Source organism: Lactuca sativa, chromosome 7 (genome assembly GCF_002870075.4).
Source record: "Lactuca sativa cultivar Salinas chromosome 7, Lsat_Salinas_v11, whole genome shotgun sequence".
Classification (NCBI taxonomy): domain Eukaryota; kingdom Viridiplantae; phylum Streptophyta; class Magnoliopsida; order Asterales; family Asteraceae; genus Lactuca; species Lactuca sativa.
Genome location: NC_056629.2, coordinates 142,242,308 through 142,314,396, shown reverse-complemented (window position 1 = coordinate 142,314,396; position 72,089 = coordinate 142,242,308). Strand labels below are relative to the sequence as shown.

Genomic DNA, 72,089 nt, shown 5'->3' with positions numbered 1-72,089 from the left:
ATCGAATTAAGCCTGTCATGAATTGAATTGTAGATTGTCTATGGGGATTAGACATAACAATAGTTTTACTACAATGTTCATGAGTACTTAGAAAATGGGGATTTTAAGTATTGGATAAACCCACACTCAAAGAATTACTTCATGGATTTTATCACGAGTAATTTTGAGATGATAATATCTTATATTCTTGAAACGGAGATATATGAGTTGTTTACAAGTCAGTTGTGCATTGATAATACGTAAACCCATCAGTAACTTGATGTTATAAAATGTATTGTTGTGCATGATTTGATGAGTAAATAGTACATGCATATAAGTCAAAGTTTATTCGTTCCTTTTTCCCTAACGGGAAAAGCGATATATTTAGGCCATCGATGATTTGATGATAACATCTAAAGTGCTTGGCCAAGCCTGAACTAATTTGATGTGTTCAATTGGTAGTCTAATTTCAATCGCCATAAATCAGAAATCGGGAAACAAAACTTGGACAATGAGATTGATTATAATACATGTCTCATGTCTATATAATATCTTGTAGAACGGAGGAATATTTGATCACTTATCCTAGGACACGTAATTTACTAGGTTAGAGTTCCACAATGGCTTTTAAGAGCTACAATTTTCTAATCAGTTTTAGAAGTTATACTGGCAACTATAGTTATTAGACTTATCCAAGTGGGAGACTGTTGGATTAGGTGTTTAAGCCCATAACTATAATTGGTATAAACTTGAATTGATAGTAGCACAGTCCTTTTGGGTTGCCCTCAAGACTAGCAACTGTACAGATGATTTTGGAGAAAGAGGTTGATTAATAAATTGAAATAAATAATTTGTTAATATATTATGAAAATAATATATTAATTAGAAATAGTAACATTTAATTAACATTTAATCAGAAATTAATTAAAAGTACAGGGACTGAAAGGTAATTGTTAAATAGTTGAGCACTAGGCATTCTAGAACCCTCTATACGAGTTGGACGGCTTCTTGAAGTCTAATGGATTCTAGAATTGTCCTAGGTGGATAAACAGGAAAGTGGATAATTACCCAGTTTAAGTTGATCTTGGATTTAGGCTTATCTAGGGTTTCCTGGCTGCACTATAAATAGGGCATAACCTTATGATTTTCGGCAATTCAATTCTTTGCAAGGCTTAGCCGAAAATTCATCTTCTCTCCTCCTTCTCAATCATCTCCCTTTGTAAGTATTGGGTGTGAGCCATTAGAGGCATGACATTTGTGACGCTTGCTCTCAAGGCTTCATCAACATAAAGATTTTTGATTTTTTTACTATATAAAAATCAAGGTATGATTCTCCTAACCCTAATTCTATATTTCGAAAATATGCTAGCATGCTAGGGTTTTCTATTTTGTTCTTCAAGTTGTAAGTTCAATTAAAGAAAACATAGGATTAATTGTTTACGGTTGCATTGTAACACCCCGAATCCTAGGTGTAAATTATAAAGTTTTATATTTATGTTTTTAGACCTACTCGACGAGTTGGATGCCCCAACTCATCGTGTAGAGGAGGCTAAATCCGTGTGAATTCTAGAGTCTACTCGACGAGTTGGAGGACCCAATTCGACGAGTTGGAGTTGGAATGTGAAACCCTAATTTTTAGGGTTTGCACCCTATTTAAAGGACCTTAAGTCCTTCCTTCTAGCCTCCTTACCACCCTTTCACAACCAGAAGAAAACCCTAAGCGATCTAATCCCATTTTTGAGTGTGTGTGTGTGAGGCTAAAGAGTGTTTTTGGTGCATTTGTTGAAGAAGCTTGAAGGTTGAGAAGCTTGGAATGAGAAGGATCTTGTAGATCCAACATCTACATCATTTTGGCTTCTATTTGAAGGTAACAAGCTGTTACCTTGATCATTCTAGTGTTAGATCTCATCGTTCAAGGGTTTAAGGCCATTTTTAACATATTTGTGGGTCATTTCTGGTATTGAGCATGATTTGAAGTTGTAACTTCAGATCTAGACTCCTCTAAGTCCTCATAGTCATAAAGTTATCGAATTTATCAAGCTTTGGCCCTTCTCTTTGGCTTAAACCTCTTCCTTAGCTTGGTTTTGGCATTTAAGGCCTTGCATGCACGTAAAGTTTGTAACTTTACGTGGTAACTATGCCCAAGGAGGCTAGATATACAATTTGGAGCCTTGGTTCTGCTTAAAAACGTTTGAATAAAAAGAGGATTGAAGGGACTTGAAGAGTTGCATGTTCAACTCGACGAGTCGTATGAAGGTTGCCCGTTTTTAGTTTCTGCATGGACTCGGCGAGTCCGTGAGATGACTCGACGAGTTGGTTAGGGGTTTCCTGAAATTTTAGATACTACATGCACTCGACGAGTTGTTTGGAAACTCGGCGAGTCAACTAGGGGTTTCACGATTCTTTGAGTTCTAAAGAAACTCGACGAGTCAATGGTTGTACTCGACGAGTTGGGTCAACATTGACTGTTGACCTTGACCGTTGACTTGACTTTGACCAAGGGTTGACCAGTTTGATTTATGAGGGTATTTTGATAATTTGGGAGTTTATAGAATGGGATCAATAGTGGTTGTAGGTGTTGGTGTTTGGAGCTGTGTTTCGAGGGTTTGATACTTCAGTTCTGATCGACATTGTGAGGTGAGTTGTCCTCACTATACCAACAGGGTCTCAGACACCAATGACGACCCTTCTTTTCGGATTTATATTCGGGTTTATTGTATGATGATATGCTTAGTGACCTGTTAGGTCGTTATCTTGGTATATAGGATGATGTTATGTTAGTGACCTGTTAGGTCGGTATCCTGGTATATAGGATGATGCTATGATTAATGATCTGTTAGATCGGTTTGACTGTTAGCATGGATATTTATGTGTTGATTTATGATCGGGGATGGGTTGAGTTGGACTTGCTTTGTGCTGAAGGCCAACAAACCCAGTGTAGACCGGATAGACTGCAGAACCGGTAAGGACGTACTAGTCAGATCGGAGGCCCGACGAGCGGTCCGGATAGGCTGAAGGCCCGCGAGGCGGTTCAGACGTGCTGATGGCTCGGAGAGTGGTCCAAATAGGCTGATGGCCCTGCAAGGCAGTCCAGTTAGGCTGATGGCTTAGTATTCATGTTGTTTTTTTGCTATGATATTATTATGATTGTATAGCGTTGGTATTTTGGGGGAACTCACGAAGCTTCGGGCTTACAGTTTTGGATTTTGTTTCAGGTACTTCGGATGATCGCGGGAAAGCGAAGGCGTGATCGTGCACCTCCTCATATTTTTATGATTTGATTTCTGGGATACTCTAATATGAAACTATTTTGAAAATCTTTTGTAATAAATAATGATTCTGAATGTTTGAAAAAGTTTTTAATTGGCTTGAATTTTATGGATGTTACAAGTTGGTATCATAGCCTTAGTTTGAGTGAATTGGAGGAACACTCATGTGAATCCAGTCTTAAACTAAGGAAAAGGTTTTCAAAATGAATTTCAAATGGTTTTTAAAATATTAAAGGAGGATGCAGAGTGTACGATCTACCTGAGCCAGTAAGTAGACCCCAAAATACCATACATATATTTTATATTATGATATGTTAGAACATCATGCTAGTTCTAGAATAGGGATCTTTAGGAATTGCATGATAAAATTGCATGATTATATAATGTCTGATAGCCTAGGGTTTTCCTTATATGAAATTGACATAATTATTGTAGTTGCTTAGTGTATGCATCATAGTTGTACATAATTAGGATCTTATAGCCTGAGAATGTTTGGTTTGGCCTTATTTCTTATTCTTTTTTTTTGATGAAGGGCTTAGGGTAGGATCAGATATTCGAATGTCTATAGGGTCCAGCGTTATATATGACTAGCATACACGAGTGTTGCAGGGTTGGTGGAAGTTTCATGGGAGAGTTGTGCGGGGTCAGTCAGCTAGTTATGAGATATTTATCCTTCCTCTAAGAGTGAGGATTGAGCACACGACATGCTTGTGTATATTGTTAGGGTGTTGTGATGATACTTGAGACAAATATGGGTGGGTGTGGAAGGTAGTATGGGCCCGTACTACTGAAAGCACATGACCCATACGCGTAGCAAGGAAGTCATAACCCCTAGGGATTTGTTGGGAGTTGGTTCCCGGATTATTATACAAAATGTATGATATCTTCCTGGTATATTTTCAGCATGGTGGTTACTAGATGATTCGTGATTGGTTCCGGGTCAGGGTCAGGAGATGGCGGTCAGGAGGGACTAGCAGTGCCTGAGGTCATTGGTCAGATGAGGTCAGATGATTTGGATGCCAGGATTCGAGAGATCCTGCATGATGAGGTTGCTACTCTGTTTCGGGCACAGTTACCGAAGATGTTTGGGTCTATCAAGACCGCTCTGGTGGAGTGCTTTGATGAGAGCTAAGCAGCTCTTGCTGAGACGGCTGCTACTGCAGCCTCCGTAGCCGTAGCACCCGCTGGTGGTGGGACCAGCTGGGCTTTCCAGTACCGGAACTTTGATAACACGAAGCCCTCGAATTTTGATGGGGTTTAGGACCCGATCATAGCCATGAGGTGGCTATCTTACGTGGAGGGATGTTTCTTCACATGCTTATGTCCTACTGACCAGAAGGTCTGGTGTGCTCTGAACCTGTCGAGCTACGGAGCCAAGGACTGGTGGAGATTGATGACAGGGTCGTATACTGATGAGCAGAGGACTGCAGTTACTTGGGAGCAGTTCGTGGATATGTTCCGCGCTCTCTACATTCCACGAGTCGAGCGTGAGCGGTTGGCACATGAGTTTATGGATTTGAGACAGGGTGTGGAGATGTTGACAGAGATCACCTGGATGTTCACTAAGAGGGTGATGTTTCTCTCGAAGTTTGCTTCTGAGCAGGCTCAGATGACACATTATCTAAGCATGCTCAAGACTGAAATCCATCAGTTTGTTGCTACCCAGCGTTGCGATACGTTGCTGGAGTTACAGGAGGCCGCTAGGCGGCGTGAGTTGGAGATTGAGTTACAACTGTGGGAGCAGAGGCAGGCCCCGACGCAGTGGCAGCCTGCACCAAAGCGGTCCAAGACCGCTGATTCTAGGTCCGAGGAGCAGCGTGGCCACACTTGTGGGAAGTGCAGGAAGGGCCATTCGGTAGTTTGTAGATCGGGTAGTGCGTGCCGCAAATATGGCAAGGAGGGGCACTTCGCGCGGGATTGTCGCCAGCCAGCCCCAGTTTAGGATATAAGGATCTGCTATCACTGCGATTTGGTTGGTCACGTAAAGACCAACTGTCCATAGATCGCTGCCAGGCCGACGCAAGCTCCAACACCGGCTACACTAAGAATTACTGACGGGGGTCAGGGTAGAGCAGAGCCTCCGAAGGCTCGGGGACGTGCCTTCCAGCTTATAGCCGAGGAGGCCAGGACAACAATGGATGTGGTTGCTGGTATGTTTATATCCTTTATCTTATTAATTATATATGTTTTATGCTTATATATTTATACCTATGATTAGGTACGTTCTTAGTGAACTCCTTACCTGCTTTGGTATTATTTGACTCCGGGGCGAGTCGGTCTTTTGTCTCTCGGTCATCCAGTAGGGAGTTTGGTTTGCCAGTAGGAGAGCTAGAGTGTCCGTTGTGAGTCTCTATTGCTAACAAACATGAGATTTCTGCTTCTTCAGTCTATCGGGGTTGCGTGTTGGAGATATTCGGGGTATCTTTCCCGATAGACTTGATTCTGATTCCTATGGGGGATGTATGTGTGATTGTGGGTATAGACTGGCTTAGTCGCTTCGGCGCCATGATCGACTGCGAGGGTTAGAGAGTGGTAGTTCGAACCCCAAGTGGGGGAGAACTGGTTATCTACGGCAAGGGCTTCAGATTGGATCAAAGTTTTGCTCAGATACCAGGGCTCAACAATACATTCATCATGGGTGTGCAGGTGATTTAACGTATGTAGTGGATACGCGGGTCAGGGATCAGGTTTCGGTCTTAGATGTTCTGGTTGTCAGGGAGTTTGCTGATGTGTTTCCGGAGGAGTTACCCGGAGTGCCTTCGGAGAGGCGGTTAGAATTTAGGATCGACTTAGTGCCAGGTGCGACCCCTATCACCGAGGCGTCATACCGATTGGTGCCACCAGAGATGCAGGAGCTTTCATCACAGCTGCAGGAACTGCTGGGCAAACAGTTCATCTGTTCGAGCAGTTCTCCTTGGGGAGCGTCGATTCTCTTCGTCAGGAAGAAGGATGGTTCACACCGGATGTGCATTGACTACTGCAAGTTAAACAAGTTGACGGTGAAAAACCGCTATTCACTCCCGAGGATTGATGATCTTTTTGATTAGTTGTAGGGAGCATCTTGGTTCTTCAAGATAGACCTGAGGTCGGGGTACCATCATGTCAGGGTTAGGGAGAAGGACGTGGAGAAGACCATGTTCCGGACTCGTTATGGACATTACGAGTTCGTGGTGATGCCATTTGGGCTCACCAACGTGCCATCTATATTTATGGACCCGATGAATCAGTTTTGTAGACTGATGCTCGACCGCTCGGTCATTGTGTTCATAGATGATATCTTGGTGTATTCCAAGACCAGAGAGCAGCATGAGGAGCATCTCAGTGAGTTATTGGGAGTTCTGAGACGAGAGCGGTTATATGCCAAGTTCTCAAAGTGCGAGTTTTGGTGAAGAGAGGTTTAGTTCCTTGGACATCTCGTTAACTAGGAGGGTATTTTGGTTGATTCGGTCAAGATCGAGGCAGTTATGCAGTGGGAGGTTCCGCAATATCCCTCAGATATCAGGAGCTTTTTGGGATTGGCAGGGTACTACCGGAGACTCATACAAGATTTCTCCAAGATTGTGGCACCTTTCACTCGTTTGACGAGGAAGGGGGTGGATTTCTGGTGGGGCCCTGAGCAGTAAAGGGCATTTGAGATCCTCTGACAACGACTTTGCAAGGCTCCGGTCTTGACACTCCCTGAGGGAGTTGAGGATTTTGTAGTATTATGTGATGCATCGATTCCTTACGCAGAGAGGACAGGAGACAGCATATGCATCGCAGCAGCAGAAGCTGCACGAGACGAGATACCCCACTCATGATCTGGAGCTGGGAACGGTGGTATTCGCTCTCAAGATTTGGAGACATTACGTCTATGAGGTTCGTTGTACCATATACACGGACCACAAGAGTCTGAAACAAATCAACGATCAGTCGAACCTGAACATGAGACAGCGCAGGTGGCTTGATGTAGTCAAGGATTATGACTGTGAAATCCTTTTACCATCCTGGTAAAGCGAATGTGGTTGCGAACGCCCTGAGCCGCAAGTCAGCTGGATCTTCTACTCCAGCTACATGTATGCGGATATATATGGATTCTCCATTCGTGAGGTTTATTAGGGAAGCTTAGGATGAGGGTATGCAACAGGAAAATTGGAAGCTTGAGAGGGTCAGGGGTGAGAACTCCCAGTTTGTGCAGGATAGCCGGGGATTGTTGACTCGTTGTGGTCGGGTCTGGGTTCCGATGTCTGGTGGGGTCAGACATATTGTTCTGGAGGAGGCTCATAAGTCTCGCTTCTCTATTCACCCGGGGCCACTAAGATGTATCAGGATTTACGAATGAGTTATTGGTGGCCATGCATGAAGAGGGAGATCGCATGGTACGTTGAGAGGTGTTTGACCTGCCGGATGGTCAAGGCTGAGCATCAGAGGCTGCATGGACAGCTGCAGCCTCTGGATATTCCCATGTGGAAATGGGAGCATATCACAATGGATTTCATCACCAAGCTACCGAGGGCGGCTAGGGGTTTCGATGTTATTTGGGTCATCGTGGATCGATTGAGCAAGAGCGTCCATTTTCTAGCGATATGGGAGAGTTCGTCGGCCGAGAAGTTGGCTTATATATATATATATATCCGCGAGACCGTTGCTCGCCACGGGGTACCAGTCTCTATTGTCTCAGACCGTGATGTTCGATTCACCTCCCATTTCTGGAAAAAGTTCCACGAGGAACTGGGCACGCGTATGCATTTTAGTACATCCTATCATTCGTAAACAGACGGACGGAGTGAGCGAACCATACAGACTCTCGAGGATATGCTGAGAGCTTGCGTTATTGACTTCAGTGGGAGCTGGGACTCCTACATACCCCTTGTAGAGTTCTCCTACAACAACAGCTTTCATTCTAGTATTGGTGCTCCACCATATGAGTTGTTATATGGACGGAGATGTCGCACCCTAGTATGTTGGGGTGAGATTGGTCACATGGTGATGGGACGGACAGAGGTAGTCCTGTAGATTACCGAGAGGATTCAGCAGATCAGACAGCGGCTGTAGACCGCTCAGAGTCGACAAAAGAGTTATGCCGACAGACACCGATCTGAGCTGGAGTTCTAGGTGGGTGACATGGAATTATTGAAGGTCTCGCCCTAGAAGGGTATGATTCGCTTTAGAAAGAGGGGAAAGTTGGGTCCCCGATACATCAGACCATTCAAGATTATTTCCATGGTCGTCAAGGTGGCATATAGACTGGACCTCCCGGAGGAGCTCAGTCAGATTCACAGCACTTTTCACATATCGCAATTGCGAAAGTGCATACTAGACGAGGATGCAGTGGTGTCGTTAGATGACATTCAGGTCGACGATCGCCTGAATTACGTGGAGAGGCTAGTGACCATTTTGGAGATGAAAGTGAAGGTTCTACGGAACAAGGAGGTACCTTTGGTGAAGGTACAATGGGAGCATCGTAGGGGATCCAAGTGGACTTAGGAGCCAGAGGCAGAGATACGGGAACATTACCCGGAGTTGTTCACCGCAGCAGACTTCAAGGACGAAGTCTAGTCCAAGAGGGGGAGAATTGTAACACCCCGAATCCTAGGAATAACTTTTAAAGTTTTATATTTATGTTTTTAGATCTACTCGACGAGTTGGATGCCCCAACTCGTCGTGTAGAGGAGGATAAAGCAGCGTGGATTCTAGAGTCTACTCGACAAGTTGGGGGACCCAACTCGACGAGTTGGAGCTGGAATGTGAAACCCTAATTTTTAGGGTTTGCACCCTATTTAAAGGACCTTAACTCCTTCCTTCCAGCCTCCTTACCACCCTTTCACGTCCAGAAGAAAACCCTAAGCGATCAAACCCCATTTTTGAGTGTGTGTATGTGAGGCTAAAAGAGTGTTTTTGGTGCATTTGTTGAAAAAGCTTGAAGGTTGAGAAGCTTGGAATGGGAATGAGCTTGTAAATCCAACATCTACATCGTTTTGGCTTCCATTTGAAGGTAACAAGTTGTTACCTTGATCATTCTAGTGTTAGATATCCTCATTCAAGGGTTTAAGGCCATTTTTAGCATATTTGTGGGTCATTTCTGGTATTGAGCATAATATGAAGTTGTAACTTCAGATATAGACTCCTCTAAGTCCTCATAGTCATAAATTTATCGAATTTATCAAGCTTTGGCCCTTCTCTTTGGCTTAAACCTCTTCCTTAGCTTGGTTTTGGCATTTAAGGTCTTGCATGCACATAAAGTTTGCAACTTTATGTGGTAACTATGCCCAAGGAGGCTAGATCTACAATTTGGAGCCTTAGTTTTGCTTAAAAACGTTTGAATAAGAAGAGGACTGAAGGGACTCAACGAGTTGTATGGTTAACTCGACGAGTCGTATGAAGATTTTCCGTTTTTAGTTTCTGCATGGACTCGACGAGTCAGTGAGATGACTCGACGAGTTAGTTAAGGGTTTTTCGAAATTTTGTTTCTGGGTTTATTGCATGATGATATGCTTAGTAACCAGTTAGGTTGGTATCCTGGTATATAGGATGATACTATTTTAGTGACCTATTAGGTCGGTATCATGGTATATAGGATGATGCTATGATTAGTGATCTCTTAGATCGGTTTGACTGTTTACATATGCTAGCATTTGATATTTATGTGTTGATTGTGTGATCAGGGATGGGTTAAGGCGGACTTGCAACAAATCCAGGGAAGAACGGATAGACTGCAGACCCGGTAAGAACTTGCTAGTCAGACCAGAGGCCTAACAAACGGTCCGGATAGGCTGAAGGCCCGTGAGGCGGTCCAGACGTGCTGATGGCTCTGAGAGCAGTCCATATAGGCTGATGGCCCTGTGAGGCGGTATGGTAAGGCTGATGGCTTAGTATGCATGCTGTTTATTTGCTATGATATGATTATGATTGTATGACGTTGGTATTTTGGGGGAACTCACTAAGCTTCGGGCTTCAATTTTGGGTTTGTTTCAAGTACTTCGGATGATCGCGGGAAGGCGAAGGCATGATTGTGCACCTCCTCATATTTTTATGATTTGATTTCTGGGATACTCTGATATGAAACTATTTTGAAAAAGTTTTGTAATAAATAATGATTTTGAATGTTTGAAAAAGTTTTAAATTGACTTGAATTTTATGGATGTTACATGCATGCACGCATAGGATTTATTTGTTTTGCATAATAACCATCATGTCTCACCTCCATTGCCTCCGCCACTTTATCCGTCATCACCGTCGTCCGTCACATCTTTCTAAATGGGTCTTGATTTGGGTCAAGTATATTACTCCACAACTCTAGCAAACACGAACTGTTTCTTATACAAATTTTGAATAGATTAGTGCTCAGTTTTGGTTATTTTTGAATGTGCGATCGTATCAGCCATGTGGGTTTGATTATGAGTTTTAAGGTTTATGGTAGGGGTGGATAGAGAAGATGAAGAAGGCGATTGTGTTTTAAGCACCAGTGTATCAAAATACATGATCTGGTCGAAGAACATTTCCAGAATCATCTTCTTCGGGTGTTTGAAGATCTGGGTTTTCAAGTTTTTCTCGATTTGTTGTGATTGTGTTCAGTCTAGAACATTGTCTATTTGGGGGTTCCATAAACTCAATGTAATAAGACGACATTCATAACAATTTATGTCTATATTGACTCAAGTGAATCGGGATTTTGATGGATACATCATTCAAAGGAGGATTTAGTGGCGATTCCATCTAAGAAGCATATGGCTTCATTTTTTGTAGATGGTTTCACGAGAGAGAGAGAGAGAGAGAGAGAGAGAGAGAGAGAGAGAGAGAGAGAGAGAGAGAGAGAGAGAGAGAGAGAGAGAGAGAGAGAGAGAGAGAGAGAGAGAGAGAGAGAGAGAGAGAGAGATGTGGGCCCTCATATTTTTTAATTATTAAAATGAATAAACAAGTGTTAATTTTTTTTTAAAAAATAAAAGAAAATAAGAAAATAAATACCCTAAGGGTATTAAAGTCATTTAAGTTTACTAGTGACCAAATTTGCAATAAAACTAACTCAAAAATCAAGGTTTGGGCTAAATCTCAGACATACCACAATGACCATTTTTACAGTATTTTGAAAGTTGGTCTTCATTTTAGTTTTGATCGGTTCCTAATTCTTTATGTCTTGGTGCGGACCGGTTTTAAAACATGCTCATGCCTAATACTACAGTTTTTTTATATGAACCGACCAAAACAACAAAGTTTGAAAACCACGATGATACGACTATTAATTTTTTGAAAGTTGGTATGAAATGGTAAAAACACAAAGATCATTTATGTAGTCTACTTTATTAAAAAAAAATACTACTTTATGAAGTCTACTCTATTAAAAATAAAATACTGCTCGCATTAATTTTAATAAAAATAATTTTAACATCAATATGTGGCTGCTTGTAGTAAATATGAAACAATCTCTTGGTACACTTTGAAGCCACATCTGGTCCAGTCTTCAGAATTTATGGCTTACCTGAAGGATCCTATAACGAAATTAATTTTCAACCTAAATTTCACAATCTAATAAATGAATATGCTCTTATACCCATTATAATATTTCTTATAATATGTTAATTAAACGACAACTATTATGCTATCATATAAATTTGTTCTTTAAACAATTTGCTAAATACCTCACACCCTCTCCTTCACACCTCAATTATTATTCAATTTCAATAAAATATATACTTACTTTTTTATTGAATAAAATATTGGTAGACTTTCCTCCCTTGTTCCCTTTGGTTAGTTGAGCTAGATTTAATGTTGATTTTGAGTCCGAATGAGAGAGAATGTGTGGGTTTTAGAGAGAGAAATGTATATCCTCTTCTGGGTCTGACCCGACTTTCCTTTTCTTTCTGATCTGTTTGGTGCCTTCCATCTGTTTGTAGAAAGTCCACAGTGAAAATTTTCATCTGAATCATTACAAACGCGCATAACTCACCCTTTCTGTTGAAGGGTTTCATGGTTTTCTTTTTTCACAAGGTATGGATCTCTCATCTTGCATTATTTACTGTGATTTCTGTGCCCTAATTGAGGTTTTGTTTTGTAGTCTTTTACTGCTTTTGAGATGAGTTCGAAATTTTTTTCGATCTACTTGCTTGAATCTCTCAAAAATTAAACAAAAACCCTAATTTCTGTCTTAATTTTGACTTTTTATGGAGTTCGCGAGTCCAAAAGTCAAAGACTGTGGCTTTGATTTGATGGGTTTCGTGTTTTATTTGGTGTTTTGCTTTAATTTTGACATGGCTTCTGTTCTTCTGATCTTATTTTCAGCTCTAGTACCCTAAAATGCTGATTTTGATGGATTTTTAACCTCTCATCAACAGGTAGGTTTTTCTTGTGCATTTTCTTCACTGTGATATTTTTAATTCGGTTTATTTCAGTTTTTATATTTTTCTTAATATATATTCACTTTCCAACCTGAGGAATCTAGTGAAGATATGGCTGAGGTAGGTGTATACAACCTGCCTAGATAATTGCTGATTTTTGCAAAAAAAAAAAGGTCCATAAAATCTAAAGAAACAAAAGAAAATGTATTTTATACATTTTATATAGGAAATTTTGACTTTTATATATTGTAATCACTAATCACCCTTGTGTGGCTAAAATTTTGTAGAACAGACATTAGTTTCTTCAAATCTTTTTGTTCATAAACAATATAAGCTATTCCACCATTAGTACAGGGTACTTTAGTCATTTCATTGATCATCAAACACCTTTTCTAAACTGTTTACTGCAGTTTTGATTAAATGCGTTCTTATGATTTGTCTCTATTGTTTAATTCCCATAATTAGCTAACTTTCTATTGAATCTTGAAAGTAAAATATGTTGATCCTTGTGCAATCTTTTCTGTATTCCAATTTTACCCTTATGCTCTTCATCATCTCAATGGTTATAGTTTCTTAAATCAGCCAACTTCAGATTGAAGCTTACACATAAAATGTATTGAAATATTCAAATTTGGTTTTCATCTTTTCTGTATTCCCAATTTACCCTTACACTCTTCATCACCTCAATGGTTCTCCTTCCATAAATTATCCAACTTTAGATCTAATCTTGAAAGTAAAATAAAAAAAACACATCGATCTTTTCCGTTCTTTTTCTTCTCTAAATTCCCAATTTACCCTTACCCTCTTCATCACCTCAATGGTTCTACTTCCATAAATTAGCGAACTTTCGACCGAATCTTGAAAGTAAAACAAAAAAACACATCGATCTTTTCCATTCTTTTTCTTCTCTAAATTCCCAGTTTACCCTTACACTCTTCATCAACTCAATGGTTCTACTTCCATAAACTACCTACCTTTTGACCGAATCTTGAAAGTAAAACAAAAAAACACGCCGATCTTTTCTGTTCTTTTTCTTCTCTAAATTCCCAATTTACCCTTATGCCCTTCATCATCTCTTCCTAGTTCCTACTAGCTAACCACTTACCACTTTTTGCAGCCAATCTACATCAAAGCGTGAGTTCACGTGTTCATCAATTTAAAAAAAAGAAAAAGAAAATGTCTTTTCGTAGCATAGTTCGTGACATGAGGGACGGATTCGGAAGTTTATCAAGGCGTAGTTTTGACGTGAGGCTTTCAGGGCATCACAACAGAGGAAAATCTCAAGGTTCAATTAATGATTTAAATGATAATGGACCTTCCTTAATTGTCCAAAATAGTAGATGGGCGAATCTACCCCCGGAGCTTCTTTTTGATGTAATAAAAAGATTAGAAGAAAGTGAAAGCACATGGCCTTCAAGAAAACATGTTGTTGCTTGTGCTGCTGTTTGTAGATCATGGAGAAGTATGTGTAAGGAAATTGTTAGAACTCCTGAATCTTGTGGGAAGCTCACTTTTCCAGTTTCATTAAAACAGGTATTTATTTATTATTTAATCAAATAATCAAATAATCAAATAATATTTAATACCAATCTTAATTTAATGATTTTGTATTTGAATTTACAGCCGGGCCCACGTGATGTTACGATTCAATGTTTCATCAAAAGGGATAAATCCAATTTGACATATCATCTTTATCTGTGTCTAAGTCCAGGTCAGCATTTAAAGATTTATAGTATTATTGTATTTTATTTCTTATTAGGATTTTATTCTTTGAATAATCAAAATCAACCCATTTAATATCAGTGTAAACTGGAAAATTCCAAGCTTTCTATATTCAGACATCATATTTTAAACCTCAACTTTACTTTTTTCCTGAAAAAGACCTTGCATTTTTTTCATTTTTTCCGATCTGGCCCTTTTAGTCAATTTTTTCCAAAAAAACTTGTAAAATGTGAGGGTTTTTTCGGAAAAAGACTAAAAATGTTGAGGGTTTTTTTCAGAAAAAAAGACAAAGTTGAGGGTTTGAAAAAATACATGGTCTTTTTCAGGAAAAAAAGTAAAGTCTTTTATGAGATTTTTGAACTCTTTAATTTATTTGTGTATTATAGCACCCTTCCTTCATTTCTTTCTATTACATCATTGTACTTTTATCTTTTTTTTTAATCAAGTCATAGTAGTTTGAAATATCTGCTTTCATATTTTTTTTTCTCATTAGGTCATTTGACTTTGAAAAATCTACCCAAATTATAGAATATAAATTTCTTTGTATTTGGATGAAATTGCTATAACGTGTAGAATTTTTAAAGTACAATGGTGTAATAGGAAATATAAAAGCAAGATGCTATAAATATAATAAAGAAATAAAAGAAAGTCCATTGGCATTGCTATTAATATTATCAATATATTATGCCCTTTGGATAATAAAGATGATATCTGATTTTGCAGCTGCTTTACTAGTGGAAAATGGGAAATTCCTGCTTTCTGCAAAAAGAACTCGAAGAACTACTTGTACTGAGTATGTCATCTCCATGGATGCTGAAAACATTTCAAGATCCAGCAACACTTATATTGGAAAACTCAGGTATAAAATATTGAAAATCAACCCATTTTCCAAGGGCAATTTTGTCAAAATTTGTCTCTATTAAGTCTTTCTTTCTGCATCAAGTAAAAAAGAAACAGATTAACCACTAAAAAACTTGACTTAATGTGTCAAGACACTAACCCTTTAACCTATTTGCCCTTCTTTTTTCTTCCCAACTTATCCTAAAGAAACTTGTGAAATTTGAAATATAAGGGTAGTTTGGTCATTTTGTCTTCTTCAGACCGTTTATCCTGTTTAGAAAAAGGAACAGACCTTATCTATACCAACACTTTATCCAGAGTCCAGACAAACATCATCACCCACCCATTCAGCTACTTTATCCATATATCCATAATAAGGGTAGTTTCGTCATTTTTTGTGTTTCAGATCTAAATTTCGTTAAAATTAATGAAAAATTGTGAAATTTGAAATACAAGGGTAGTTTGGTCGTTTTGTCTTGTTCAGACCGTTTATCCTGTCTAGAAAAAGGAACCGAGACCTTATGTATACAACACTTTATCCATATATCCATAACAAGGGTAGTTTGGTCATTTATTTTTTTCAGATCTAATTTTCTCGGGACAAAGTTTCTAATATACGACACACAACCACCGCATTCCGGCGCGAATATTCCAGCACCAGGGCGATCAAGCCGGAGATTTTACTCGAAAAAAGTCTCTCCAAAAATGCCAAGTGGCAGCTACAACATAGCCCACATCACCTACGAGCTCAACGTCCTCGGGACACGTGGGCCCCGCAGAATGCACTGTGTCATGCACTCAATTCCCGCCTCCTCCCTCGAGCCAGGTGGCTCAGTCCCCGGTCAACCGGACCACCTCCTGCCGCCCCGCTCCTTAGAAGATTCCTTCCGCAGCATGTCCTTCTCAAAATCCCTCGACCACTCTGCCGAATTCAGCAGCTCAAGATTCTCCGAGATCATGGGAGCCGCCATCGGCACCGCCACGTCATCCGATGTTCCTGAGAGTGAAAGGTCCAAAATGCCCTTGGTCTTGAAAAACAAGTCGCCTAGGTGGCACGAACAGTTGCAGTGTTGGTGTTTGAATTTTAGGGGACGGGTGACGATCGCGTCTGTTAAGAATTTTCAGTTGATCGCCGCCACACCGGCCGCCGGTCCCTCTCAGCCGCCGCAACCGCCGCCGCCACCGCCGCCGGAGCATGATAAGGTGATCCTGCAGTTTGGGAAAGTTGGGAAAGATATGTTTACTATGGATTATCGGTACCCTTTATCTGCTTTTCAAGCTTTTGCCATATGTTTAAGCAGCTTTGACACCAAATTAGCTTGTGAATAGACAAATTTAACCTTAAAAAAATAGCAATGTATTTTCTTTGGTGTCTATTTTGTGTGTGTGTAGTGTTGTTGAAATTAAAAACTCGATTTACAACTGTTTGTCTACTCTTGTTCACAACTAAAAGATTCTTGTTGTTTTCTTATTTACATTTATCTTCTATATGATTTGTAGATTGTTATATAAAGTTTTAAGATGTCATATGGTAAAGTATTGAACTTATATTTATTATATTATGGAAAATAATTTATTTTGTGGTGGAAAAAGAGAGAGTGTGTGTGTATGTCGATGTCTAGAGCATTTATTAGGTGTCAATAATTTGACAGACTAGAAAAATGACACCAAGTATAGAAATAAATGTATAAGTAATAATTTTATGATAAGGTTGTGTCTTATCAGGCAAACTTATTTCGATGGATTGAAATTTAGACTTTAGCCAAATCTGACAACTTATGTTGTCGGACTGAAAATGAATATTAAACGATCACTTTATAAATTGTAAATTGAATTGTATGCTTAACAAAGTGTTCACATATAAAAAATATCCTTGTGATACATTGTGTCTTGGTATACCTATATACCTTCATTGACACATAGACCAACCTTCATGACATGTTTTCTAGTTTTTAAGTGGTACATTTTTTGTGGGTTTTTATTTTTTGTGGTACTATTTGTTGATTTGAGAGAATGAAGAAGAGATTGTTTGAAAATGATTCAAAACTTGTATTCAGTAATGATCACGAATTCATATATATACAATAGATGACTAACGTACTAACTCATAACATAATAAAGACGGAAATACCCTTCTATCTAACTATCATCTATAACCGTCTATAACAAGTTTTCTAACAGTAAAAACTAACACTCCCACTCCCCTCTCAAGCTGGAGGGTAGGGAATTGCATGCAGCTTGGAAAAAGATTCTCGATGCTATGAAGATGGTAGATTCTTGGTAAAAATATCAGCATGTTGTGAACTTGTCGGAACATGAGATAAAAAGATGAGTCCTTGAAGTTTTCCTCTTTACGAAATGGCAGTCTAGTTCGATGTGTTTAGTCCTTTCGTGAAAAACTAGGTTTGTTGCAATGTAGATTGCCGCCATATTGTCACACATCAGTGGTATAGGAGTAATATTAAGCACTTGAAATTCATGTAGAAGTCTTGACATCCATGCCAACTCAGCACACACACGCCTTATTGAACGATATTCTACATCGACTGAAGAAAGAGAGACTGTAACTTGCTTTTTCGACTCCCAAGATATTGGACTTCCTCCAAATAAAATGAAGAAACCACTTATTGACCGTCATGTGATTGGGCATGCTGCCCAACCAGAATCACAATAAGCCTCGATGTTGAAATTGGAGGTTTTATTAAAAAATAAACCTTGATTATTGGTGCCTTTTATGTATTTCAACACATGTAAAGCTGCATCATAATGTTGTTGGCAAGGATTCTTGTTAAATTGGCTTAAAAGTTGTACAGTGAAGGCTATGTATGGGCGAGTGTGAACTAAAAAAGTTCAACTTGCCAATTAGTTGTCTGTACATCGTAGGATCATCTCAAGGATTATCCATAAGTGGTAAGAGTTTGAGATTGTGAGGCAATGGAGTGGAAACTGGAACAACATCTTCCATTGAATAGAGTGCAAGTAACTCTTGGGCAAATTTGTTTTGATTAATAACTAATCCTTCTGCCACTTTGTCAAATTGAAGTCCAAGAAAATAATTGACTTCTTCCAAGTCTTTAATACAAAATTGACTATTAAGAGCTATTTTGAATGAAATAATTTCATCTTGATCATCATCTGTAAGAAGAATATCATCCACATACACTGCTAAAATAACGATTGATTTGGCAGTCTTCTTAAGGAAAAGAGAGTAATCATTGAGAGAATGAGTATATCCTTTTTGATGCAAGAAATGAGATAATTTCGCATACCACTGCCTTGAAGCTTGCTTTAAACCATACAACGACTTCTTGAGTTTGCCAACAAGATGATTGGAAGTAGTAGAATATCCTGGTGGTAATTTCATATAAACATCTTTATGGAGCTCAACATGAAGAAAGGCATTATTGATGTCTAGTTGTTGAATCTTCCAATATTTTTTTAACAACCAATGAAACTAGACATCGAATGGTATTGAACTTGATTACCGGAGAGAAGGTTTCATGGTAGTCAATACCCTATTTTTGAGTGAAGCCTTTGGCTACTAATTATGCTTTGTAACAATTAGTAGACCCATCAGTTTTGTACTTGAGTTTGCATACCTATCGGCATGATATTGGCTTTTTGACCTTTGGTAAAGAAACAACATCCCAAGTATTATTTGTTTGTAAGGCTTCAAGTTCTTGTTGCATGAGCTTGATTATAAAATGCAGGCTCAATTTCATGTTTGGAGACACTGAAAGCAAAAGTTGAAATAGGATGGATAACATGAACTTGAGAATCAAGATTACACATATTTGTAACTGTATGACAACATATGTGTGAAGAGTCAATAACATTGTTGCATTTATAGTCTCGTAAATGCACAGGTGGATTATGTGTTCTAAAAGATATCCTTCTAGAAAGGGAAAATATCTTCAAAAACTTTATATCCCTTGAAACATGAATGAATTTGGTTGTAAGATTAAGGACCTTAAATGCCTTCTATCCAATGGGATAATCAATCAATACACAAGGATGAGCCCTTGACATGAACTTATCACGACCCACTGTAGAAGTGGTGATAAAACATAAACATCCATATGCTTTTAATTATGTCAAATCTGGTTGTTTTTGATAAAGAAGTTCAAAAGGACTTTTTAACTTAAGAGATGCAGAAGGCATCCGATTAATAAGGTGAACAGCTGTCCGAATGCATCCAGTCTAATAAGAAAACCCAAGACCAAATTGATAGAGTAAAGCTCATGTAACTTTAAGTATATGTCGGTGTTTTCGCTCAACAATCCCATTTTGCTGAGGGGTAAAAAGGGTAGATTTTTGGCGTAAAATTCCCATTTTGCTAAAAAACTCTATGTCTTCATTATTAAATCCGAGTTCATAAGCATTATCTGTGCGAACAACTTTAATGGTTTTATGGAACCGAGTTTGAACAAAAACAACAAATTATTTGATAACCCCCATTGCATACCCTTTATGTGTAATCATATATACCAATTTGTGTTTACTATAGTTATCAACTATAGTAACAAAGAATTTGAATCCATCATGAGATATGTGTTTGTATGGACCCCATACATCCACATGAATTAGATCAAAAACAACTTGAGATTGAGATATGCTGGTTGGAAATGGCAATTTATGATGTTTGGATTTAAAACAAATCATACATGAATCAACATCAAGATCATGAGATTTACAACTAGGAATAAAAAGATGATCTAATTTGCTAATAGAAACGTGTCCCAATCGTTTATGCCATAACAATGTGTTAGAAGTTTTGCAACAACATTTGTAGAATTACAAAAGAGATTGAATACAAAAAAAAACCGAAAGACAATGAATTAAAAATGGTTTGATGATCGAAAATGTAAAGATCATTGATCTTATTGCCAAAGATAATAAGAGAGAGTTTATTCCTTGACGAAAGGTCCTGCGATAGGCAATGTTGATCAGTGAAAAGAACAAAGGATTTGAGTTGAGAATTCAATTTGGAAATAGAAACAAGATTGTATTGAAATTAGGAACATACAAAACTCCTTGAAGAATTAAGGAATCGTGCAATTTGACATTACCATCAAAAGATACACACGCATTAGTACCATTTGTTAAACCAATGAAGTGAGGATGAGATAATTTGAATAAAGAAAGAAACAATGTCTTATTAGAACACATATGATATGTTGCCCCCGTATCAATAGTCCATGAATAATATGGTTGTAAAAGAGATGATGATATGTACACATTAGCAACAAATCTTCTGAAAGAAAAAAAATACCTTCAGATTCCGTTGATCCATCCATAAGAGAAGTTTGGGCTGAGAAACTTGATGATGGTGAATTGATAGTGTTGTTTTGAAGAAGCACCATTAGCTGTTGAAATTGTTCTTGTGAAATACCAAAATTAGAATCAACTACAACATTATGAACATTTGACTTTGGATCTTCACGTTTAGGTTTGGTGAATTTAAAGTTTGCATGGAATCCATTCAGACAATAACATTGTTATTTAGTGTGACCAGACTTTTTACAATGATTACAATCCAAAGATTTCTTGGACACATAATTTCAACAGAAGCATGCATAACAACAATATATGCATTGAGTGGAGTAGAAGTGTTTATACCATGTTGATGTTGTTCTTGAAGAATCAAGGAATATGTAGTGGAGACAAATGGAAGAGGCTTAGTCATGAGAATTTGACCACACACTACTTTGTAAGAATCATCAAGTTCCATAAGAAGTTTAACAAGTCATTATTCTTCAAGAAACTTGTGGATTTGAGATGCAACATCACAAGAACATGGAGGAATTGCTTGAACAATACACAATTCATCCCAAATTCTTGTCAATTTGGTGAAATAAGTTCCGAAATCGTCTGAACCTTGAGAAGTTGAAATAGCTGTTGTTGAATCTGGTAAATCAACACTCCATATGGTTGTTCGAACCTTTGATACAATTGAATCCAAATTTCTCGAGCAATAGACAAAGAACAACACACTATCGACACTATTTTTGGATAGAGAATTCAGAATCCAACTAATTACCATGGAATTGGCTCGAAACCAGGCAGAATACGAATTTGAGATTATTGTTGGTTCAGAGATTGATCCATCAATAAAACCTAACTTGTTCTTGCTAGCTAACGATATGAGCATTGATTGTTTCCAAGATGCAAATCCGATTCCATTAAAAGGATTTGTGATGAGAATAGAACTCGGATTGTCAGACGGAGCAATGAAGAAAGGATTTGATGGATCAATGGTAGTAAATCCAGTAGAATCAATTGGATTAGCCATAAGAAATGATACATAATCGAAAACTAGTCTGATACCATGTTGATTTAGATAATGAAGAAGAAATTGTTTGAAAATGATTCAAAACTTGTATTAGGTAATGATGGCGAATACATACACACACACACACAATAGAGAAGGACTAACGAACTAACTAACTCATAACATAATAAAGATGTAAATACCCTTCTATCTAACTGCCATCTATAACTATCTATAACAACTTTTCTAACAGTAAAAACCACCACTGTTTGATTTGAGAATGAGAAATATCAATTATTACGATTTAAGTTATACATAAATGCAATACCATAATTTTTTTTGATATGGTTTATTCAATGATAGAAGTTAATAAATACATTTTAAGTCGAAAATCAGTAAACAATGTCAATATGAAGGTTGTTGGACTCTAGTTCATGTTGAAAATGAGAAGATGAAAGTGTTTGCAATCCATCTACAATGAACTTATTTTCATGACACGACATATGATTATAAGATGAAGACTTTTGGGTTCATATTGTAATTAATATTGTTATTTTGCATATATTGAACTGTTTTTGGCTTGCAATTAGTTTCTTGATTTTTGATAAATCTATTGTATATCTGAACATGGGTGTTTTTGAGGTTGTGCGAGGTGGGCGACCACACAGGGCCCACCGTGGAGGGGGCCCAATTTTTACATGCGATTTTTTTATAGTAGACTAGTAATGCAAACCCAAAAACAAAATTGATTTAAAGGTATCGTCACCAGGCCAAAGTTAGTTAAGTGTGTATGTGTGTGTGTGTGTTTTATTATTGATTAACTAATTCTTTTAAAATCAGTGCATCATCTAGTTCAAAAAACAAAATTGTAAGTTTCAAAATCCAATAAGATCACTCAATTTTAGAATCAATTTGGCCTTCATTTTTAGAAATCATAATTGATTTTTTGAAAAATTCAATGCTCACCTATTGTGCCTTAATTTCAGAATTGATCAAGTTATGATGTGGCTTGTGTGTTCGTTTGTTTCAATTCCAAGCGATGAATTCTCTTAAAACAATATTTGAACAATACAATATGTATGAAAAGTGATTTTTTGCTTCAAAATAATATTTAAGGAATTTAATGAACAAGATCTTAATTTGTACTGTAGCCATCTCGAAGTCGAACTTAAGTATGTCAAACAATCAGATATTGATGTCAATGAACTTTATCTGGAGTTAAATCTGATTGACGAGTTTGTACCGACTGAAACTACTAACCCCACATATGTTTTAAAATATATGAAAAATCAGTTGTTTTACTAATACAATTAATGTATATAGAGTCTTGCTGACTATCTTAGTAATTATTGGTTTGTTGCGTCTACGAAAATAAGTTTCTTAATTTTGTAGTTGTTAAAGTCCTACTTACAGTCCACAATGTCACAAGAAAAACTTAATAGCTTGTAAATTAAAATGATATATATTAAGAACAATATATTTAGGAGTATTTATATGAAAAGTTGATGGACAACTTTGCTTCTAAGAATGTTAGGAAAACATTGTGATTCATGTAACTATGTAGGATTAGATTCTATATTATCGTTCTTTATTGTTTTTCTTACAATTATCGACTTACTGTAGTATATATATATATATATATATATATATATATATATATATATATATATATATATATATATATATATATATAGGGAAAGGTTATTTAGAAAACAAAAAAAACCCTAAAAATCATAAAAATGCATAAAAAAATACCAAGACATCACAAAAAATTTTTTTTTGAATTTTTTTTATCAAAAAATCGCAACATTTTTTTACAATTTCGCTGAAAAAAAATAAAAAATCAATTTTTTTTTGTAAAAAAAAATCTTTTTCAAAAAAAGATTTCAGCGATTTTGACCTAAAAGTTGCGGTTTTTTGATAAAAAATTCAAAAAAAAGTTTTGTGATCTCTAAGTATTTTTTTACGCATTTTAATGATTTTTAGGGTTTTTTGTTTTCCATAGAACCTAAACCTATATATATATATATATATATATATATATATATATATACAGAGAGAGAGAGAGAGAGAGAGAGGCCCAATTTAATTATTCGTACAAGGCCTCAAAATCAACGAGATGCCCTGTATCTGAATTATAATTCTCTCTCTCTCTCTCTTTATATATATATATATATATATATATATATATATATATATATATATATATATATATATATATATATATATATGGTGAATGTCATTCTAACCTAACCAATTATCAGTTTTTATTTTAAAAGGTCCCTCAACATTTTTTTTGGGTAGTCTAAGTCATTAAACTTGTTGGTAACTTGTTGAATTATCATGTTATGAGATTTTATAAGTTAACTAGCTTACTTGGCATCCTACAAGGCTCATTAATCATAACTTAGTGTCACGTGGCGTCCACATAGATTATTATTTGTTTTTATTATATATATATATATATATATATATATATATATATATATATATATATATATATATATATATATATATATATATATATATATATATATATATATATGGAGTGATTTAAATAAGAACCTAAAAAGCTTAAGAACCCTAAGAGCCATTTTTTAAATGTTTTCATTAAGGGCATTTTGCACAGATAAGATATTAATATTATATTAAACAAACTTTTTCATTCCTTAGTTTCCACTTTTTGTCGGATCGCCGTTGGAATAACACCAAATTCAATGACATTTTTCTGGTCGTATTCACAACTTATTATAACAAACATTGTATAACTTATTTATTTGGTAATATCTTTTAGCACATACTGTTTCATTTTTGCAACCAAATATACAAATATTTTAAAAAATAGAATTGTTCCTTAGATAATTCAAATTTTCAATTTTCCAGAATTATAGATTTCTTTAAAAATATCGTGTATAAGATATATTCACAATTTAAATACCAAATTCACAGTTTAATAAACATATTATTTCACTAATACACAAAATAATATTTACATGCATATCTTATTTCATATTTTAACACAAAATTAATATAAAATATACAATTTAACACGATCCATTTTTAGTTTAATACATAAAATTCACAACGTAACATAATACAATCAATTATACACTAATGCACATATTTAAATAAGTCAAACCCAAATTCTACCACCAACGCCAACTACCACATGCCACCACCAACCACATGTGTCACTGTCACAATCTTCTGTCATTCCAAATCAGATCTGTATATACAATCATTAATTGATATCTTAAATACTATATTCATAATTTAATAAACCAATTAATTCATTTATTCATAATTTAATGCAAAATAATTATAAAAACTAATATATTCTTATATATTTATAAAGCACAAAAAATAAATATATTCGCAAGAAAATTAATACAAACATTCACACATAAATCATTCATATTTTAACAAAAAATTTATTAAAAATTTACAATTAATGCAATCAATGCACAGTTTAAACATAAAATTCACAACTTAATGCAACCAATTCACAATTTAAAAACAAAAAAATCACAATTTAATACATAAAATTCACAGATTAATATAGCTGATTCACAGTTTAAACAAAAATTCACAACTTAATGCAGTTAATTCACAGTTTAAAACACAAAAATCATAGCTTAATACACAAAATTCACAAATTAATACAATAAATTCACAATTTAATACACAAAATTCACATGTTAATATAGTTAATTCATATTTTAAGCAAAAAATTCACAGCTTAATGCAATCAATTTACAATTTAAAACACAAATCACATCTTAATACACAAAATTCATAGCTTCATATAATAAATTCACAGTTTAATACACAAAAAGTATGCATTTACATCCATATTATTAGATTAAAACTTTTAATACAGTCAATTCACATCTTAAAACTTATAAAAACTCATGCATTTGTAGTTTAAGACTTATAAAATCATGCATTCACAACTTAAAACTTATAAAGATCCATTAATTGACAACTTAAAACTTATATTTTTCTTATTAATAACAGTTAAAACTAACATTAAAATAACTACACAATAAATGAAACATTAAAACATCACAATCGCAACTTATAAAACATATATTGACATTTTTTTAGAAAACACTAACATAATAAAACACATTCTAAACTCAATCCACAATATAAAAACCACAAAGCATAAGATATGAATATCAATTTTAGGAAAATATTATAACAAATAAGAAAACAAACTTCAATTCACAACTTAATAGTAGTGGATTCACAACTTAATATTTTATATAAGTATTATAACAAATAAGAACACAAACTTGGATTTATAACTTTATAGTAGTAGATTCTTATTAACCGTGAATTCACAACTTAATAGCAATTAAAAAATATTAGCAATAATAAACAAAAAAAAGAAAAATCAAAACATTAAATTCACAGCTTAACAAAAGAAAAAAAATATCAATCAGAAATCAACATATCGGATGCAGATCTGGTATCAGAGAGAAAGAGATGGATGTCAGTTGGTGCTGCTTTACTGGAGTCATGAGGCATCAATGGTAGTTAAAGTTGATGACGATATCGGATTTGGTCCGTAAATCTCGTACATCTGGAGGCAAAAATCATAGATATAGAGACATAAATCGTAGATTTGTCATAGGAGATCGTAGATCTATCACCAATGAAGTATAGTGTGATGCTTTCTAGTGTTCCGATGACGAAATGTGGTAGATTTGAAGGTGTAGGCGACGCGGATAGCAAATATGAAAGCGAATGTTATAGATCTAACCAAATTTTGAAAGGTCTAGACTAGAAATGTGATCAAAGATTAGAAAAAACCACTAGAATCATTTAGATCTAACCAGATATGAGCAAGAAGCACAAATAAAAGTCGTCAGAATCATTACGCCTGAGATCGCAGGTGGTGGAGCAGCTATCAACGATGGATCTGAAGCGGAAACACCTCGATGAGGTTGTTTTTTGAGGTGATTCCAGACCTAAAGCAAAAAACGTGACTGCTCGACATTACGATGAAAGTTGAGGGGATGGAGTTCGACGTCAGTGACGATTTTTCATCTTATCTCATCAGATCTTATGAAAATGATGACTTCTGGTGGTCAATCTTGACAAGCAACGATGATGGATGACACAACACGATGGTAGCATCGACAACATTGACAAAGGAGACGACGGTAACAAATTTGATGCGTCGGAGGTTGGTGGAAAGTCGTTAGAGGTTTGTAGTAGGATGATGGACCAGATCTGAACAAATCTGGTGGTTTTCATGTAGATTAGAGAGAAGTAGATGAAGATGAAACACCATACTATCGAGAGAGGGAGGAGACATGGACTGGGATGAAGGAGGCGGTGGTGGGGTTGGTTACCAGCGGTGGATGAAGGTGGCCGACGGTTGTGACATCCCCAAAATCTCGGCCAGAAAAGACCGATTTTTATTTATGCTTTTAAAATAATTTTAGAGTAAATCCTTTTGATTTGAAAGAGTTGCGGAATTTGTTCCAAAAAACAAAGTATGATAAAATAATATTTACCAAAGCATTTCATCAAGAAATGTATTTTCATTATATAATCAAAACTCGGGATGTCATGTTCCGATACAGACCATAAAGCATAAACGATAACATTACAAGTCGTTCAACAAATATATACATATACAGACTTGTAAACAAAACAACTTGATGATTCATCCATCTTATGCTCTGGCGCCACTACCTGTAATACAAAGAAACTGAGTGGGTCAGGCTTGGGAGCCTGGTGAGCATATAGGGTTTTCAACCCATAATAAATAATTATATTTAATTCCACCAACCAACAATAACCCAATTACCCATTCCCGTTATTCTCACTTTACGTCCCTAAGACAACTAACATAAGAGACCTAGTCTAAGAATATTTCTTCAGGGTGACAACACATGCTTCGGGGGTTCCTCAACAATATAAGTCAAATAAGCCAACCATGAGGGGGATGGAGTACAGCGAATGAACACCCAAGTTCATTAACACCTACAGGTGGCGAGCCTACTAGCGTTCCAAATGACTGTCTAGATGACTAAATCAAAAACATCGAGGCCTCTCATCTTTTTATCACAAGCCAACTATCTACCCATGTTCTACCCAACATTTTAGTAGATAAAATATACATTTTTATACATAGTTTAAAACCTGTATAGTATGTTCATTCAAAACACATTTCAGATAAAAGATGAGACACATACACATAACACGTATTTCATAGAGAATAAATCATATCCATGAGATAGAAGAAAGTGAATATACATTCACACATATAACAACAAAATATACACATAACACGTATTTCGTATAAAATACTTCATAATTATGCGTTAGAAGAAAGTAACTACACACTCACTTTATCAGAAGATGATCAGACAGCACTACGACTTGTAGAAGTAGTATTCTTCGGTAGATCTGGAAGATCTTCACAAAAACCAGACTCCTCGCGGGCAGAGCTTCGGCTCGGAAACTCTTTTCTTCTCGGGATCTTCGGGCTTCGGGACTCGCTTCGGGTCTCGGGATGATACCGGGGCTTCGGGATATTTCTTGCACGTAAATCGAGGTAAAACGGGAGAGAAAGAGAGAGAGAGAGAAGAGAAAATAGCAACCCTAAACGGCTGGCCCTTCAAATATATTTATACGGCAAAATCTGCCTTTGCCACATCGTGACACATTTTTCCACATCGTGGGCTTGATCGTCACTGCATGCGTCATCGCAAGTTGCGTCTGGGGGACTCTCGGAGGTGTCAGAAGACCTGCCACGTCGTGGTCCCCGACACAGCTTTGGGGTTCGCGCCTCGAACTTTAGAAATTCATAACTTTTGCATACGAACTCCGTTTTCAACGTTCTTTATATCAACGCGAAGGTGAGATTATGCTCTACAAATCTCGTTTAGACTCCGTTGGCTAATTTTGACTTTATTTTTAATATATTATAAATATATTACTTATATATTATTTTCAGTAGGACGGGATAGGAAAACTCCGTTTGAAATTCATAACTCCTTCATCTGAACTCCGTTTTCGTCTGTCTTTTTATCGTTGGACTACTATTGACGAGATCTTCGACTCTCTTTTAGATTGTTTCGGTTAAGAATCACTCGATCTCATATTTGAGTATTCGGGCTGCATACCGCTAAGTCGAAACTTCGGAAAATCATAACTTCCTCATACGAAGTCAGATTTGGGCGTTCTTTTTATGCACGCTCTCGGTTTAACGAACCCTACGAATTTCGTTTAGATCACTAATGCTAGATATCGCTCTATCTTAAATTCATATTTTACATCATTCGACGTCGTGCCGGTTCTGTTGCGAAACTTCGACAAGTCATAATTTCTTCGTTATAACTCGGATTTCGGCATTCCTTATATCTCCGGAATCCTTGTTTCGACCACTACAACTTTATAAAAAGATATCGGGCTTATCTCACACTTTAATTTTGACGCTTATTTTATTCTTAATTCAATTAAGCCACACAACTAAGCATAAAACACATAATACTCAAATATTTCATCATTAATACTTCAAAAGAATTACAAAGGTTAACCTAGACTATTACATCAACAATAATGCCTAGCCTGGAAACGCGGACGTTACAACGGTGGCCGACTATGGTAAAGTCTAATGAGGGAAGTAGAGGTGAAAAAAAAATTGATGGATGAGTTTTGGTTCTATTTGTTTTTAATGAGAAAATAAGATCTATGATATTATTATTAAAAAAAAATATCTTTTTGTTATACTGATGAAAATACCCTTATTGCTTTTTTTTTTTTTATCATTTATCACACTTAAAAAAAAATAAAAGATTGAATGGACAAAATTACCCTTAATGTTGAGTTAAGAAAATGTGATTCTCAGGGTGAAAAAGAACATTCACATCTTGCTCCATTTATTTCGTTCAACGTGTTATTATTGGTGATTTTGATGGGGAAACCACTATGAAATATGAAAAATCGGAGTGTATATATATATATATATATATATATATATATATATATATATATATATATATATATATATATATATATATATATATATATAAGTGTTGACGAAATCGGCTTAATTGGCCGATTAATCGCTAATTGGACCTCCACCGATTAGATTTATTGCTAATCGGTCACTATAATCGGGTTTGGTCAATACATGTCAAAGTCGGAATTAATCGGAGCTAATCAGATTTGGTCTACACTGGTCAAAGTCGGACTTAATCGGCCCTAATCGCCGTTTAATCGCTTATTATGTGGGATTAAAGTTAGATTTATAAAATTTTGAATTACTTTCTTAATAAATAATGGTCCCCGGTTAATCTTCCGATTAATCCCCGCCTAGCCGATTAATCCTTAATTGCTAGTCCACCGATTTGTGGCCGATTAGCGATTTCTACAACCATGATATATATATATATATATATATATATATATATATATATATATATATATATATATATATATATATATATATATATATATATATATATATATATATATAAACATAGTTTTTTTCGTTTTTTTTTTCTAATTTTTAAGGAACTATTTTTATTGAAAAATGATTTTAAATATATCAAAATTCATAATTTTTTATTCTCTATAAATAGACATTCATATTGATATAATTTTAAGATAAATTAAATTTTTTTTATAGTTTCAGCTATCGTTATTTATAAGTAAATAAAAATCCATCAGATTTTTACTACAGTACATTCGTTATTTACTTATGAATAAAAAAATATGGTGATTTTTTTTTACGGTTTAAATATCATTTATACTATTTATTTATATATGAATAACAAATTAACTGTAACAAAAATCTAATAAATGTTTTATCATATATGAATATCAAATATGACGACAACTAATACACGTTTTATTCATATTTAAATATAATATATGACAAAAGATGATGTACAAAATATATTTTAAGTAAAAAACTTTATTACGTGTTATATTCATATATGAACGAACGATACTCAAACTATAAAAAAAGTTAAACATACTTTTATTCATGAGTGAATAACAGATGTACTGTAATAAAAATCTGATGAATTTTTATTCACTTATGAATAACGAGAGCTGAAACTCTAAAAAAAACAAAATTTTTATTTTATCTTTAAACTATATCAATATGGATGTCTATTTATAGAGAATAAAAAATTATGAATTTTAATATATTTAAAATAATTTTTCGATAAAAAGTAGCTTTCTAAAAATAAAAAAAACAAAAAAAAAAGTTTTTTTGTATATTAAGGTAATGATTATCATAGTTTAAGGAAACATGTTTATCTGTTATCCATTTTCGCTGGTACGCCTAAGTGTTTTGCGACAAAATAAATATGTGGTTGAGAATGATTCCCCAATTCTTAACTTTTTTTTTCTCAATTGAACCTCACCTCTCTCTCTCTCTCTCTCTCTCTCTCTATATATATATATATATATATATATATATATATATATATATATATATATATATTAGTTTGTTATATACTAGTTTATAACCCGTGAAAATCACGGTTACAAAATTAATTAAACTTTTATAGTAAAAACTCAAAATTATTAATCATTTATTTTAAATAAATTATTAATTACGAGATTTTTTTAATTATATAAAATTATAATCATTGATTTAAATAAATATGTAAAATTATATCACTTTATAATTTGTATTAATTTTATTTTAATTTTTATTCTAATGTTATAAATTTAATGTAATGAGAGTGAGAAATTTAAATTTTGAAATTTGAAATGAAGAATCAATTGGTAGACAAGTGACATGCATTAATTAAGAGACATAATAGGTAACACATGACAAAAGAAGAATAAAATATGCATTAACTATGAGGTCTAATATGGTGACACATGTCAAAAAAAATATCGTGTATAAGATATATTCACAATTTAAATACCAAATTCACAGTTTAATAAACATATTAATTCACCAATACACAAAATAATATTTACATGCATATCTTATTTCATATTTTAACACAAATTTATAAAAAATATACAACTTAACACAATCTATTTTTAGTTTAATATATAAAATTCACAACATAACATAATACAATTAATTATACACTAATTCACATATTTAAATAAGTCAAACCCAAACTCTACCACCACCACCAACTACCACACGCCACCACCAACCACATGTGTCACCGTCACAATCATCCGTCGTTCCAAATCAGATTTGTATAGTAAATCATTAATTGATATCTTAAATACTATATTCATAATTTTATAAACCAATTAATTCATTTATTCATAGTTTAATGCAAAATAATTATAAAACTAATATATTCTTATATATTTATAAAGCAAAAAAAAAAAATATATTCGCAAGAAAATTAATACAAACATTCACACATAAATCATACATATTTTAACACAAAATTCATTAAAAACTTACAATTAATGCAACCAATGCACAGTTTAAACATAAAATTCACAGCTTAATGCAACCAATTCACAGTTTAAAACAAATAAAAAATCACAATTTGATACATAAAATTCACAATTTATTATAGTCGATTCACAGTTTAAACAGAAAATTCACAACTTAATGCAGTTAATTCACAGTTTAAAACACAAAAATCATAGCTTAATACACAAAATTCACAACTTAATACAATAAAATTCACAATTTAATACAATAAAATTCACAATTTAATACACACAATTCACATGTTAATATAGTTAATTCACAGTTTAAGCAAAAAATTCACAGCTTAATGCAATCAATTTACAATTTAAAACACAAATCACATCTTAATACACAAAATTCGTAGCTTCATATAATAAATTCACAGTTTAGTACACAAAAAGTATGCATTCACATCCATATTATCAGACTAAAACTTTTAATACAGTCAATTCACATCTTAAAACTTATAAAAACTCTTGCATATGTAGTTTAAGACTTATAAAATCATGCATTCACAACTTAAAACTTATAAAGATCCATTAATTCACAACGTAAAACTTACATTTTCTTATTAATAACAGTTAAAACTAACATTAAAATAACTACACAATAAATGAAACATTAAAACATCACAATCACAACTTATAAAACATAAATTGACATTTTATTTTGAGAAAACACTAACATAATAACACACATTCTAAACTCAATTCACAATATAAAAACCATAAAGCATAAAATATGAATATCAATTTTTTTTGGAATGACAGGATTTTTATTAAAAAGCTAGCAAGAAGCTAGGAAAAGAACATTACAATAACTTACAAGCAGAGACAGGATTATGAAACCAATTAGTCCATCCAATATTAGATTTGCTACACCTATTGAAAACCAAAAAAAGAGTTTTTGACCACGTCATCAAAAATTATGATTTCATAGGCAACACCGTTCCAAAAAGAATGGAATTATGAAAATTCCAAATGCACCATAAGGCGGTCATAATCACCGCGTCAAAAACTTTTCGTTGACCACTTCTCCAAGAGAACGAATTAGAGCAAAATAATAACGAATCTATAGAAAGATGTTGAGGAACATGAACACCCCACCAGATGGCAACTCTAGTCCAAAGATCAATCAACTCACTACACCCAACAAACAGGTGATCAATAGACTCAACCGTAGCAGAGCAAATTGGACACAAGATCGAGTCTAATAAAATTCCCCTATAAGATAGATTTGGTCGAGTAGGAAGCCCATTTAATCTTAACCTCAAAATAAAAATATTCAACTTAATTGGAACCCAATTATTCCAGTAAGTTTCGCCACCACCTGTAGACAACATCCTATTATCAATATAAGACCTAGCTGAAGAGACTATAAAATGATCAGACGTATCCAAGAGCCAACCCAACTGATCCAAACTGGAATTAAGCTGTAAGCCTTGCAAAAAAGATAAAAAAAAGCATCCCACTGGGACTGCTCAATACCACCTCAAGGCACTCTCCTAAGAGAAGTAGTATCCCAACCCATCATCACCCTGTCACGAACTAAGGCGAATTTATGCTGCTCCAAAGCAAAAAATTCTATGAAAAATCTCTGCAAGAGGCCTATCTCCTTTCCAAATATCCTGCCAAAACAAAGTCCGACTACCATCTCCAATCCGAATTGGACATAAAGAAAGCAAATCCAAACCCCGATCATGCATATAAGACAGCATACGAATGACACCATTCCAAGGACCCGTCCAACCTTTTTTGAGAATCAAAGAACCATAACCTCCATCAGAACCATAGATAGCCTTTACAAACCGAAGCCATATGAGATCAAAATTATGAAAAAAAACACCATCTTCATCTTAAAAGCATAGCCCTATTAAAAAAGAAAAGACTACCAACTCCCAGACCACCTTCTTTCCTACCAACCAGCACCCTATCCCACTGGATCCAATGCATACACCTATCATCCAACTCCGCACCCCAAAAAATCTAGAACGTAACGCCTCCAAGGACTGAAATGGGAACCAAAAAAATAGACATCAAATAACTTCCCAAACTCCCCAGGACAGACTTGATCAACATCAGGCGGCCACCAAAAGAGAAAGTTTTCACCTTCCACCCTAACAACTTGGAACGAAACGATCAACAATAGGAGAACAAGCTGTAACTCTGGAAATACATTGACCTAGTGGCACACCCAGATGAACAAAAGGAAGATAGTCCGGAGCACACTCTAACTTTCGAGCCACCAACTCGACCTGAGGCTTAGGGACAACAACCCCAATCAACTTGCTTTTTAACAAATTAATTTTAAGACCCGAAGCAAGATAAAAACATCATAGAATGCGAAGAACTGAATTAGCATTGTTGGGATCCCACAGAGACACCAAAACATCATCATCCACATAAAATAGATGTGAGATATGAATCTCACAAATAGAGACACCCCTAAAAACATTTTGAAGATATGCTTTTTGTAAAGCAACATGTAATCCCTGCATAGCCAAGATAAAGATAAAAGGAGATAAGGGATCTCCTTGTCTCAACCCTCATTGCATCTGAAATTCTCTAGTAGACGAGCCATCTAGCAACACCGAAACCCTAGCTGAACGAAGAAGCTCTAAAATCCAAGAACACCAAATAGAACCAAAACCCATAATCCCAAGACACCGAATCATAAGCCTTTTCAAAATAAACTTTAAAAATCATCAAAGGATTTTTCGACCACTTGCTCTAAGCCACCACCTCATTAAGAAGAAATAGAGCATCTAAAATTTGTCTACCTTTGACGAAGGCAGATTGCTCCAGACTCACCACAGAACCAATAACTTATGCTAACCTATTAGCTAAGAGCTTGCCAATAACTTTATATTAATTGGCAACCAATTAAACTAATAGGCCTAAAGTCCCTAATAGACTTAGGATCACGAACCTTCGGGATGACAGTGAAAAAAGAAGAATTACATCCAATAGGAATGGAGAAATTGCTATGAAAATGATGGACAAAAGTCGAGACGTCCTCCGAAATAAGATCCCAATACCGCTTCAAGAAACCAAAAGTAAACCCATCTGGACCCAGAGCCTTATCTGAACAGCAATCCCAAACAACTCTTTTAACCTCATCGCTAGAGAAAGGATCCTGAAGAAATTGAGCCTACTCCCCAGACAGGGTATTAAAAAGGGACGCATTAGTGGACGGACGACTAAAATTTTTCTTTGAAAAAATATTCCTATAAAATAATGGAATTCATTTTTCACTCTAGTCGGATCAACCACCCACTCGCCATCTATCAAAACACCTTTGATAGCTAATTGCCTCCTTTTCCGATTAATAACACCATGAGAAAAACCCTGAATTTTCATCACCCTCAATACTCTACTGAACTTTCGCCTTTTGGGCTTACTCAACCCTCGAAATATGCTCCAGATCCAACAACTCCTTAAGAACCGAAAACCTACATTGGCAAAGGTCAACAGTTCCTTCATTGATCATAAGAGAAGCATCAATCGCCTCCAAATCCTCCTTCAAAATTTTAGACTTGCCAGTCAAGCGATATCTGATGGAAGAATTCCAAATCCTAAGATTATATTTAAGAAGCTGAAGTTTCTTCTTAAAAATAACCCAAGGATTATCCATTCAATCCCCTTGTATACCGATAGGCCAAGATTGATGAAAGATCTCATCAAAGCCATCCAACGTGAACCAAGAATGGAAAATCCGAAAAGGAGTCGCGCCATAACCGACACTATGCTCCACCAACAAAATCGGACGATGATCAGGAATATATTTATCAAGAACCATTCGTATAATATTAGGGAAACACTCCATAATACAATGCGAAACGAGAAAACGATCCAATTTACTAAACTTAGACCCCGATTTATCACTCCAAGTAAATCGACGACCCCCATAGGAACATCGAACAAATCTGTATAATCAATGAAATCATTAAAAGTTATAGCTGCCGAAGGATTATATTGAGACCCCAATCTTTCCGTATCATCACGAACTACATTAAAATCTCCCATAACTATACAATCTCCTGACACTGAACCGATCAAGTCCGATAAATCATTCCAAAGAATCCTTTTAGAATCGACTCCTTGAGGAGCATACAATGAAATGAACAACATATTCCTTCTTGAAGGAAGCCAAACACCCTCAACCGCTACATACCAATTAGAAACAAAATAACGGCTTTGAGAAAAAAAAATCCGGATCCCAAATGACTAGAATGCCCCCCGAAGCACCACGAGAAGGAGAAAAAAATATGAACACGAGACATTACCCGAAAAAAGAACAAACCGTGACTAGATCAACATTCATCATCTTTGTTTCTTGAATGGCTAAAAAATTAATTTTATGTTTGTTACATAACTTTTTAATCCAACCCCACTTATCAATCGAACCCGCTCCTTGTATATTTATAGATAGGTAATTCATGTCTACGTATTATTAAGAACCTCTCCTTCAATAACACTTTTAACATAAGAATAACACCCATCTATATTAAATCCAATCTTTTCCCCCAATTCCAAAGTTTTTTTTAGCTTCAATATTCAAATAATTCTTATTCATAGATCCATCAGAACCACAATTTTAGGCAAATATTATAAAAATAAGAAAACAAACTACAATTCACAACCTAATAGTAGTGGATTACCAACTTAATATTTTATGTCAATATTATAACAAATAAGAACACGAACTTGGATTTATAACTTAATAGCAGTAGATTCTTAATAGAAGTGAATTCACAACTTAATAGCAGTTGAAACAAATATTAACAATAATAAACAAAAAAAAGAGAAATCAAAACAGTAAATTCACAGCTTAACAAAAGAAAAAAAATAAATCAGAAATCGACATACCTGATGTAGATCTGGTATCAGAGAGAAAGAGATGGATGTGAGTTGGTGCTGCTTCACTGGAGCCATGAGGCAGCAACGGTAGTGACAATTGATGACGATATATATTAGATTTGGTCCGTCAATCTCGTAGATCTGGAGGAAAAAATCATAGATATAGAGATATAAATCCTAGATTTGTCACAGGAGGTCATAGATCTATCACCAATGAAGTATAATGTGATGCTTTATAGTGTTCCGGTGACGAAATGTGGTAGATTTGAAGGCGTAGGTGACGCAGACAACAAATCTGAAAGCAAAGGTTATAGATCTAACCAAATTTTGAAAGATCTGGACTAGAAATGTGATCAAAGATGAGAACAAACCATTAGAATTATTTAGATCTGATGAGTTGAAAACTCTTTTAAGATCGTTTAGATTCTTAACAAGTAAATCAGAATGTAAACAATAGTAAGAACACACGATGAATAAAACAAATGTTGAATGATTAAGACTGCAACACCTCAGAAGAGCTCGACAAAGAACTTCTACTGTAGAGGTGTGCTAGGGTTACAGTATCTTCAAAAAGATAATAATCAGAAGCGTACTAATGATGATGCAGGCATGCACCATAAATAGTAAACCCTAATACCAAAAACACGGATGGACAGGCCCAAACCGTGACAATATTGGACCGACTACACAAGCCCAATGACACAACTCCTAGACTCAACAATCTCCCCCTTTGCGTCAATTGAGGCGAGAGATCACTTCGGTTGAGTGAGGGTAGATTTCTTCACAGTCTTGAATAGCTTCGGTATGAGGGCAAGAAGGGTTTGACAAAAGTCTATATAGCACCGAAGCGTATTCGAAAAAAATCTTCTTATCAGCTTCACTGTTTTGATTACACCTATAAATGATATCAAGAATGTGCTCCAAACAAGAAGTGGAGAACAGGTGTTTGTCATCAAGAGCAAACAAGAATTTTTGGCCTTCACCTCTGGTGAACATGACAGTGTGATACTTCGCGTCGATTTTTCCCATCAGCATCATGTTGACATCGCTTGCCTTCCTAATTGATTTCATTGTAGGCTTCTTCCTTAAGGCAGAGGCAATCTCTTGATCCATCTTGGCAACCTCAAGAATGTAACGCACCAACATTCGCTTGATGTGATCAATGATAGGCTTGTACTATTGTTGATCAGTCATCAAAATGTTGTTCAGGAGGATCAAGTCATGTGGGTTTAAGTTTGGCAAATCTGCAAGAGAAATCACATGAACCGAGCTGCCAGAGCCTCGGGTCACTTTGAACTTCACATTAATAAAATTCCCTACTAAAGTTGGTTTCAATACTTTGACCGTTGTGATTTTTTTTGCGCTCCACGTCGAGTATTGTGGTTGAGAGAATGCGAGATAGTAGTCAATTAATTCTCGATCAACCTTCGGGTCAGGAGAGGAGACAACAACTATTGGCTTAAAGCAATGAAATATGAACACCTTCCGGGTGATCGGCTTGTCGAACTGAGAGTCTTTGGAATTCTCACAATTAAACGAGAGGACCGGTTCGAGCCAGTGAGTGTTGGAAGACTCAAGTGCTTCCTTTAAAAGTTTTTCCAACGACCATAGAGGAAATAGAGATTTTCTACATTCCAATACATCGTTCGCTTTTCTTTTCCTCTCTACTGCTTCTCCTGCGATGCAAAGTTTTTCTTCAAGCTCTCGGTCATTTCGCTTTATTTTGAGAGCATTTTCTTCGGTTTTTGGAGCATTTTCTTCAGTTTCTTCCTCATCATCATCACCGATTTTCTTCTTGCCTTTGTCCTTCACACTAGAACCCGAAGCTTCATTACCCTTCGGTTTAGTAGTGACTTTCGATTGTGAAATGGGTTTTCTTGTTGTGGTTGACCCTGACTTGCATCTCCCCCTTGTTTTGGAGGGACAACAGTCTCTGGAACACCTTCAATATGGCTCAGTATGTCAAGAGGTAGTCTCAGCTTCTCAGCCAAGTGTCGTCGAACGATGATAGTAAGGACCGAATCGTGTGCTTCCAGGAGATTTAAGAGAAGAGAGTGCACATCACCAATGCAGCTTTTGATGACAGCTCGCTCTAACTTAAGGTCATCGATTTCCTTGTGTGCCTGAGTGAGCTTCAAGGCATGATTCTTAACCTTTTTGGTTTTCAGAGCAAGTTTATCCATGACTTTGTTTTCCAAGGAAAGATCAGCCTGGAGTTTATCAAGACGTGCATGGATGGATGTTTGAAGCTCGTTGTGGTCAGACTTGGTGTTTTGGCATGCCTCTTCAAAGTGTTTCTTCTAAGCTTGAAGCGTTATTTTGAGCAGCAGCCTGAAGAGAATCTAGAAAAACATTAGCAACAGAAATTAGTTTTTTGACATTTTCGGTCGCTTGCTTGCAATCTTTTGTGGATTCTTCAACGGCAATGGTTGCTTTCTGAAATGAGGAGGTGGAGGCGTCAATGGCTTTGGCAGCATTGGAAATGGAGGTATCATGCTCCTTGACAAAGGTTGCCAACAAATCCTTGATAACAGCCTCAGAGTATGTCTCGCTGGGAGTGGAAGAGGAAGAAGAAATAAACTTGTGAAGATTTTCATTAAGATCCCTTAAATGCCTCTTCATTATAGGAGCATCATCATCATCATCGCTTTGAACTATATAGCGGCTATAGTAGAAGGAATCAAACTCCATATTCGCTCTGCCAAGAACGGTGTCAGATTCATGTGAGGGAGGTGGAGATAGAGGTTTAGAGTTAATGGGTGTGTTGATACCTGAAGTAGGTGCCCCCGCATCAGATACGTTGACACGAACTTGAGGTTTGGTTGTAGAAGTGGTGGTTATGGTAACTTCGATGAACAAGTGAGTGGGGATTAGTATAGAAGTTGTAGTTGAAGAGGAGATGGGAGGAGGGCACAGAGCGATTGTTATAGGTACTGAGTAAGCAGGAGAAGGAGGAGGTGACGTTCGGTTACCTTGATGAGTCGGTGAAGGTGGAGGCGAATTACCTCGGAGCGAACTCTCATGTTGAGAAGCTTCATCATCACTTGACTCTGGTTCGGGTTGTTGGTCAAGTGGAACATATTCAGAATCACTTGAAGAGGGAGCCTTAGGCTTGTGTGCCTTCTTCTTGACCTTTCGCTTCTTAGGAGCGGAAGGAGCTGCTTGTTCAGACTTTCGCTTTTTAGGCGTAACAACTTTTGATGAGGGACCTTCTTTCTCGCTTTTTTGTTCAGCCTTCTTCCTTTGTTTTGCTGGTTTATCAGCAACATCCAGCGAGCTTTGCATTTCAGGAGTGAGCTGCCTAGGTCCCGTAGGAGGAAGCTTCTTTTATTCATTCATCAGCTTGCTTTCACCAGAAACACACCTGTACATGGATTTAGGAACCGAACCAATGAACATAAAATTTGTAGGATCAGAGACAATAATTTTTGTCGTGTGAAAAGTAGTGATTGACGACATCAACGAGTCTGCCATTGTTGGAATTTGGAACTTCTCCATCGCCCATTGAGTAACTAGGGTCCAAAACCTACCACATGAGATTTCAGAATAGAAAGAAGCTGAGTTGAGGCTTTGAACCGGTTGAGTCCATAGAATAGACCCATAGTCCATGTTGACCCCATGGTACAGACCGTAGAAAAGGGTCATGAAGGCCTTGCTTGCACCATCAAAACCTGCAACCCTCTCCAATAAACCTTTGAAGAGGAGAGTAAAAAGACCATTCCACTGTGGAGGAAGGCAATACTTCTTGAATTTCGTTACTGTGGTAAGAACTTCAGTGTACCCCATATCATAAAACATTATAAAGAGCTGTGTCGTGGTGATCGAATATGGATTGATCATGGATTCGTCGATGATTAACCTTAGCAACAAACAAAACCTAGCTTTAGAAATCGACGTCTTTTGATTGAATATCTCAAAGAAAATCCTCTCCTTGACTTTATCGTATACTGCCGTAGAGTAGACTTGAGAAAGTAGGGACATCGGGACATAATCCACCTTGGTTAGGGCAAACACAAGTGGTGAATATTTGAGGCATTCAATGTAACAATTGGCAAAAATATAGACTTTTGTACGACAATCTATATTAATAATAAACAACGAATAATATATTATCTAAAAATGCTAAGAAAATTTGTTACAAGTTTGAGAATAATGTGAGGAAATTTCATGATCTAGGAATTTGTCGAATAACGATGTTATTTTTATAACCTGAACTAGAACCGGGTTCTTGAAAACAACACCGGTTGATAACCGGGTGTTCAAAATATTATATTTACACAGCTTCTAGTAACTACGAATTTTATAAAAGTGGCGTGTGATACTATCAATGGACAAACACACTGAATTGAAATGTATCAAACTTAATCGTTTATCAACAAAGACTACGGAAAAATTAATAACAAAAATCTAAAACGGTTACGTCAACATAACATCAAGTTGGAAAATTATATATATATATATATATATATATATATATATATATATATATATATATATATATATATATATATATATATATATATATATATATATGTCGAGAACAAATACAAATGTGTTATTATTTAAAATAAAACAAAAAAAATTGTTATTTATAAGTGTAATTATAAAACACATATTGTATTAAAACTAGTTATATATAATTTAAATCCAAAAATTTTATATATGTATATAAATATAGGAACATTCAAAGATAGGATGCAGGGGATAACATGTCATATATACCGACGTTTCACTTGGAAGAATTATTAGCCATTCATTTATATCCCATGCACATACACAACAACATTTACTATTTTATATACACATAATACAAATTCAAAAGATCTAACTTACAAATACAAGATATAGAGTACTCATTGATGCACATGCAAGTAACAGAAAACAACCTGCAAAGTCTATGTCTCGTTACTTCACTTCACCTCTCAAACTCTAGATTCTAGTTTCTTAGGAACTAAACCATATTTACTCAGTTAACCAATAGGGAAATCCAATCTTAGAAAGATTTGAAAATATCTCTAATGATCTTCAAGATATGGCAAGTTGCTTTCATCTCTTCTTCTCACCTTAAAAACTCACGATATCTCCCCCATACCTTCTCTATTTTTACCTTCTTATAACCCATACGTAACACTCAGTTAGCCATTCAAGATCACTTCCAAATTCAGCCCCTCCCTTCTCCACGAGACCCATCAAAAACAGAGGAAGAAATGGAGCTGCTGCCTCCTCCTTTTTAGCTTCCTGTCACAGCATTTAGCACCTGTCTTGAACCCATTTTTATTCCAAAAATACCCCTTAAACATGTCTCCTGTTACTGCTATGTTTGAAGTCAACAAAACTGCCCCAAAACTCTTCTTTTTATTATGTTCTTGCTGAATTTTCGAGAACCTACACACACAAATAGTTGCTGAATTCCAGGTACCAAATAAGCTCCTGAAAACCTTCCTGTTGCTGTCATTTTTCGAGATCATAACAACCCATTTGAAAGCCATTTTCGAGTGACATAGATCCCATGACAACCTCTTCCATGATGCCTAGAAAGATGGTGTTCAACTCATGACATAACAATCGTTTGTGATAGTATTAGAACAAAGGTATACATAAAACTTTTACTTATGTTTTACATCTTAAAAATAACCCACAAGTTGTTATGAATAAGTAGTTGTAATTTCTAACTTAATCTATCATCATCTATGTTAAGTCCTCCCCAAGAATACTTCCGACACAAGCCTTCGAGAAACCGGGAACATCTCGACATCTTTGAACCCGATAACGATACGCAACTAAAGTGAGTTTTCTACGGCCCCTCTTTTATGTTTTACAAGTTTTGGGGGAGAATACACACTGAACAAATTATAGTTGAAAGATTTAAAGGCTTTGCTAACTAAAAATGCAAGTTATGTCACTAAACATATCTAAGCTCAAATTTCAGCTTTTCACAGTAAAGTTATGGTCTGTTCACGGATTGTTTTGCCCTCCTTAAACTCAATGGATTTCAAAACGGTACAATATGGAAATAGTTCAGGTTTATACCTTTCCAAGGACTACTTGCACGTGTTCATACGATTTTTCTACAATTTATAATGATTTTTACAAAACTGCCTATCATTTCAGAACATTTGCGGACCTGTCTGTAAAAATGAACATTTTCACTCAGGTTAGGAACCACTTAAGGTCAGGGTAAAAATTATGGACAAATTAGACTTATTTTCTAAACTCTGAGAGTTTACGGATCCAGATTTTGATTTACGATGATTTTTCTATGATTTTTATAAAAACATGGACATAATTGCCCTTTTGATTTATCTTGCTGTTTGGACTTTCAAATATATATACAAAGTGTTGTGGTAAATAAGAAGTACACCAATTATGATATTGTTTAGTTCACACATACTTTAATAGTTACAAAAGTGTAAATTATAGCAAGTATTTCTAATATGATCATGTTGAAAACCTCATAAGATACGATGATTTGGACTATGTCGATTTTGGTCACTCACAGCTGGGGTGTTGTATAAACTTTGTTATTCACTTACAGTCGGAGTACTGTCTAAACATATATATGGTCACTTACAGTCGACGTAATGTTTAAACTCGTATAGGGACACATATGACCGTTGTCCTGTTAGAACTTTGGTAGTTTTACATTTTTAAGCATTACAGCCAAAAATCTTTAAATCCAAACAATCGGGAATTATAACAAAGTCCCGGAAATAAATATACTAAGATACACTGGGATGAGGTTGTATGTAGTATGAATATTGTTTGTAGATTGTTAAAACGATTGTTAGTGTCTATCTATACAAACACTAAATATTTTGCTTCTCAAAAATATGTTAAAATTTACTTTTATTGTAAATAAGTAACATGGGTACTCATACTAGATTTCAAGTATCGGTTCTCACACGAAGCATATCGGTAATATTATTGACCCTGTTTTGCACAACTTATTTTGTTAAACATTCCAAGTTCTATAAAGATTTCTTTTTATGAAACTCACGGAGTCAAAACCTGTGGAACTCACCAACAAATTTTGTTGACGTATTTTAAAAAAATGTGTATTCTCAAGTAACTAAGGAGCTGGAGGTAGGACATCGGTTCTAAGGAAATTATAGAGTTCCTTTCTTTTGGGAATAATCTTGAACTGTTTTTATTTACTGTTGTGTGTTTAAACTATGAATATGTAATTTCAATTCCAACACTTTAAGGTTTGTAATATATTGATTTAAATATATTAAGTGTTCGATATATGTGGTTGACTGTGATCCAATTGTATAATGTCGCAACCCCGACGATTTCCGCCGCGGGTCGGGGTGTGACATTCAACCACTTGGGGCATGTAAGGATCATATTGGAAAGGAGAGAGATCGATGATCATGTTTTGATTTGGTTTGATGATGAGAAGACAGAACTGGGCACTTTGTTTGTGAACTGAAGAGGAGTCTGCCATTGATGAACCTTAAAGAGAAGAAGATTGTGACATCCCCAAAATCACGGCCAGAAAAGACCGGTTTGTTTATGCTTTGTTTAAAAATCAGAGTAACATTTTAAATGAAAGTGTTGCGGAATTTGTCCCAAAACAAAATATGATAAAGATTTATCAAAAGCATTTCCGTAGAAATGTATTTCATTAAAAGACTTGGGATGCCATGTTCGTACAGATCAAAAGCATAAACAGTACAATATAAGCCTTACTACATTATTTCATATCTACAGGCCTATATCCGTAATCCCTCGTCCAACATCATATCTATGCTCAAGCGCCACTACCTGTAATACATAAAACTAAGTGGGTCAGGCTTGGGAGCCTGGTGAGCACATAGGGTTTTCAACCCACAATAAATAAGTTTATTAACTTCATTAAATTAAACAAACCCGATTACCCATTCCCGTTATCCTCACATTACGTCCCTAAGCATCTATCATAAGGGACCTATCCTAAGGATTATCATCGGGACATACACTACTGCTAAGGGGATTCCTCAACAATAAATGTCCTTAAGGCAACCATGTGGGGGATGGAGTACATCTGGTGAGCACAGAGTTCAAATAAACACACAGTTCGAATAAACACCTACAGGTTGTGAGCCTGCTAGTGTTCCACTGGACTGTCTAGAATAGTCCGTGGTCGTCATCTATACTCCGCTAGATGACTAGATCATCAATAACATCTATAACGAGGCCTCTCATTATTTCATTTTATCACACAACAACTAATACATCTACCCATGTTTTACCCCAACATTTTCGTAGATATAAAATAAATATACAGTTTAAATCTTTGAAAACATGTATAAAAATGTTCATCTAGCATAGATAGCAAGTATTCAGGTAATATGCACACATAGCACGTAATTTATATAAAATACTTCATATCTATGTGTAAGCTGAAAGTAACTATGCACTCACCTGGTAAGGTGGTGACTCGGCACTCGGACAGCTCTTCGTTACTTCTTAAAACAAATTTTTTCCTTGACCAAAACCTTGTATTAATACCACTAGAGTTTAGTTTTAACGTTAATCGCGACTAATTAATAGTCCAGCTATTATTACTATTATATAAGCGTTAAATAACACTCAATATAACTCATAATAATAGCCCAAATAATTATTTTAAGGTCCTAATAATGTTACTATAATTAAATAAAAGCTATATTAAATATAGTATAGGCGTAACTCACTTACAATGGGTTTTTATTAAAAACTGGGCTTCGCTGGAGCAGCGTTTCCGAGCCGAAAGCTTTTCTTCTCGGAGCCGTCGGGCGCTCCGGGGCTTTCTTCTCGTGATAGGGAGGTTCCCTAGACTTGGGAGGGGTTTAGGGAGGCTAGAGAGAAGTTAGAGAGAGAAAGAGAGGCTTATGGTGTGAAGAAAATATGAGGAGTTCACCCTTGTATTTATAGGAGTTTTATAGTAAAGTAGTCTCTAAGCTTCGTCCGTAACTTTTGCATACGAGCTCCGTTTTTGTCTGTTTTTTTATTGTTGAGTTCCTATTAATGAGATCTTCAACTTTCATTTAGACCTCGTTAGCTAATTCTCATTCTATCTCGGATTTACAAAACTGTATCGAATTCGCCGCGCTCGAAAAGTAGAGACTAAGCTTCGTCCATAACTTTCACATACGAGTTCCATTTTTGTCTGTCTTTTTACCGTTGAGTTCCTATTAATGAGATCTTCAACTTTCATTTAGACCTCGTTAGCTAATTCTCATTCTATCTCGGATTTACAAAACTGTATCGAATTCGCCGCGCTCGAAAAGTAGAGACTAAGCTTCGTCCATAACTTTCGCATACGAGTTCCGTTTTTGTCTGTCTTTTTACCGTTGAGTTCCTATTAATGAGATCTTCAACTCTCATTTAGACCTCGTTGACTAATTCTCATTCTATCTCGGATTTACAAAACTGTATCGAATTCGCCGCGCTCGAAAAGTAGGGACTAAGCATCGTCCATAACTTTCGCATACGAGCTCTATTATCGACGTTCTTTATATCCACGCATTGGTATTTACGAGTAATACAACTTTCATTTAGATCCCGTTGGCTAAAAATCGACCGATCTAAAATTCAGATTTCGGGCTGTGCACTGCTATGCTGAATCTTAGAAAAATCATAACTTCCTCATACGAAGTCAGATTTGGGCGTTCTTTTTATCGATGTTCTTAGTTTAACATATTCTACGACTTTCGTTTATAGCGCTAAGGCTAAATCTCGCTCTATCGTCCATAACTTTCGCATACGAGCTCTATTATCGACGTTCTTTATATCCACGCATTGGTATTTACGAGTAATACAACTTTCATTTAGATCCCGTTGGCTAAAAATCGACTGATCTAAAATTCAGATTTCGGGCTGTGCACTGCTATGCTGAATCTTAGAAAAATCATAACTTCCTCATACGAAGTCAGATTTGGGCGTTCTTTTTATCGATGTTCTTAGTTTAACATATTGTACGACTTTCGTTTATAGCGCTAAGGCTAAATCTCGCTCTATCGTAAATTCACTATTTACGCTTCCCGGTATCGTGCCGGTTCTGTCGCGAAACTTCGACGGGTCATAACTTCTTCGTTATAACTCGGATTTCGGCATTCCTTATATGCACGGAAACCTTGAGACATATTCTACAACTTTATGTAGAGATATAGAGATTATCTCACACTTTAATTTTGACGTTCATTTTTATTTTTTATTAATTATACATTTATAATTAAATAATAAACACATAAACACACATAATTCACATAATACTCAAATATTTCATCTTTATTATTTCAAAAAGAGTTACAAGAGTTGACCTAGACTATTACATTGACAAAAATGCTTAGCCCTGAAACCCGGGCGTTACAAAGATGAACAATAGAGAGAAATCGCCGTATAATGCTCGAGAGGATTTTTAAGTGGTAAGAGTGTAAAAGTAAGGTGATAAATCTCTTTATACGATTACCGTGAGAGAAAAAAATACAGAGTGATGATTGTACGATCCTCTGACATGACGCCTAAAAAAGCACGATTTGACAACTGTTACCCCGAAAAGTGTGTAGAGTGTGTCAGGTGGCGTGAGAAAAGGAAACGGTTCAAATTCACGTGCCTTTCAAAATCTTATCCTTTCACCTTCTCTTTAGTTCTGAAACGATTCAAGTTCCTGTTGAAGTGTTGAGTTACCTTTTCACTTCATATGAAATAGCCTTCGCTCCCAACATATTATACCATCACATCATAATGAACAGAACTGTATATCTGAGAAATAGCCATTAGTACCACGATCAAGACTTGTGGAAGATCATAAAGATCTTCATGCAAGAGTGTGCCAAGGAAAAAGAAATAAAGCAAATTGTTTGTGGGATTTAAGTGATGTCAATTAAGACACAAAGCACTGGATCCCAGACATGAATCTCTTCCTTCAAAGTCAAGAGAGACTTAGAAGTGTCTATGTGGTTTCCCCTTAAAATACGATCAAATACTTATTAAGAAGCATTGAAAGGCATCTTTTAATTATAAGGTTATTAGGGTGGCTTTCGCTTCAACCACACTACGGAGCTTGATATAAGACCGAAAGTGGGATGAAGTACTTGTGAGACCAATGTGGCCTATAAAACAAGTAGGTTGGATCATTTTTCAGTGACTTGGTGATTTTATAGAAATCTCAAAAACAAAATTAAATTGGATATCTTGGGTAGAAAAGTCTTGGTATTAGACAATTTCATAAAGATCGCTCAAAAATAAAAGGAGATTTCTTGGTGCCTCCCACTCAAGTGGTTTCGTTAATACTTGGGTAAAACACTAGAACGTTTGATTGTTCACCGTCAATTCATTGTAGGTGTTGGATTTTGAGTTTCACTTAGCACGTGGTGAAATGAAACTAAGATCATTAACGCGGATGTTGTGTAACCGTAAACCTTAGTGGTAAATACTGAGAGTCTCAAGGGTTAAAAGAATGAAATGAAATATAATGGATAAAGGTGTAGAGATGGTTAAAGAACAAAAAGTACCTCTGCTATGCGAAAGTGACCAAACAGTTAACTATTAACTCAATATGAGAAGAGTAAGGTAGCTCGCGACTTAAGTGATTTTATCAGCCTGATTGGGAAGAATCGATTGGTATAAATCAAATCATTAAGGCTTCAATTGAAGTCTTTGAGGCATCAGTCAACATGCAGCAACATGATTCTACGAACACTTAGCTAGTACAAAGATAAAGAGAATTATACCTACCCCAACTTCATCATTGGAAGTTGCCCATGAGTCCTTTCAGTATTATATTTTTGGTATTTTGATTTTATTTGTGAAAAAGAAAAAAAATGAATAAAACTAAACACAAAATAAAATATTTTTGATCATTTTGATTTTTCTTAAAACAAACAATAAAAACAGAAAATAAAATATTTTTGGATTTTGTGACAACCCAAAATTTCCTTTCGGTCAAACCCTAAAAGTCAACCACTTCGTGTCATAAGTTAATGTAATTATTTCTTACTTTTAGGAAATATAAAGTTCGTTTGATTATTTTAATATTATTTTTAAACGAACGAGTGAAAGAAAGTGTCGTCTAGGGTTTTGAATTTTAAAAACCGCAAACACCTCGCGTCTTAGAAATTCACGACCAAACTTTTATGTTTGGGTTGATAATTCACCCAAAAACTGTAAACTCATACCTATGTATGAGTTTACTCCCCAATAGTCTAGTTATTGTGTTTACTCCCCAAGTTCACAAAAGAGTAAACTCCAAGAACTCTCTCAAGTATCATCCTAGATTAAATTCCAAACCTTCAATCTTGTAAGTGTTCTAACCTTTTTAAGTAAGTAAAACACTTAATCTAGTGTTTATATATCTAATCATCCAACCATATTTGTATTTTGACTAGATTTCCAAAACACCAAGAACACACACTAAGTGTTCTTGGCATTTTAGCTCAAATCAAGCCTTCTAATAGTAGGTGCTTTTATCCTTGAGTGATTTTATGCTAGTATTACATTTGAACATCAAGAATATGTCAAGAACACAAGGCTAGAGGTGTTCACGGTCCAAGGTGATGCTTGGGCCGTAAACACCAAAAAGAGCACCAAAGTGTGCCTAAGTCCTTATCTAAGCCCTAGTTTGATGTTTAAGCCTTCCATGAATTGATTAAACCTTCCTTTGATGTATCTAAGCCTTGAAAAACACCAAAATCCAACATTTATAGGTGTTTACGGTTTGGGGATCTCCCAAAACCATAAACACCCTAAAGTGTGTCTAAATGGATTATTTTCCTTCCTTAGGCTTAGAAACTAGCACATACACTTACCTAATTGTGTTAGGGACTTGAAAACATGGCATTACACTTCTCCATAAGGGTGTACGGTAGTAAACCCAAAGGAAAATTCCATTAGGCCGTAAACTCCTCAAAGGAGGTGTTTTGATGCCCTAGTCCCTTCCAAAGGCCAAGCCACTTAGTAGAATTGCTTCAAAAGGGTTGGTAAACCACAAAACAACACTTAGACCTTAAGACTAGAGTTTACGACCGTAAAATATAGAGTTTAATGCCGTAAACTCCCTAGGTCTTGACCATCAAAACCGTAAACTCCAAGGGAGTTTACCCTTGGACTCCAAACACACTAGTTTTACCCTACCAACACTCGGATGCAATCCTTGTGATCTTTAACCCTTGAAACAAAGTGTTTTCATGTTCTAGGGTGTCCCAAATTAATTTATTAGTTATAAATTGGCTAATTAGTTATATATATGTTAATTATATGATAACTAGGCTCGTGCGTGTGTACAAGCCTTCATTTGTCACCTAGCACCGTAACCGACACTTCAACCCAATCCACTCACCTCAAGTGAGTTCATACCCCTTTAATTAACCTTTGAAATACTTTTAAATGTTTTAAATGCTTTTATGGAGGGGGATACAAGTTGGATATTTATGGTTATTACATCAATCACACGTGATTAATAACTACAAAACCAATGATTTTATTACTGTTCAAACTGTTTATCAAACTATTTTACTTCAAACTGTTTTACAAACTCTTTTACTTATCAAATACTTTTAATTAAACTTTTTTACACTTATTATAAATTGCATGCCCGTATATGTATAGTTATATAAGTAATGTTTAAAAGACTTAGGAAGACCATCCACCTTGTTTCCTTTTCCTCGATTTGGATGTGGTTTGATAGGATATCGGGTACTCGTCCGAAGGTCGTTTAAATATTGATTATATATCATGTGTAAATATATAGACATAAAAGTGCTTCCATATTCATGCGTACTAGTTACATCATTAGTAGGCTACCATCGGGGTAGCACAGGATCATACTTATACTATTGCTATATCAATGAGTCAGTTCATTCATGAGTCAATACTTATTACTATGAGAACATATACATTACATTACTATAAGAACATATACAACTATACTAGAGGAAGAACATATACAACTATACTAGAAAGAGAACATATACGACTATACTAGAGGAAGAACATATTCAACTATACTAGAGGAAGAACATATACAACTATACTAGAGGAAGAACATATACAACTATACTAGAAAGAGAACATATACAACTATACTAGAAAGAGAACATATACAACTATACTAGAACGAGTAACATTACATTACATATACATGAATACGTTAACCATTGTGATCTGAATCGGAGCATGACTTCAATGTCATGGCCCGTGTTGTAGCCAGAGTCTCTTGAAGGGAGAGCGTGAGTTTGCGTATAGATCTATACTGGATTGACTATCCTACACCTTGCTGCTAGCTACAGCCGGACCTACAGGTCTGCGGGTGCCAAACGTCATTTCTTTTTACGACCATTCGTATGTCGTTGTTACCAGTCAATAGTATGGTGCAATAAGTCACATGATACCTTAATATAAATCCGGTTTAAGGTAGTTAGTACAACAGTAGTTCCTATAATACAACACTACAGTACTACAATAATTTACCCCTTTACATATATTTAGTGATTATTTCACTTAAACATTAATGTACAAACTATATTTTGTTAATGATAGTTACACTTGGGAAATTACACACTTTTACAACAAACGAACATACGGAACAGTTAAGCCTTGGTAGAAGGCTACTTTAATAGAAAATATAGGTTTTTCTAGGAGATTCAAACTTTTACAAACACTTACAAACATTTACATACCTTTTACAAACTCATACTTAAAACCATGTTCAAACGTTTTGATAAAAAACACCGACAATAAAATACTTATGAACTCACCAGCTTAATGCTGATAAACTCTTTCAAAATAACTTGTATTCTCAGGTCGACAGTAGACAGGTACCGAGGCCAGCTTTTGAGAAGATGGAGCGCATACAAGACTCATCTTATTATTTTGATTTACTTTTTGGTGTCTATAACTGTACAGAACACTTGTATTAAAATTATATATTTAATGTAATGGATGATGTTGTTTGCTTATTTACTATTATACTGTGTTGTGATACTTTACATGACGTCCTCTGCCCCAGAACGTTTCCGCCGTTCTTGGTTTTGGGGTGTGACAGATTTTATGAATTTTTCTGAAAAGAAATAAAAATAGAAAAGAAAAGATTTTTGATTTTATGAAAAGAAAAGAAAAACATAAAATTAATTGAGAAAATACATACATAGGTACAAAAAATATACAACGGAAACATTACCATTGGAGTGATGAAGCGAAATGGACTGAGCGTTCGGTCGGTTCCTGAAAAATCCGGAACCGAAATAGACTGAGCGTTCGCTCTATTTCGCTTGTCCAATTTTAATGAGGCGAAAAGGGTTTTGGTACTGATTCAGCTTCCATCATTCCTAAGCCTTGGAGTATTTTATTAAAGCTTGCTTCAGGTAAGACTTTAGTGAAAATGTCAGCTAATTGGTCAGCAGATCGAACAAAGTGAATCTCCACATTACCATCTTCAACGTGATCCTTGATGAAGTGATATCTTAGTGCTATATGTTTCATTTTGGAGTATTGCACTGGGTTGTGACATATTCAAATAGCGCTTTCTGAGTCACAATAGAGGGGAATCTTCTTCATGTTTAGGTCATAGTCTCTAAGTTGACTTTGTATCCATATGACCTGTGAAGTGCAAGATGCTGCAGCAATATATTCAGCTTCGGCCGTAGAAAGAGACACGAATGTTTGCTTCTTGGATTGCTAGCTAACGAGTTTTCCATCAAGGAATTGATACTCGCCAGTTGTGCTCTTTCGTTCTAACCCACATCCCCCTATATCGGCATCATAGAATGCTTGAACAAAGAAGCCAAATTTCGCCGGGTACCAAAGACCGAGAGATGAGGTTCGCTTCAAATATCTGAAGATATTTTTCACAGCCACCATATGAGTTTCGCATGGATTAGCTTGGAACCTAGCACAATAGTAGACATAAAACATAATATCTGGTCTACTAGCAGTTAGATACATTAGAGACCCTATCATTTGACGATATAGTGTCATATCAGCAGCTAGTTTCTCCAGAGATGGTGTCAGCTTCGTTCCGATTGCCATAGTAACCTTTACTTTAGAGTCTCCCATCATACCGAACTTAGCCAGTTGTGTCTTCGTGTAAGCCTCCTGATTAATGAAGATGACTTCAGTCCAAGGAAAAAGTTATTTGGACCCATTGAGCTCATCTCAAACTTAGTCTCCATCAACTTCCGGAATTCAGACGTTAAGCTAGGATTCGTAGAACCGAAGATGATGTCATCGACGTGAATTTGGAAGATCATTAGATGTTCACCCTCTTTCTTGCGAAAGAAGGTTGGGTCAACTGAACCTTGTTTGAATTTAGACAATTTTAGAAAACGAGTTAGTGTTTCATACTAGGCTCTCGGGGCTTGCTTCAGACCGTAAACCGCCTTGTCCAGAATATTGAAATGATTGGGATACTTCTCGTTCACAAATCCAGGTGGTTGCTCAACGTACATGGTCTCTTCTAGTTCTCCATTCAAAAGCGCACACTTGACGTCCATTTGAAAGACTTCAAAATTCGTGTGAGCAGTATATGCTAGAAAGATCCAAACTGATTCTAACCTTGCTACAAAAGCAAAGGTTTCTTCATAGTCTATCCCTTCTTCCTTACAATATCCATTAATTACTAGCCTTGCGTTGTTGCGTATCACATTCCTTTCTTTATCCATCTTATTCCGGAATACCCATTTCAAACCAACCACAGATGCATCCTTTGGCGTGGGAATTAGTCTCCAGACTCGGTTTCGCTCGAACTCGTTTAGCTCGTCTTGCATTACCTGTACCCAGTCAGAGTGATCAAATGCAGAATTGACTATTTCGGTTCAATCTTGGAAACAAACGAATTAAACATACAAAATTCTACTTGAGAGAATAAAGCGGTTTGCTTGGCTTTCAGTTGAGAGCGTGTGAGAACCCCCTCAGATGATTCGCCAATTACTTGAGTTTTTGGATGATCGCGTGTCCATTTTACAAGTGGAGGGTAATTTGGATCGTAAGCAGGATCCAATTCAGTATTTATCTCTTCTTCAAATTATGATTGAGTATCTTCATCATTTGTATTATTGTTCTCCCCCTCGAATGACGAAACAATTTCAACATCTGGTTCAGAATTCTCCCCCTCGATTAGACTTTCATGATTTTTTGTTTGAGATGGGTTCTCCCCCTGGAATGGCAAATCAGGTTGTTTCGCTGTAGATGAGCTCTCCCCCTTGAATGTGGTGCGGTGATTTGTAGGTTCGCTTGGACCTTGAGATTCATTTGGACCTTGAGGTTTGTTTGGACCTTAAGGTTCGTTTGGACCTTGAGGTTCGCTAGAATCATGAGATTCGCTTTCCATAGCTTTTGCAGCTTCGTTGATTATCTTCTTTAGATTGTTGACCTTATTATCAGCTACTTTTGCTTCAGAGAGAATGGCTTTCTCCGATTCATCAAAGAGCAATATGTACTCTTCAAACAAATTTGATATAGGATCCGTAACGTGACATGTTTGTGGAAATATTTCCTCCATTGGACTTTCTCTTAATTGAAGTTTCTTCACGTAATTATCATCAAAAGTGACATAGTAGGTTTCTTTGATCTTCTTTGATCTTTTATTCAGAACCCTATATGCCTTGGAGGTAAGAGAATAGCCAAGAAAGATCCTTTCGTTTGCCTTCACATCGAACTTGCTTCGGTTCTCTTTAGAATTAAATATAAAACACCTGGAACCGAAAACATGAAAAAACTGAACGTTAGGCTTGCGATTATTTAGAATTTCATATGGTGTGATGGAAAATCACTTATTGAGGAAGGTTCGATTATGGGTATAGCAGACAACTGCAATTGCATCAGCCCAGAAGTACAGAGGTAGAGAAGCAAAGCTGAGCATGGTTCGGGCTACTTCACACAACGAATGATTTTGCATTTCAGTGAGACCATTTTGTTGTGGAGTATAAGGAGCAGAGAAGTTGTGAGACACTCCCTTTTCAGTAAGAAATTCTTCAAATTCTTGGTTTTTGAATTCCAGCCCATTGTCACTTCGAACATTTCTAACCACCTTTCACATTTGAAGCTTCAATTGCTTAATAAAGTTCTTGAGATTTGGAGTCGCCTCTGATTTCTGTTTAAGAAAGAAAACCCAGGTGAAATGTGAAAAATCATCAATTATTACAAGAATGTACTTACTACCACCGTAACTTTCTACGGCCGATGGACCGCATAAATCGATTGTAGAAGCTCAAGAGGTCCGATGATCTTCGTGTTAATACGTGTGGGATGACACTTCTGGCTTTGATTTCCTATTTCGCATGTAGCACACAAATGTTCCTTGTCGAACTTTAGAAGTGGCAGTTCTCGCACATGATCACCAAGAACTAGCTTGTTGATGTCTTTGAAGTTAAGATGCGAAAGTCGATGATGCCACAACGAACTTTCATCAGAATGAGCTTTTGTTAGAAGACATACAACAGGCTTCCCTCGTATCGGATTCAGATTTAATGGATACATTTCGCCTTTGCGCTGGGACTTCAACATAACTGTCTTTGTTTTCTTTTCAATGATCTCGGATCCTTCATCATCAAATGAGACCTTCAAGCCAGTCCCCACAACCAATTGCAATACACTTATGAGATTGTGTTGCAATCCTTCCATGTATGCCACCTTTCTAATCGAAAAATCCTCATTCGTGATCATGCCATAGCATTTTATTGTGCCATATGAGTTGTTACCATATTTGACACGTCCACCATCTTTTAGAGCCCGAAACTCCCTCAGCTCTTCCCTTCTCCATGTCATGTGACGCGAGCAGCCACTATCGATATACCATTTCTCGTCGAACTGCTCATCACGAATAACCTGCAAAAATCAAGCATATTTAGGAACCCAAAGTCGCTTAGGTCTAAGTGATCATTTTACAGGACAGGGAATAGCAATAGAAAGATCAACCAAGTATGTTCGTTTTATTAAAGTGCTTTCATCTTTCCTCTCGATGGTGAAAACCTTAATTTTGTTATCTTTTGGTTTGTTTAAATCAGGTTGTGGATTTTTATTTTGATTCTTAACAAACTTGTTTTCATGTTTTCTAGGGTTAGCAGACGTCTTCTTTGTTTGCTTTTCTTCTTCTGAGACGAGATTTCATTTTCCCTTGACATCCTTGTTAGGATTTTGCTTTGGTTGAGAATAAGGAGGATCTGATTTAGGATCGAAGCTGATCTTTCGGTTCTTGTCACTGCTTACTTTGGAACTGAAACTCCTTCTTTAGTTTGTCTGACTGCAAGATTGGCAGTGAGTGCATGGACCAAATTTAGCCTTTGATCTTGCTTTCTCCTTGAGATTTGACTCCTTTTCTATGTGAACATAATTGGAGTTTTGGGATTGCCAAAACTGCTTCCTTTCATTGAGATTCTTTTGATATCTCCTGTTTCGCTGATGTTTCTGTTCTGCAAGTTGCTTTTGAGACTTGTGAATATTTACTTTCAGCTTTGGTCTCTCAACACGAGTTTCACTCTTTAATGAAGAGGTTTCACTCGCCACCTTCGCAGGTTCGCTTAGAATCTCTTTGATACCACTTGTGTTTGGTACATCAAAGCTTGCAGGCTTGTTGAGTGGTTGTGCCACATATCTGCCTCTAACTCTCCATGAGGTTCTCTCTGAACCGACAATCTCATCTACATTGTCAATTGGAGCAGACCAAATATAATTATCATAGCTGTCTGTGTTTTCTTTGTGTAATATGGCTGTAAGTTCGGCTGTTTGTTTCTGAGTGACCCTTGATGTGGTGTATACCTGATTTGGTACAATTGGTATCTTTTGATATACCACAACCTTCTGTTTCATAACTTTGGATTTATCTTGAGACATTCGAGCGAACTCAACCGAATTTTCAAATAAGGCCTTTGGTAGGTTCGGTTTTGCTTTTGACAAATTCTGAACAGTCAACTTCATCCTCTATAGATATTTCACTCATATCACTGTCCTCATCAAATTCAGAAGTGTTTTCCACATTTATTTTGTTTTCTGAACTCAACTTGGCATTCAATGAGTCAAATTTCTGCATGTCCTTATGGTTTTTAGACTTAATAAATGACTCGATTTTGTCCAGACCGATCTTATAGGCGTAAGAAATTTCACCTGAAGAAACAATAGATTCACAGTTATAACTATCAATATCGACTTCGTCGTCCTTTAACTCTAGGTAGGGCAACATCATTTTATGAATCTTTTTACCGATCTCACAATCTAAATGCAATTGAGTGATATTAGTATATAAACATTTAACAATCAAGCAAAAAATGTTTCTTTGTTTCAAAAGATTCAAATTATCACGTTGCAAATAAATCACTTCATCTTTCGCCCTAACTAACTCCACTTCATTCTTCTCTGTCCACATCCTTCTCTCCTCACTCTTGGAAGACACCCTGCTAAGTTGATCAGTTAGGTTAGAGTTTGCTAGGCGATTCTGTTTTAGACTACCACTTAAACTAGAGAATTTGAATTTTAGTTCATTTAATTCCTTTTCATAGTTAGTGACATGTATTTTTAGTGATTCGTGAATGGATTGTACCTTCTCGATCAACTGATCGCATTCATTGATCTGCTCACCCATTGGTTTGGCAGCGAAGCACTTGTCTTCTCTTTCCTTTGCCTCCTCACCTCCACCATCGGTTGTGTAGCCTCTCATTTGTGACACTCTAGCAGTCACCATTAAACACCTTCCAGCAAACTCAGAGTTATCTTCCTTCACCAAAAAAGCCCTGCCATGCGCGAGCTTGCGAACTTCTTCGTCTTCAGAATTTGTAGACCATACTTCTACGCCTCCGAAATCATCATCAACAATGTTTTCCTGCACAATTAAAGCATTCATAGACCTATTAGTGGTTTTCTTCTTCTTTATTCCTTCCAGTTTGCGCAGGTGATACGCTTCATCATCTTCATCCTCATTCTTTTCTGACTGCTTTCTCAAAACACAATCTTTAGCAAAATGATTTTTTCCCTGAAAAAGTGACAGTCATATCCTGAGTCACCCACTAGCTTGCTTTCCTTCTTCACTGTTTCTTGTTGAGGGGCGATTTTAGTTTCCTCTTTCGCCTTTTCCGAACTATAGCTCCCTTGCCAGTTTCGGTTCTTAGAGGTAGGGAACTTTTTGAGAGCGAACTTTTTGGGATTAGAAACCATCAATGCATATTCTTCGTTTGTTAGATCACATTCAGAAAGATCCTACTCTTCTTCTTCTTCAGCCACGCTCTTGCCCTTTAAGAGAAGAACCAACGACCCCATACTAGAAATCACATTCAGTTCCTTGGTCACAATGCTTTCGTATGATTTGAGTATTCCCACAAGCTTCGCCAACAAATAGGTTTTGAACTATTTACGAGCTTTTACAGTTGAAACCACTGCCATCCATTCGGGTCTCAGGCCATTCATAAAAGTGACCTTCTGCTCAATTACCTCTCTATCAATTCCATGTTTGATCATCTTGTTGAGGAGATGATTGAAACAATCAAACATCTGAATGAGTTTTTCTTTTGGCTTCTGCTTGAAGTCACCGAACTCGGAGAGCAATAGAGTTTATATCAAGGGCTTTAAGTCCTCATCTGTTGAATATAGCTCCTTAAGCCTATCCTAGATCTATTTTGTTGTTGTGCATGTACTGATTAGACGAAATGTATCAGACTGTAAGGCAAATCTGATCATCCTCATGGCTTTGATGTTGCTCATCAGTTTGTCCTTCTCGTCTTGAGGAACCTTTTCTACGTCAATCATAAGTTGATTGTATTCTTTTTGTGTCATGATGATTTTGCTCATTCCAGAATGAGCAAACGGACCCATAGTGATCACTTCCCAGATTAGATACCCATTTTCCTCTGAACCAAGAATATAGTCCTCAAAGTGATGTGTCCAAACTTCATAATCATGAGTGTATAAAATTGGGATTCTCATGGTAGATCTGATACTATTGAATATGTTAATGGGATTTGATTGAGAGTTGTCGTGTGACATGATGATTCGGTTTGACAACCTGCCAAGAATCAGACTTGTAAACAAGTTAGGGTAAGATCGAGATCCAAGAACAACGACAATATCATGATGACGGCTCTAGCAAAGACGATGATAGCGAAAACCCTAAAACTTTATTCAACAAAAGAGATACGTATGGATTACACAGTCTCCCGCTCTGATACCAATTGATGAGTTGAAAAATCTTTTAAGATCGTTTAGATTCTTAACAAGTAAATCAGAATGTAAACAATAGTAAGAACACACGATGAATCAAACAAATGTTGAATGATTAAGACTACAACACCTTAGAAGAGCTCGACAAAGAACTTCTACTTTAGAGGTATGCTAAGGTTACAATACCTTCAAAAAGATAATAATCAGAAGTGTACTAATGATGATGCATGCATGCACCATAAATACTAAACCCTAATATCAAAAACACGGATGGACAGGCCCAAGCCGTGACAATATTGGACCGAATACACAATCCCAATGACATAACTCCTAGACTCAACAAGATCTAACGAGATCTGATCAAGAAGCACAAATAAAAGTCGTCAGAATCATGCCGCCGCAGATCATAGGTGGTGGAGCGGTTTTCAACGATGAATATGAAGCGGAAACACCTTGATGAGGTTGTTTTTTGAGGTGATTCCAGATCTAAAGCAAAAAAACGTGACTGCTCGACATTACGATGAAAGTTGAGGGGATGGAGTTCGACGTCAGTGACGAGTTTTCATCTTATCTCATCAGATCTTAAGAAAATGACGACTTTGGTGGTCAGTCATGACAAGCAGCAATGGTAGATGACACAACACGATGGTAGCATCAACAACATTGACAACGGAGACGACGGTACCAGATTTGATGCGTTGGAGGTTGGTGGAAAGTCGTCAGAGGTTTGTAGTAGGATGATGGACCAGATCTGAACAAATATGGTGGTTTTCATGCATATTAGAGAGAAGTAGATGAAGATGAAACAACATAATAACGAGAGAGGGAAGAGACATGGACTGGGATGAAGGAGGGGGTGGTGGGGCTGGTTACCAACGGTGGCTGGAGGTGGCCGATGGTGGCCGACGATGGTAATGTCTAATGAGGGAAGTAGAGGAGAAAAAATTGATGGATGAGTTTTGGTTCTATTTGTGTTTAATGAGAAAATAAGATCTATGATATTATTAGTAACAAAATATCTTTTTATTGACGAAAATACCCTTATTATTTTTTTTTATCATTTATCAAACTTAAAAAAAATAAAAGATTGAATGGACAAAATTACCTTTAATGGTGAGTTAAGAAAATGTGATTCTTAGGGTTATTAATCTTTTTTGGTTTTCATTTAATATTATATATATATATATATATATATATATATATATATATATATATATATATATATATATATATATATATATATATATATATATAATATGTATTTTTTATTTACTATATTAACAAAACACTCACTTATAGATAATTCATATCCACACTTAATCTCTCTTTCTTCTCTCGTTCTCGACCAAATCAAAACCAGGGTGAAAAAGAACATTCACATCTCGATCCATTTATTTCGTTCAAAGTGTAATTATTGGTGATTTTGATGGGGAAACCACTGTGAAATTTGAAAAATCAGAGTGTATATATATATATATATATATATATATATATATATATATATATATATATATATATATATATATATAATAGGTATTTTTTATTTACTAAATTAACAAACCACTCTCTTATAGATAATTCATATCCACACTTAATCTCTCTTTCTTCTCTCGTTCTCGACCAAATCAAAACCAGGGTGAAAAAGAACATTCACGTCTTTCTCCATTTATTTCGTTCAAAGTGTTATTATTGGTGATTTTGATGGGGAAACCACTATGAAATATGAAAAATCATAGTATATATATATATATATATATATATATATATATATATATATATATATATATATATATATATATAGGTAGGTAGGTAGGTTCAAATGTGGATTAACAAATATTGTGTGGATGTAGGAATTAATATGGGTCAAGTATTATTTAATGTTAATAAATAATTAATTAAATCTTCCACCCTTTAATTTAGGCAAATTACTTTATTTAAAACCCTACTGCCTATTTCATCCACACCCACAAAATTGCCTCCCGCTTCCATCGAAGATGTCAAGATCGTCGGCACAATACCGCTACCTGCTTCCATGGAAGATGTCAAGATTGTCGGAGGGAAGTTCTCAAGTGCGTTGTTCGCTATTCCGGGTGTCCTGACCAATCGAGATCGTCTCTAGGGTTTGAAGAGGTTGAAGAGACAGAGGGAAGAGGGGAGGTCGTCGTCTCCGGGGTCGGCGAGGCCGAAGGGGAAAAGCAGCGCAAGGTCTGCTCCGACAATCAAATGTGAAGAGAAGGGAGAAGGTTGATCCCAGAGGGTCAAGGCAAGCAGCAACAACACACGTTCTGGGGAGATGCGAAGGAGGCTGCTGCCCTCCTGACCACCGGGTAATTCTACTAGCGGTGGAGGTTTAATGGACAGCAACGAGATGGATACCTCCGATGCTCGACAAATTTTCAAGGAAGGAGAAGGCGAAGACAGTGGTGACGAAGGGTTGTATCCGACAACCTCTTGACTAATCGGAAAACCCTCCTACAGTGGTACTGGACAACCCACGAAGATGAAGAGGAATGTTGCTTCGATTGATAGCGGGTTTTCTTTTTCTTTTACTTCGTCCACATCTTTACATAATTCTGAGTTTTGTTGCCTTCATTTTTTCTTAAATGTACCAGTTGAGTCGATTCTTAGATGCGTACACCGAATTCTTATGCATAGTAATTTCTATAGAATTGATGTTTTTATGTGGATTTGTTTGTCTGTATATATATATATATATATATATATATATATATATATATATATATATATATATATATATATATATATATATATATACATAATGGTGTTTCTAAGTGTGGTAGAAGACAATGAATGAACCACATGAATTCTTGAAAATATAGTAATGTCGTTTTCTAAAAAGGCCATAACCCACATAGCTTTTAGTAATTGTAAAGTTTGAAGCTGTCAAGTTTTTCTCAATTCAGCCATAAAACTTAATTTCTAAACCACATGTTTTCTTGTTATTTGTATAATCTTATTCTCATGCTTAGTTCTATTTTTTTAATACAGGTCTTTGTTTGCTCATTAGACGAAGATCTAAAGTCAAAGGAAATAAATCCCCTTCTAGGAAGAATGAGAATATTCCTATAGAATGAAGATTTTTTCAAGACTTACTTAGTATAACGTTTGTATTCTTATAGAACTTGACAAAAATTCAAAAAAAACGACATTGTATTTTTATAGAATGTAACGATAAAAAATATTTTTTTTTGTTTATTTTTGAACCTTAGATTCTTCAATAATATTAATAATAAATGATTATTCTTTAAGAATGTTGTTATTCTTCAACTCATGGTTCAAAATTTTGTTATTTTTCAAAATGTTCATTCAATCAGAATTTGTTTACAATCAGAATATGTATTCTATTAGAATATGTTTTTTTAACTCTTGGTCCACATTTATCCCTACATCCACGCAATACTTATCATCCACATTATAACCTAGCCCTATATATATATATATATATATATATATATATATATATATATATATATATATATATATATATATATATATATATATATATATATATATATATATATATATATATATATAGAGAGAGAGAGAGAGAGAGAAAGAGAGGTAAGTTCAATTGAGAAAATAAGAAAGATTGAGTGGGGGAATCATTCTCAGTCACTCATTTATTTTTTCTTAAAAAACCTCCATCGTACCGGCGAAAATGGGAAATGAATACACATGTGTTTTCCAACAAAACATGTTTCCTTAAACTATGCTAATCATTACCTTAATATATATATATATATATATATATATATATATATATATATATATATATATATATATATATATATATATATATATATATATATATATATATATATATATATAAACATAGTTTTTTTTTTTTTTTCGTTTTTTTAATTTCTAAGGAGCTATTTTTATCGAAAAATGATTTTAGATATATCAAAATTCATAATTTTTTATTCTTTATAAATAGACATCTATATTGATATAGTTTTAAGATAAATTAATTTTTTTTTTATAGTTTCAGCTATCGTTATTCATGAGTGAATAAAAATTCATGAGTTTTTTACTACAGTACATTCGTTATTCACTTATGAATAAAAAATATGACTAATTTGTTTTTACAGTTTAAGTATCATTTATACTACTTATTCATATATGAATAACAAATTAACCGTAACAAAAATCTGATAAATGTTTTATTCATATATAAATATAAAATATGACGACAACTAATACACGTTTTATTCATATATAAATATAATATATTTCGAAAAATGATGTAAAAAATATATTTCAAGTAAGAAAACTTTATTACGTGTTATATTCATATATGAACGATACTCAAACTATAAAAAAAGTTAAGCATATGTTTTATTCATGAGTGAATAACGAATGTACTATAATAAAAATCTGATGAATTTTTATTTACTTATGAATAACGAGAGCTGAAACTCTAAAAAAACAAATTTTTTATTTTATCTTAAAACTATATTAATATGTGAAAGAACCTGAACTTTCTAAACTTTCGTATTTCTGAAAGACCCAAACTTTCATACTTCACAATATTGTTACTCCAAAACATGCTACATGCATATTCATAAAACAATATTTTATGTTGATAGTTTATTTACATAGACTGGATACAAATCGACTATTAAGATTTTTACAAAGTTTTATATATATTACATACTTTCCCAGGAATACAATACAAAAATTATAATATTATCTATTCTGCATCTTCTACCCGTACAAAACTATACTGGATGCTTATCACCTGCAATAGTTTAAACATTGAGAAGGATAAGCGGGTGACGCTTTGTGAGTTCAATAACAGTTACAATATAACATTATGACATATACATATCAATATGACAGAAGCAAAGAGGGACAAGGAACAAGAAAGGCAAATGAGTATCATATGATAGACTTTCCATATCAACGAATAATCAGATTCAAAGATTTGTAATCAATGAGACACAACAATTGTCATACTTGATATACATCAATAAGACTTCAGCCCAAGTGGTGCAGAAAATATAATTTAAGAATATCATTTTGCTAGAATACATGGGCTTTCAGCCCTGTCTTTGTATTCTGCTAATGCCAAAGTGATGCTTATGTCATACACTTCATCAAAGGCTACATACCAGTACCCAAGTGATGCTTATGTCATACACTTCATGGTCAAAGGAATAACTCATTATCATAATAACATGGGAAAGCACATTGAACATATAACACATAAAATACAATTGTCCTTATATTGAACTCACTAAGCGTCACTCGCTTATCCCTCTCAATGCTTAAACTATTGCAGGTGATAAGCATCCAATATAGTTTTGTACTGGTAGAAGATGTATAATAGTTAATATTATAACTTTTGTATTGTATTCATGGCTAAGTATGTAATATATATATAACTTTGTAAAAATCTTAATAGTCCGTTTGTATCCAGTCTATGTAAATAAACTATCAATGTAAAATATTGTTTTATGAATATGCATGTAACATGTTTTGGAGTAACAATATTGTGAAATGTGAAAGTTTGGGTCTTTCAGAAATACGAAAGTTTAGACAGTTCAGGTTCTTTCAATCATGGTATCAGAGCAATAGTTTAAGTGAACTAAATATCATGGATTGTTATTTAGACTTAAATCGTTGGGAGTTCAATATATGAACGGATTCATTAGGAGTATATGGATACAAACCATAAGAATGGTTTAAGTAAAGTATTAGGTAATAATAAATCCTAATATTCTAAATACTATGTTGCTCCAAATTTTCAGAAGAATGGATGAACAGGAAGGTAGCCATACACCAAAAGTGGGTGGAGATCCTAAACCTGGTGAAGTAAATACTCTAGTATCCCCTCGAGAGGAGCGACTCTTGGGTAAACTTACTGGTATTATTCGGAAAAATCTCAAAGAACACAAGAAGGATAATGATAAAGGCAAAGAGAAAGTCACTGGAGAATCTTCAAAAGGGGAGGTGAAGCGTCCCTCGTTCAAAGATTTCAAGAGTAGTGGTGCTACGGAGTTTTCAGGTGCCATTAATCCTATTGTTGTTCTTACCTGGATATAGAATATGGAAAAAGTATTCTGTATCTCTCATGTGATAAATGAAGACAAAATTAATTATGCCTCCGCAATGTTCACCAGAGAAGCCCTGGTCTGGTGGGAAGCAACATTTGAAGCTCTTAAAGAGTATGACCTGGAGAACTTGTCTTGGGGAATGTTCAAAACTCGCTTACTAGAAAAGTATTGTTCTATAGATATGCGAAGAAGATTGGAAAAGGAGTTCCTTGAACTTAAACAAGGAGGAATGACCGTGAATGATTAATGAAACGCAATTCAATCAAAAAGCACAGTTTGCTACAAAGTATATTCCAACTGAAGATGATAAAATTCAGTTATTCATTGAAGGATTACGATATGAAATCCATGATTTCGTGAGTAATCAGGATGTTCTATCATTTGATAAAGCTGTTGATTATGCCTGAAAACACGAGCATGATTTGGAGATACGTGGTGCCACTCTTTCTGTCTCAAAGCATCCACGTATCGATCGAACTATTCATGTTTCCTCTATTCCACCAGCTCAACCCATTCGAACTGAACCTAGCAAGCAGGTGCAATCTCCTAATGTCTCTCGTGGCCGCGGAAGGTCACAATCTTTTTCTCTTCAATCGCCATCATGTCGAAATTGTGGAAAGAATCATCCGGGCGAATGCAGACTAGAAAAAGGATTAGTGATCTGTTTTGGATGTGGAGAAATAGGCCACAAGAAGCCTGTTTGTCCAATAAAGGATTTTACATGTTTTGCTTGTGGTATTACTGGCCACAAAAAGCGCTTCTGTCCTACTCTTACTAGTCAGGTGATGGGGAGTCAAGCTTTTGTTCAACAATCAGCGAGAAGTCAAGCTCCTGTTCAACAATCAAAGAGTACTCCAACTAAAATGGAGGAGGTGCCAAAATCTAAGGTCCATGCATTCCAGATTACCACAAAGGAGGCATGTTAGGACCCAAATGTTGTGACGGGTACATTTCTTGTCAACTCTATACCTGCTCACATCTTATTTGATTATGGTGCCTCAGATTCTTTTGTGTCTCATGAATTTGCGCATTCGTTTCAAATTGCTTGCTATACACTTGCGCAACCATTTCACGTAGATACTGTGGGAAGTATATCATTACTTGCTGATAAAATCTATAGGAATTGTGTCGTAGAAATTGAAGGCTATAATTTTCATGCTAACCTGATTCCTATCTCCTTGCTCAACTTTGATATTATTCTCGACATGGATTGGTTGTCAAAGAACCATGCAAAACTCTTATGATATGAAAAGATAGTACACAATCCTATTGAAAGGGAGAATCCTATTTATGTCTACAGTGAACAAAGAAACTTAAAAATAATCTCTTTCCTAAAAGCTCGTAAATTCATATCGAAGGGGTGTTCTATCTATCTAGCTTACACCGTCGATATCTCAAAAGCGGAAAAGAAAACGGTAGATGATGTTCCCGTTGTTAACGAATATCCTGATGTTTTCCCCGGTGATTTGCCTGGACTTCCTTCGGATAGGCAAGTAGAATTCCAAATTAATCTTGTGCCTGGTGCTGCTCCGATTGCAAAGACTCTTTATCATCTTGCGCCAGCTAAGATGAAAGAAATGATGATCCAATTGCAGGAATTACTTGACAAAGGCTTTATTCGTCCGAGTACCTCTCCTTGGGGTGCTCCAATGTTGTTTGTCAAGAAGAAGGACATATCAATGCGAATGTGTATTCATTACCGTGAGCTAAATAAGGTGACTATCAAGAACAAGTACCCAGTACCTCGCATTGACGACTTATTTGATCAACTTCAGGGTGTTAGCTATTTTTTGAAGATTGATTTTAGATATGGCTATCATCAGTTGAAAGTACACAAGCAGGATGTTCCGAAGATTGCTTTTCGTACTCGTTATGGACATTTCGAATTCCTTGTCATGCCGTTTGGTCTGACAAATGCTCCTGCTGTATTCATGGGTATGATGAATCGCGTATGTCGTCCAATGCTTGATAAATCTGTCATCGTATTCATTGACGATATTGTAATCTATTCGAAGTATGAATCTGATCATGCCCTTCATATTCGTGAAGTATTAGAACTTCTTCGAAAGGAGAAACTATATGCTGAATTCTCGAAGTATGAATTTTGGCTTCGCCAAGTTCAATTTCTCAGCCATGTGATTTCTGATGACTGTATATTCGTATATCCTACCAAAATCGAATCCATTTAGAATTGGGAAGCGTCTCGTAATGCTTCTGAAATTCGCAGCTTCTTGGGTCTCTCGGGATATTACCAGAGATTCATTAAAGATTTTTCGCGTGTAGTCGTACCTCTCACGAGTCTTACACGAAAGGAAGCGAAATTCGAATGGGGTGAAGCCCAAGAAAAAGCTTTCTTAACTCTAAAAGATCTTTTGACTCATGATCCGATCTTATCACTTCCAGAAGGTGATAATGATTTTTCTGTATATATAGCGATGCTTCAAGGTTAGGACTAGGTTGCGTGTTTATGCAGCGTGGTAAAGTGATAGCCTATGCATCAAGACAACTGAAGGAGTGAAAAGAATTATCCCACCCATGACCTTGAACTCGCTGCAGTGGTATTTTCCCTAAAACTTTGGAGACATTGTTTTTTTGGTATAAAATGCCAATTGTTTACCGACCACAAAAGTCTCAAGTACATATTCAGTCATCAAACTTTGAATATGAGACAACAACGAGCCATGGAGCTGATCAAAGATTATGAATGTGAAATCTTGTATCATCCTGGAAAGGCCAATGTAGTTGCCGATGCACTTAGCAAAAAGGTTTCTCATAATAGTGTGTGTTATGCTATTACTCACACTTCAGTAAAGTTCATTATTCTAGATGAACTAAAGAAATGGCAAGTAGAGGCCCTAAAGCCAGAAAATGTGAAAAAAGAAGGGATGATACATTATACTGATGTTTTACTTCAAGATCCATGAGGATTGAAGGTATTTAAGAATCGGTTATGGATTCTAAATATTGTTTGACTAAGACAAAAGATTTTAGATGAAGCCCATAAGTCTAAGCTGTCAATACATCCTGGTACAAGTAAAATGTACTATGATGTAAGAGCTGATTATTGGTGGCTTGGATTGAAGAGAGACATTGGAAGATATGTGCAGGAATGCTTGATATGCTTACAAGTCAAAACAGAGCACCAAAAGCCTTACAGAACTCCAGAAAGTCTTAATGATCCTGTGTGGAAATGGGAAGAGCTGTCCATGGATTTTATTACCAAATTGCCAAAGACTGCTAGACAGCATGATAGCATTTTGGTAATTGTCAACCGCCTAACTAAAAGCGCCTATTTTCTCACCATGCGTGAAACAGCCTCTATGGAGAAATATGCACAAGTATACTTAGATGAAATCTTTGCGAGACATGGTGTGCCACTAAAGATTATTTATGATCGTCATACTCGCTTTACTTCTCATTTCTGGGTGAGTATGCAATGTGAATTAGGATATCGGATCGCTCTCAGCACAGCTTATCATCCCCAAATAGATGGTCAGATGGAGAGAACAATCCAAACAATAGAATATATGCTTCGTGCATGTGTTTTGGAGTTCGGTGGTCACTGGGACAAATACTTACCTCTTGTCGAGTTTTCATATAATAACAGTTACAACTAGGGGTGGCAATTGTTGACACAACACAACAAAAAAACATGACACGAAACAAAATTGGGACGAAACTGAAATTCGAATTCGTTTTCGTGTCGTGTTCGTGCTAAGTGTAAAAAACACGATCTTGTGTCTTGTCATGTTCGTGTTTAAAATTCGACACAAAATTGACACGAATTAGCATTTATTTTTCGTGTTTTTCATGTTATGTATGATTAAATATTAATTAAATAAACTATTTTTTCATTATGTTATATTTGTCGTGTCGTGTCGTGTTTGTAGTTTATTAATCGGTTCGTTTTCGTGTAAGTTAAAAAAAACACGACATCGTGTCGTGTCATGTTCGTGTTACATAAAACCTTGTCGTTTCATGTCGTGTCAGACAAAAACACGACACGATGACCCGATTTTCCACCCCTAGTTACAACGCTTCAATCAAAATGCCACCATATGAAGTACTATATGGACGTAGATGTCGTACTCCATTATGTTGGCGTGAAATAGGACAGAAAATCCTTAGAGGCCCTGAAATGATTCAAGACACCACCAAGAAGATTCAACTTGTACAAGAAAGAATGAAAGCATCCCAAGATCGACAGAAGTCCTATGCAGAAAAGAGGAGACGACCAATAGAATTCCAGGTGGGTGATTTCATAATGCTAAAGGTATCCCCGTGAAAGGCATTATGCGATTTGGAAAGAAAGGAAAACTAAGTCCTAGATTTGATGGTCCTTTCAAAATCATCTAGAGAATTGGTAAGCAAGTATATCGCTTGGAATTACCGGAAGATTTGGCAGGTATTCATGATGTGTTTCATGTGAGTTATCTGCGAAAATGTTTAAGCATATATGATGAAGCGGTTCTGTTATCCGAGGTGAAACTGGATAATAAGTTAACATATGTAGAAGAGCCTGAAGAGATCGTAAATGAAAGAACGACTAATCTACGTAATAAAGAAGTGGAGTTGGTGTTTATCAAGTGGAAACACCATCAAGGCCCAAATTATACTTGGGAAAACAAGAATGAGATAAGAACAAAATATCCCCATTTGTTTAAATCGTTGTAATTTTGGGGACGAAATCCTCAAAAGGATGAGGTATTATTTGTAACATATATATTTAGTTATCGTGTTATATAAAATTTAAAAGTGAATAATATTATGAAATATTATGTGATTTTGAGTGTTGAGTTCTAACAAACAGTTTTTACTAGAATTGAAGTAAAACTATTTTTAGAATCACTCGGAAAATATTGGAAGTCTTATGAGATTCAAATCTAATGTCAAATATTTAAATTTAACGAAAATATAAAATTTGAAATAAGTAAATTTTTTTATTGAAAGTTGTAAAGAATCTCGTTAGAAACATTTAGGCGAAAACCTCATCGAAATCCGAGTTACGTCATGCGACAGATCTGGCACGACGTCGTATGACGTAAAAAGTGAGTTTTTGATAAACTAATTTTTAGCCCTTATGATCTAAATGAAATTCGTAGTATTCGTTAAACCGAGAATTTTTATAAAAAGAACGTCCAAATCTGACTTCGTATAAGGAAGTTATGATTTTTCTAAGTTTCGGAATAGCAGTAGACAACTAAGAACTCGAAATAAAGATCGAATGACTTTTAGCCGGCACAACCTAAATGAGAATCGAAGGTCTCGTCAATAGTAGTAGAACGGTAAAAAGACAGACGAAAACGGACTTCGGATGAAGAAGTTATGAAATTTTAGTAGACTTTTCCTGTCCCGGCCCGTTAAAAATATAATATTAAAAATGAAGACAAAATTAGCCGACAGAGTCTAAACAGAAGTTGTAGAGTATAATGTCAGCTACGCGTGGATATAAAAAACGTCAAAAAAGGAGCTCGTACGCAAAAGATATGACTTTTTGAAGTTTTTAAATAAAAATAAATGAAAATTCGAAGTCTTATCCGAAGGGTGCGCCCAACGTACTTCGCTTCGGACGCCCAACATAATTCGCATGTATGCGACTCGGAGTCGGCCACGCCCCCTTCTTCTTTGCATGTAAACACGTATCACACAAGGTAACGCGTCCACGACCCAGGAACCGAGCAGCTGCCACGCCGCGTACGCCCAACGTACTCTGAGGCTTCGGCCAGCTATAAAAGGGATGCGAGGCTGCCGTGTTTTAGGTTACAAATTCTCACTCTCTTTCACTCTCTAGCCTCTCTCAAGCCCCTCTAACACCCCAGAAGTCCCGGTATCATACCCGACACTCGAAGCAAGTCCCGACGCCCCGAATTACCAAGAAAATTATATTTTCAAAGTCGAAACTCTGCCCGAGAAAGGCCGGTTTTTAACTAAAATCCCCGGTTTTGTCACAAAAAGTCATATTTAGAGTCAGAGTGCAGCCCAAATTATCATTTATTCCTTCGGTTATTTCACGGTGAGTTCAATATAGGGACAATTGTATGTTATGTGTTATATGTTCAATATGTTTTCCCATGTTATTATGATAATGAGCTATTCCTTTGACCACGAAGTGTATGACATAAACATCACTTTGGCATTAGCAGAATACAAAGACAAGGCTGAAAGCCTGTGTATTCTAGCAAAATGATATTCTGAAATTATACTTTCTACGCCACTTGGGCTGAAGTCTTATTGATGTATATCAAGTATTGAAATTGTTATGTCTCGTTGATTACAAATCTTTGAATCTGATTATTCATTGATATGGAAAGCGTGTCATATGATACTCATTTGTCTTTCTTGTTACTTGTCCCTCTTTGCTTTTGTCATATTGATATGTATATGGCATAATTTTATATTGTAATTGTTATTGAACTCACTAAGCGTCACCCGCTTATCCCTCTCAATGTTTAAACTATTGCAGGTGATAAACATTCAATATAGTTTTGTACTGGTAGAAGATGTAGAATAGATAATATTATAACTTTTGTATTGTATTCCTAGGAAAGTATGTAATATATATATATATATATATATATATATATATATATATATATATATATATATATATATAACTTTGTAAAAAATCTTATTAGTCGGTTTGTATCCAGTCTATGTAAATAAACTATCAATGTAAAATATTGTTTTATGAATATGCATATAGCATGTTTTGGAGTAACAATATTGTGAAGTATGAAAGTTTGGGTCTTTCAGAAATATGAAAGTTTAGAAAGTTCAGGTTCTTTCAATATGGATGTCTATTTATAGAGAATAAAAAATTATAAATTTTAATATATTTAAAATAATTTTTCGATAAAAATAGCTTTCTAAAAATAAAAAAACAAAAAAAATGTTTTTGTGTATATTAAGGTAATGATTACCATAGTTTAAGGAAACATGTTTGGTTAGAAAACACAGTCCATTTGCGCCGGTACACCTAAGTGTCTTGCGGCAAAATAAATATGTAGCTGAGAATGATTCCCCCATTCTCAACCTTTTTTTTCTCAATTGAACCTCACATCTCTCTTTCTCTCTCTCTCTCTCTCTCTCTCTATATATATATATATATATATATATATATATATATATATATATATATCTTTATTAGTTTGTTATATACTAGTTTATAACCCATGAGAATCACGGTTACAAAATTAATTAAAACTTTTATAGTAAAAACTCA

At 35.6% G+C, this 72,089-nt stretch overlaps 2 protein-coding genes and 2 long non-coding RNA genes across 4 annotated transcripts; 2 read left to right on the top strand and 2 right to left on the bottom strand.

The window, feature by feature from the left end:
* The first annotated feature begins 11,962 nt into the window (after positions 1–11,962).
* LOC111888644 (tubby-like F-box protein 8) lies at positions 11,963–16,592 on the top strand. The gene is made up of 6 exons (XM_023884771.3): positions 11,963–12,212; positions 12,504–12,556; positions 13,677–14,092; positions 14,183–14,270; positions 15,005–15,140; positions 15,706–16,592. Exons 3-6 carry the CDS (start codon positions 13,736–13,738, stop codon positions 16,448–16,450), a joined length of 1,326 nt encoding a protein of 441 aa, XP_023740539.1. The 5' UTR covers positions 11,963–12,212; positions 12,504–12,556; positions 13,677–13,735; the 3' UTR covers positions 16,451–16,592.
* Positions 16,593–20,870: 4,278 nt separating this feature from the next.
* On the bottom strand, positions 20,871–21,413 carry LOC111888645 (uncharacterized). Its single transcript, XM_023884774.1, has one exon. The coding sequence runs from the start codon at positions 21,411–21,413 to the stop codon at positions 20,871–20,873; it is 543 nt and encodes a 180-aa protein (XP_023740542.1).
* A 20,164-nt stretch (positions 21,414–41,577) lies between these two features.
* On the top strand, positions 41,578–51,597 carry LOC122195030 (uncharacterized). The gene is made up of 3 exons (XR_006184956.2): positions 41,578–42,274; positions 42,382–42,468; positions 51,449–51,597. It is a non-coding gene; the product is annotated as an uncharacterized LOC122195030 (long non-coding RNA).
* LOC128127441 (uncharacterized) lies at positions 42,733–45,525 on the bottom strand. Its single transcript, XR_008225247.1, has 3 exons — positions 45,366–45,525; positions 45,090–45,163; positions 42,733–44,450 (listed from the first exon to the last, which is right to left on the bottom strand). It is a non-coding gene; the product is annotated as an uncharacterized LOC128127441 (long non-coding RNA).
* Positions 51,598–72,089: the final 20,492 nt, after the last annotated feature.

Excerpts from the sequence above, each read along its gene's own strand:
- LOC111888644 (XM_023884771.3), top strand. The coding sequence starts at position 13,736 with ATGTCTTTTCGTAGCATAGTTCGTGACATGAGGGACGGATTCGGAAGT. Across the intron at positions 14,093-14,182 it reads TTCCAGTTTCATTAAAACAG|CCGGGCCCACGTGATGTTAC; the intron begins GTATTTATTTAT and ends TTGAATTTACAG. Across the intron at positions 14,271-15,004 it reads TTATCTGTGTCTAAGTCCAG|CTGCTTTACTAGTGGAAAAT; the intron begins GTCAGCATTTAA and ends CTGATTTTGCAG.
- LOC111888645 (XM_023884774.1), bottom strand. The coding sequence starts at position 21,413 with ATGGCTAATCCAATTGATTCTACTGGATTTACTACCATTGATCCATCA.